At 45.2% G+C, this 71,294-nt stretch overlaps 5 protein-coding genes, 1 long non-coding RNA gene and 1 pseudogene across 11 annotated transcripts; 3 read left to right on the plus strand and 4 right to left on the minus strand.

Annotated features, from left to right (window-relative positions):
* Window positions 1–448: 448 nt before the first annotated feature.
* On the minus strand, window positions 449–16,627 carry rad17 (RAD17 checkpoint clamp loader component). The gene is made up of 15 exons (XM_069688144.1): window positions 16,549–16,627; window positions 14,601–14,774; window positions 13,806–13,880; window positions 13,553–13,697; window positions 13,339–13,475; window positions 13,178–13,230; window positions 9,864–9,989; window positions 6,567–6,636; window positions 5,666–5,777; window positions 5,390–5,584; window positions 4,982–5,079; window positions 4,708–4,854; window positions 4,365–4,493; window positions 1,128–1,248; window positions 449–648 (listed from the first exon to the last, which is right to left on the minus strand). The coding sequence occupies exons 1-15, from the start codon at window positions 16,588–16,590 to the stop codon at window positions 449–451; spliced, it is 1,824 nt and encodes a 607-aa protein (XP_069544245.1). The 5' UTR covers window positions 16,591–16,627.
* A 401-nt stretch (window positions 16,628–17,028) lies between these two features.
* ak6 (adenylate kinase 6) lies at window positions 17,029–22,318 on the plus strand. The gene is made up of 5 exons (XM_069688141.1): window positions 17,029–17,120; window positions 17,427–17,519; window positions 18,640–18,698; window positions 21,109–21,254; window positions 21,975–22,318. The coding sequence occupies exons 1-5, from the start codon at window positions 17,090–17,092 to the stop codon at window positions 22,162–22,164; spliced, it is 519 nt and encodes a 172-aa protein (XP_069544242.1). The 5' UTR covers window positions 17,029–17,089; the 3' UTR covers window positions 22,165–22,318.
* A 182-nt stretch (window positions 22,319–22,500) lies between these two features.
* On the plus strand, window positions 22,501–28,764 carry ydjc (YdjC chitooligosaccharide deacetylase homolog). 3 transcript variants are annotated; one of them, XM_069688139.1, is made up of 6 exons: window positions 22,501–22,557; window positions 23,733–23,906; window positions 26,115–26,274; window positions 26,823–26,922; window positions 27,100–27,277; window positions 27,710–28,764. In XM_069688139.1, the coding sequence occupies exons 2-6, from the start codon at window positions 23,743–23,745 to the stop codon at window positions 28,023–28,025; spliced, it is 918 nt and encodes a 305-aa protein (XP_069544240.1). In that variant the 5' UTR covers window positions 22,501–22,557; window positions 23,733–23,742; the 3' UTR covers window positions 28,026–28,764. The 3 variants fall into 3 exon arrangements, with proteins under 3 accessions (XP_069544240.1, XP_069544239.1, XP_069544241.1); XM_069688138.1 differs by lacking the exon at window positions 22,501–22,557 and adding an exon at window positions 23,103–23,342; XM_069688140.1 differs by lacking the exon at window positions 22,501–22,557 and adding an exon at window positions 23,154–23,226.
* A 1,065-nt stretch (window positions 28,765–29,829) lies between these two features.
* Window positions 29,830–40,049, minus strand: ube2l3b (ubiquitin-conjugating enzyme E2L 3b). Its single transcript, XM_069688143.1, has 4 exons — window positions 40,012–40,049; window positions 33,442–33,537; window positions 32,007–32,193; window positions 29,830–30,981 (listed from the first exon to the last, which is right to left on the minus strand). Exons 1-4 carry the CDS (start codon window positions 40,036–40,038, stop codon window positions 30,827–30,829), a joined length of 465 nt encoding a protein of 154 aa, XP_069544244.1. The 5' UTR covers window positions 40,039–40,049; the 3' UTR covers window positions 29,830–30,826.
* Window positions 37,369–38,380, minus strand: LOC138614607 (uncharacterized). Of its 2 annotated transcripts, XR_011310304.1 has the most exons (4): window positions 38,279–38,380; window positions 38,042–38,086; window positions 37,425–37,957; window positions 37,369–37,391 (listed from the first exon to the last, which is right to left on the minus strand). It is a non-coding gene; the product is annotated as an uncharacterized lncRNA (long non-coding RNA). The 2 variants fall into 2 exon arrangements; XR_011310303.1 differs by lacking the exon at window positions 38,279–38,380 and having other exon boundaries at window positions 37,425–37,976; window positions 38,069–38,119.
* Window positions 40,050–40,101: 52 nt separating the features above from the next.
* On the minus strand, window positions 40,102–40,836 carry LOC138614600 (U1 small nuclear ribonucleoprotein 70 kDa pseudogene; annotated as a pseudogene).
* Window positions 40,837–42,174: 1,338 nt separating this feature from the next.
* Window positions 42,175–52,220, plus strand: pias2 (protein inhibitor of activated STAT, 2). Of its 3 annotated transcripts, none has more exons than XM_069688135.1 (14): window positions 42,175–42,292; window positions 43,714–43,901; window positions 44,058–44,145; window positions 44,218–44,268; window positions 46,104–46,194; window positions 46,273–46,407; window positions 46,500–46,605; window positions 47,364–47,437; window positions 48,068–48,228; window positions 48,399–48,532; window positions 48,746–48,932; window positions 49,162–49,298; window positions 49,400–49,437; window positions 49,846–52,220. In XM_069688135.1, exons 1-14 carry the CDS (start codon window positions 42,252–42,254, stop codon window positions 50,065–50,067), a joined length of 1,653 nt encoding a protein of 550 aa, XP_069544236.1. In that variant the 5' UTR covers window positions 42,175–42,251; the 3' UTR covers window positions 50,068–52,220. The 3 variants fall into 3 exon arrangements, with proteins under 3 accessions (XP_069544236.1, XP_069544237.1, XP_069544238.1); XM_069688136.1 differs by having other exon boundaries at window positions 42,176–42,292; window positions 43,717–43,901; XM_069688137.1 differs by having other exon boundaries at window positions 42,279–42,350; window positions 43,717–43,901.
* Window positions 52,221–71,294: the final 19,074 nt, after the last annotated feature.

Raw genomic sequence — 71,294 nt, forward strand, 5'->3', positions numbered from 1 at the left:
ATATCATCTCTACTATAAGTATCATCTCTACTCTCTGTATCATCTATACTATCTGTATCATCTCTACTATAAATATCATCTTTACTACCTGTATCATCTCTACTATAAATATCATCTCTCAAATTAATTAAAATTGTTCTGCTCTATAGCTATCTGTTTTATTAGTGGACTTTCAACAAATAAAGTTTGATTAATTGAGTGATTGATTGGCTCTTGGTTTCACTAACAGACTGACATCTTCAGATGAAAGAGCTCCGTCCTTCACTGCTTTATGTTTGATCCTGTAATTAAAAGTTTTGTTGATGTGGATACAGAACCTGCTTGATCACAACTGATCCACTTTAAAAATCAATCAATAATACTGTTCACACTATGAACAGTGGTAACACTGTTAAGGTTTAAAGAACATCTCAGGTTTTATCAGAGGACCTCAAGGTCACAACCAGCTTCACAGGGACAAAACCGAGAGGTCAAAGGTCACAGAGCAGGACTCATCAAGGACCATGAGCTTCAGTACGTGCTGCTGTCCGAGATATGATGCAGGGTCGTAATGAATATTATAATTGCAGAAGATTAAGTGTGATCTGTACCTGCCGGCGAACCTCCTCAGAGACATCTGTCCAACATCCTGGACGAAGGTGATCTGGGCTGAGACACAAAACACACATTAATACAACATCACTAACTTTCAATAGACACCATCAAATTCTAAATGAGCAGATATTCATCATAAAACTTCTCAGTTTCAACATCTGATAAGTTGTGTTTGGTCTATTTCTATTACATATTTAGTTTACTGGATTTACAATCATCACTTTCTGCTTTTATTTACATTTTAAACAACGTCACTACTTTTTATAAAAAAACACAGATGTTGCTGTGGAGGCTGATCAGCTGTGATCAAATCTACTGAGGAACATGAAGTCTACAGTAACTTAGCAGGAAGTGAATGATGTAAACACTGATGATCACAGCAGGTCACAACTAGGTCTGCTTTTAACTGCTCTGTGTGTGTGTGTTGTGTGTTGTGTGTTGTGTGTGTGTGTGTGTGTGTGTGTGTGTGTGTGTGTGTGTGTGTGTGTGTGTGTGTGTGTGTGTGTGTGTGTGTGTGTGTGTGTGTGTGTTACCCTGGTTCCTCAGAGGACAGGTGAGTTTGTCCAGGTAGGGCAGCAGCTCCGTCTGCAGGTTGACAGGAGTCAGACAGAAACTCCTGAACAGAGTCTCAGCAGCGACGCAGTTGTCATGGTGCTGAGGACAACAGAGAAGTCACTACATTCAGTATCTACCGTTATAGGACAGGGGGACCGTCTTAAGTTGTTAAGTAGAGGACAGGTAATGGACGGTAGAGACAGTAGAGGACAGTAAAGGACAAAAGAGGAAGGTAGAGGACAGAAGAGGATGGTAAAGAAGGTAGAGGACAGTAGAGGACGGTAAAGGACAAAAGAGGAAGGTAGAGGAGAGAGCAGGATGGTAGAGACAGTAGATGACTGAAGCAGACGGTAGAGATCAGAGGACGTAAGACGACGGTAGAGACAGTAGAGGATGGTAGAGACAGTAGAGGACAGGTAGTGGATGGTAGAGACGGTAGAGGACGGTAAAGGATGAAAGAGGAAGGTAGAGGACAGAAGAGGGCAGGAGAGACAGCAGAGGACAGTAGAGGATGGTAAAGAAGGTAGAGGACAGTAGATGACGGAAAAGGACAGTAGAAGACAGAAGAGGACAAGTAATGGACGGGAGAGACACTAGAGGATGGTGGATACAGTAGAGGACAAGTAGTGGACGGTAGAGGACGAAAGAGGAAGGTAGAGGACAGAAGAGGGCGGTAGAGACAGTAGAGGACAGAAGAGGATGGTAAAGAAGGTAGAGGACAGCAGAGACAGTAGATGACGGAAAAGGACGGTAGAGACAGTAGAGGACAGAAGCAGACGGTAGGGGGAGTAGAGGATGGAAGAGACAGTAGAGGACGGAAAAGGACAGAAGTGGACGGTAGAGGACAGAGTAGGATGGTAGAGGATGGAAGCAGACGGTAGAGGACAGGTAGTGGACCGTAGAGACAGAACAGGACGGAAGAGACCGTGCAGGACGGAAGAGTCAATATAGGACAGTAGAGACAATAGAAGACAGAAGAGGACGGTAGAGGACATTAGAGACAGAAGAGGACAAGTAATGGACGGGAGAGACAGTAGAGGATGGTAGAGACAGTACAGGACGGAAGATGATGGTACAGGACGGAAGAGACAGTACAGGATGGTAGAGACAGTAGAGGAGAGAAGAGGACGGTAGAGGACAGAAAAGGATGGTAGAGGACAGAAGCAGACGGTAGAGTCAGTAGAGGACGGAAGAGACAGTAGAGGACAGGTAGTGGACTGTAGAGACAGAACAGGACGGAAGAGACAGTGCAGGACGGAAGAGTCAGTAGAGGACGGTAGAGACAATAGAGGACGGAAGAGACAGTAGAGGACAGGTAGTTGACGGTAGAGACAGTACAGGACGGAAGAGGTTGGTACGGGACAGTAGAGACAGTAGAGAACAGAATAGGACGGAAGCAGACGGTAGAGACAGTACAGGACAGTAAAGGACGAAAGAGGAAGGTAGAGGACAGAAGAGACAGAAGAGAATGGTAGAGGACAGAAAAGGACGGTAGAGGACGGAGGCAGACGGTAGAGACAGTAGAGAACGGTGGAGGACAGTAGAGTACAGGTAGTGGACAGTAGAGGACAGTAGAGACAGAAGAGGACAGAAGCAGACGGTACAGGACGGAAGCAGACGGTAGAGACAGTAGAGGATATTAGAGACAGAAAATGACAGGTAGTGGACGGTAGAGACAGTAGAGGACATCAGAGGACGTAAGACGACGGTAGAGACAGTAGAGGATAGTAGAGACAGAACAGGACAGAACAGTCAGTAGAGGACAGAAGAGACAGTAGAAGACGGAAGAGGAAGGTAGAGGACATTAGAGACAGAAGAGGACAAGTAATGGACGGGAGAGACAGTAGAGGATGGTAGAGACAGTGGAGGACAAGTAGTGGACGGTAGAGACAGCACAGGACGGAAGAGGATGGTACAGGACAGAAGAGACAGTAGAGGACATAAGTGGATGGTAGAGGACAGAAGAGACAGTAGAAGACAGGTAGTGGACTGTAGAGACAGAACAGGACGGAAGAGATAGTGCAGGACAGAAGAGTCAGTAGAGGACAGGTAGAGACAGTAGAGGACGGAAGCGGTTGGTACTGGAGAGTAGAGATAGCAGAGGACGGAAAAGGACAGAAGTGGACGGTAGAGGAGAGTAGAGACAGAAGAGGAGGGTAGAGGACAGAAAAGGACGGAAGATGACAGTCAAGGACAAAAGAGGAAGGTAGAGGACAGAAGAGACAGAAGAGGATGGTAGAGGACATAAAAGGACGGTAGTGGACGGAGGCAGACGGTAGAGACAGTAGAGAACGGAAGGACAGCAGAGGACGGTAGAGGACAGTAGAGACAGAAGAGGATGGTAGAGGACAGGTAGTGGACGGTAGAGACAGTCGATGACAGAAGCAGACGGTAGAGGACAGTAAAGACAGAAGAGGACAGAAGCAGACGGTAGAGACAGTACAGGACAGAAGAGGATGGTACAGGACGGTAGAGGACGGAAACAGACAGTAGAGGACGGTAAAGGACGAAAGAGGATGGTAGAGGACAGAAGAGGATGGTAGAGGACAGAAAAGGACGGTAGAGGACGGAGGCAGACGGTAGAGACAGCAGAGGACAGGTAGTGGACGGTACAGACAGTACAGGATGGAAGAGACAGTAGAGGACAGAAAAGTAGGGTAGAGGACAGTAGTGGACATTAGAGAAAGTAGAGGACAGGTAGAGGACGGACAAGACAGTAGAGGACAGGTACTGGATGGTAGACACAGTAAAGGACGGTAGAGGCAGTAGAGAATGGAAGCAGACAGTAGAAGACGGTAGATACAGTAGAGGACAGAAAAGGACGGTAAAGGACAGAAGCAGACGGTAGAGACAGTAGAGGACAGGTAGTGGACGGTACAGAGACAGTAGAGGACGGTAGAGACAACAGAGGATGGAAGCAGACAGTAGATACAGTAGAGGACGGAGGAGGACAGTAGAGGACAGAAAAGGACGGTAGAGGACGCCTCATATCTTTCTTTCCTTTGACTGACTGCAGTCTCAAACAAACAGAGAAACTTCAGATGAATATGATAATCTGTTTTTATGTTTTAGATGCAGTCTGCAGAGTTTCTGGGATTTCTTCACGCAGGTCCAACTTCAACAGCTTCTTCCGAGGACACAGCAGCAAGGACATGTGGTTTAAACCTGTCCTGGAGCTTAAACCCTCCACATCCACTAACACAGCAGCATCTTACCTTCTTGCTGACCAGCAGCCAGCTGGGTTTGTGCAGCGGTCTGAAGCCCACACAGACCTGCTGGGAGTTGGAGTGAAGGAGCCCTCTGGTTGCCACTGAACACCCATAATCCTCCAGGGCACCGCGGCTCTGGAACAACACAGACAGCAGGAGTTAATGATCAGTCAGTCTGCAGGGAGGATGTTAACACACAATGTCAGTCACACACACAGTGAAGAGGTCTGTCTGTCACAGGTCAGATGTCAGCTCCACCACACAGAGAGGACAGCTACACCTTCACTATAAATGAAAACATGTCCTGATCTGTGTTATCAGTTTATGATATGTCTGGAGGAGGACTGACCGTCCAATCAGCAGTCAGGAGGTCGGCGTCAGACAGGTACTCGCTGGCTCGGTCCACGTCCTCCACCTCAGAGAAGAAGTCCAGGTAGTTCTGGTGCAGGTAGAGACTGAAGAACTGCCCAGACAGGTGGGACCGCTCCACCACCACCTGGGACAGAGACAGTGGGACAGACAGGTTGAACAGAGAGACAGGTGGACAGAGACAGGTGGACAGTAGAGAGACAGGGGGACATAGACAGGTGGACAGGAAGTGCAGCAGAGATGTCCATGTGTACCTCAGGGTTGATGAGTAGTGGCTCTCTGTGATGATGTGACAGGTGAGATGGTAGAACAGGTAGATCTCCAGCTGCTGCCCCGCCTCCATGACTCTCTCCTGTTGAAGACAACCAGATGGTTATTATTCAATCACAGCAGCAGTCGGATTCAGAAACCTGACTGTTCTTCTCCAGCAGCAGGGAGGTCCTGTAGTGTAACGGAGAGGTAAGACAGACACACTACATGTGTCCAGAGGATGCGTTCACTGCCATCCTGACTCTTGTCATGACAGAGATCTAACACACATCAGATCTAACACACATCAGATCTAACATACATCAGATCTAACATACATCAGATCTGACACACATCAGATCTAACACACATCAGATCTAACACACATCAGATCAGCGGGAGGTGAGACTCACGTTTGCAGTGCAGGATCTTCCCCAGAGCTCTGAACAGGAACAGAGAAGCATCTTTCCCTCCAACAGGCTGCTCCTCCTCCTCCGCCTCCTTTGTCGGTCTGGACATCTTCTTCCTCTGGTTGGTTCTGGACATGCCCCTCCCCCGTGATGTCACTGCTCTGTTCGTCCTCCACAGCCCCCTCTCCAGCGACGTGTCTGAAAGTCACAACGAGCCAGCAGGGGGTTCAGATGTGAGGGTTCATGGTGCATTCAGGTGTTCTGTGGACTCAGTCTGACCTGGGAGGGACGAGAACTGGAGGCTGTTGATGGCACTGCGAACATCTCCTGAGCTTCCTGAACACAGCGACTCCAACAGAGCCTGGTCGGGAACGCACATCCTCCCACAGCTCTGCAGACACACAGAGAAATACACACTCAGAGACACACAGAGAAATACACACTCAGAGACACACACAGAGAAATACACACTCAGAGACACACACAGATAAATACACACTCAGAGACACACAGAGAAATACACATTCAAGAGACACACAGAGAAATATACACTCAGAGACACACACAGAGAAATACACACTCAGAGACACACAGAGAAATACACACAGAGAAATACACACAAAGAAATATACACTCAGAGACACACAAAGAAATATACACTCAGAGACACACAGAGAAATACACACTCAGAGAAATACACACTCAGAGACACACACACTCAGAGAAATACACACTCAGAGACACACACTCAGAGACACACACAGCGAAATACACACTCAGAGACACACGCAGAGAAATACACACACAGAGAAATACACACAGAGAAATACACACTCAGAGAAATACACACAGAAATACACACTCAGAGACACACTCAGAGAAATACACACACAGAGAAATACACACTCAGAGACACACACAGAGAAATACACACACAGAGACACACGCAGAGAAATACACACACAGAGAAATACACACTCAGAGACACACACAGAGAAATACACACAGAGAAATACACACTCAGAGAAATACACACAGAAATACACACAGAAATACACACTCAGAGACACACACAGAGAAATACACACTCAGAGACACACAGAGAAATACACACTCAGAGACACACAGAGAAATACACACTGAGGGAGGAAACCTGTGGACAGCTGCAGCTGCTCCTCACCTGTCCTGCCTCCTGTATGGAGATACTTGTCAGGACCTTCATCATTGTGGTTGGAGCCACCGGGTTGAAGCTGCAACCAGAGACAACAGGACATGAAGCACTGCACTTCCTGTAACTGGCCTCCAGAGGGAGTTTAACCTCCATCAGTCAGGTGGTCCTCACCTGCAGCTCTGCTCTGTTGCTCATACATCTCATTTCTCTCTACTTTGTACTGCTACTATGAATCAAAGCCAAATTTCAAAATAAAAGCCTTTCAGAAATGGAAGAGTTGAAGCTCATTGATCTACTGGATGTTTTTAATGTTTAATAATAACTCCACTTCATGTCTCCGACCACTTCTTTATCTCTGACTCTCTCAAACTGACAACCTGACCACATCAACAGACTCTGGACCTGTCCGTTACAACATTCACTCCTCCTCTCCCTCCTCTCTGGCCTCCTCTCTGGCCTCCTCCTTCTCTCTGTCCTCCTCCTCTCTGTGCTCCCAGAGAGCCACTATGAGAGCATCAGAAAGGAAATGTAGAAAATCTAACCACCCTGACGACCTGCTCACTTATCAATCTCTCCCTCCTCTTTCTCTGCAGCCAAAAGCTCTTTCTACCAAACCAGAACTACATCCTCATTATCCAACCCCAAAAACCTCTTCTCCATCTTCTCCAACCTCCTTGACCCCCTCCTCCCTCCTCCTCCCACCAAGCCACTTTGTCAACTACTTTACTAAAAAGATAGATGACATTCGCTCCTCATTTTATAATCCATCTTCTATAACTACATGTCCATCATCTTCATCTTCATCCCCTTCACTTTCCTCTTTCACCTCCACGTCTCCCAATCAAGTTGTTACCTTGGTAACCTCCACCCCCCAAACCCCTCCTCCCCATCCCATCTCATTCTCCAGTCTATTGCTCCAGACCTTCTTCCTTTTCTCTCCATCTCATCAACTCTTCTCTGTCAACGGTCTGTTTCCTGAACTCTCTGAAGGAGAGTGAACCCTCTCCTGAAGAAACCCCCCCCTCAACCCGTCTGAAGTAAACAACGTCTCTCTTCTTCCCTTTCTTTCTAAAACTCTGGAGCGAGCTATCTTTAACCAACTCTCCTCCTATCTCCACCATTATAACCTTCTTGACCACCAGTCTGGTTTCAACAGACCACTCAACAGAGACGGTCCTCCTTCTGTCTCTGAGCAGCTTCACACTGCTAGAGCAGCCTCTCTGTCCTCTGTCCTGATCCTTCTAGACCTTCTGCTGCATTGGACACAGTGAACCACCAGATCCTTCTTTCCTCCTTCAGGACCTCGGTGTCTCAGGCTCTGCTCTCTCCCTGTTCTCATCCTACCTCAACGACCTCACCTACCGGGGAACTTGGAGAGGATCTGTGTCTGAACCTTGTCCTCTCACTACTGGTGTCCCTCAAGGCTCCGTCCCAGGTCCCCTCCTCTTCTCTGTACACCGACTCTCTCGGCTCTGTCCTTCACTCGCATGTCTTTTCCTACCACAGCTATGCTGATGACACCCAACTGATCATCTCTTTTCCAGATCTGAAACACAGGTAGCAGCATGAATCTCTGCCTGTCTGACTGACATCTCTCAGTGGATGTCCTCACACCACCTGGAAATCAACCTCCACAAGACCGAACTGCTCTTCCTTCCAGAGAAAGACTCTCCCACCCTCGACCTGACTACTACCTTCAACAACTCTGTTATCCCGACCCTGACTGATAAGAACCTCGGAGACACTCCACAGTCAACTCTCTCTTACTGCCAACATCACTGCAACAACACGTTCCTGTAGATACATGCTGCACAACATCAGGAGAATACGTCCTCTTCTCACTCAGAAGGAGGTGCAGGCTCTGGTCCAGGTTCTGGTCCAGGCTCTGGTCCAGGTTCTGGTCATCTCACATCTAGAATACTGTAACTCCCTCCTGGCAGGTCTACCTGTTAGTACCATTCGTCCTCTGCAGCTCATCCAGAATGCCGCAGCTCAACTGGTCTTTAACCTCCCGAAATTCACTCACACTACTCCGCTCCTCCTCCTCCTCCTCCATCCAGGACATGGTCCAACCCTTCATCCCAGCCCCTCCCTCCACTCTGTTTCTACCAATCAGCTTGTTGCTCCTCACTGAGTTAAACACTCTACTAAATCACGTCTGTTTGCTGTCCTGGCTCCTAAATGGTAGAATGAGCTCCCCAACGACATCAGGAAGCAGAAACTCTGAACATCTTCCACCACAAACTAAAAACACACCTCTTCCTCCTTTACCTTGAACAGTAGAACTTTAGTATCTTAAAATAGAACTTACTGATAGAACTTTGTAGTTTGGCTTTCTGGAAGAAATTGTATTTTCTTGATTCTTGTTGTTCTGGTTTTGAACCCTCATGGTTGAAATGAACTTATTGTAAGTCGTTGGATAAAAGCGTCAGATAAATGAAATGTAATGTAATGTGACATAACTGTGATGGAGCAGCTGGAATTAATTTAGTTAACACAATTTCTGCCCTGTATGACAACAACATGGAGCTGTTGGACTGATGACTCAGCGACAAACAGGACGTTAACCTGATTTTATGGAGTCACAGGTGGAAGAAGAACTGAGTTTACATCAGAAGCAGACAGAGCAGATAGGATGGAGAGCATCTTTAAAAATATGTTATAATATACTGAAACCCAGGCAGCAGATATAAATAACTGAACTGAGCTGAAACTGGAAGGTAAACAGAGTCTCTGTTGTTCCTGAAGCTTGTAATGTCTCCCGTATGACACGTTCTGCTGCATCAGCAGGTTCTATCAGTCTGTGTGTCATTAAAGTGTCTAAAAGTAAATCAGGTGCTGAATACATGACAGCAGTGTATGTTTGTTCGTGTATTTCCTTCCTCATATATGTCACAGTAAGTCATCTCTCCTACAACAGCCGCAACTGAACGGACTCTGACGGACTCTGACGGTCTCGAACAGAATCTGACGGACTTTAACAGACTCTGACAGTCTTTAACGGACTCTGACGGTCTCTAACAGACTCTGACGGACTTTAACAGACTCTGACGGTCTCTGGCGGACTCTGGCGGACTCTGGCGGACTCTGGCGGTCTCTGACGGACGCTAACAGACTCTGATGGACTCTAACAGACTCTGACGGACGCTAACAGACTCTGACGGTCTTTAACAGACTCTGACGGTCTCTAACAGACTCTGATGGACTCTGACGGTCTCTAACAGACTCTGACGGACTCTGACGGTCTCCGACAGTCTCTAATGTGTTTGTTCATGAAGCCCTGCGTCTCAGGCTGCAGGTTAATACCTGATGTTGCAGATGTTCAGCTCCTCCTGGATCTCTCTGGGGAACAGGAAGCGTGAGCTGCTGTGTCCACTCAGACTGTCCGACACGATGAACACCAGGGGACATCGACTGGTCCTCACGAAGCGCCTGGAAGACACAGAGCAGGGCAAAGTATATTTCTGTCCGGAACTCTGTAGAGGACGGACGGACGGACATCTGTCCTGAAGTCCATAGAGGACGGACGTCTGTCCTGAACTCTGTAGAGGATAGACGTCCTTTAGGTTAGGTTAGGTAGTTACTTTATTAATCCCAGAGGGGAAATTTTTTCGCTACAGCAGCATACAGGAAGCAATAAGATAATAATAGAATAATAGAAAAGCAATAAAATAGCATTAAAATAGCAGTAAAAATATAAAATACACAGTACAGTATATATATTATATACAAACAAACCAAGACACACAGTCAACAGTGTTATTGTTATGTGATGGATTTTGCCAGAGGTGAGTTATTGTACAGTCTTATTGCAGTGGACAGGAATGATCTCCTGTATCAGGAATGATCTCCTGTATCTGGAATGATCTCCTGGATCAGGAATGATCTCCTGTATCTGGAATGATCTCCTGTATCAGGAATGATCTCCTGTATCTGGAATGATCTCCTGTATCTGGAATGATCTCCTGTATCAGGAATGATCTCCTGTATCTGGAATGATCTCCTGTATCAGGAATGATCTCCTGTATCTGGAATGATCTCCTGTATCAGGAATGATCTCCTGTATCTGGAATGATCTCCTGTATCTGGAATGATCTGTATCAGGAATGATCTCCTGTATCTGGAATGATCTCCTGTATCAGGAATGATCTCCTGTATCTGGAATGATCTCCTGTATCTAGAATGATCTCCTGTATCTAGAATGATCTCCTGTATCAGGAATGATCTCCTGTATCTGGAATGATTTCCAGTATCAGGAATGATCTCCTGTATCTGGAATGATCTCCTGTATCAGGAATGATCTCCTGTATCTGTCCTTGTGACAGCGGAGCTGAAGGAATCTTTTGGAGAATGTCCTCCTCTGTCCCTGCAGCAGGTGGAGAGGGTGGTCAGGATTATCCAATATGGATAATAGTTTCCTCAGTGTCCTCCTCTCCACCACCTTTTCCAGGCTGTCCAGTTTGTAGCCGATGATGGAGCCGGCCTTCTTAACCAGTTTGTTAAGTCTGTTGGTGTCTCCGGCTCCAATGCTGCTCTCCCAGCAGACCACAGCGAAGTACAATGCACTGGCCACAACAGATGGTAGAACATCTCCAACATCTCGCTGCACACATTGAAGGATCGAAGTTTCCTCAAGAAAAAGAGTCGACTCATCCCCTTCTTGTAGACAGCGTTGATGTTGGTCTTCCAGTTCAGTCTGTTGTCATGGAGACACCAGGTACTTGTACTCCTCAACCATGTCCACCTCCTCTCCCAGAACTCTCAGCGGTTGTGGAGCCGTCGTCTTCCTCCTGAAGTCGACCACCATCTCTCTGGTCTTGGTCACGTTCAGGAGCAGGTGATTTCTTCCCCCCCACTCCACAAAGCCCTCCACTACTGCCCTGTACTCCTCCTCCCGTCCATCCCTTATACATCCTACCACTGCAGAGTCATCAGAGAACTTCTGCAGATGTCTTGACTCTGAGTTGTTCTGGAAGTCAGTGGTGTAGAAGGTGAACAGGAAGGAGACAGAACAGTTCCCTGAGGAGCTCCAGTACCACTGACCACCGTATCAGACAGCACACTGCCCAGACGGACAAACTGTGGTCTGCCTGTCAGGTAGTCATTGATCCAGGAGACGGTGGACGTGTCCACCCCCACCACCTGCAGCTTCTCACTCAGCAGCAGTGGTTGGATGGTGTTGAATGCACTGGAGAAATCAAAGAAAGTGATTCTCACAGATTCACCGGTTCCATCCAGGTGAGACTGAGCTCGTTGCAGCAGGTAGATGATGGCGTCGTCCACTCCCACACGAGGGTGGTACGCAAATTGCAGAAGGTCCAGAGAAGATTTCACCAGCGGCCTGAGGTGGGCCAAGACCAGCCTCTCCAGTACCTTCATCACATGAGATGTGAGGGCAACCGGTCGGTAGTCGTTGAGGCCGGATGGAGTCGTCTTCTTAGGGACTGGAACCAGACAGGACGTCTTCCACAGCACCGGGTCTTCCTCCTGCTGGACCTACCATGGGGGGGAAGGGCAGTAGTACTGTATGCATCCATGACATTAGCATACAGTAAGTCCAGAGTTTTATTGTTCCGGGTGGGGCAGTTAACATACTGGTGAACAGTTGGCAGTACTTTATCCAGACTGGTTAAAGTCTCCAGTAACTAACAAAAATGCACCGGGACGCTTAGTCTGAAGTTTGGACACAGTGGAGTAGATGGTGTCCACTGCTGCCTCTACGTCAGCTGATGGAGGAACGTACACAGCGATAACAATGGAGGACGTTAACTCCCTCAGTAAATAATAAGGACGCATCCCCACGGCTAGAAGTTCAATGTCCGGGCTACAGAAACGTTCCTTCACACACGTGGTCGGGATTACACCACCTCTCGTTCACATAGACTGCAATCCCTCCACCTTTCTTCTTGCCGCTCTGAACAACGTCTCCGTCCCCCCAAACGGTCCTGAAGCCGGGTACGACCGCGCTGTGGTCCGGGAGATGTGAGTGCAGCCATGTCTCGGTGAAACACATGATGCTGCACTCCCGGTACTCTCTCTGGGTCTTTACCAGCGCCGAGCTCGTCCGTCTTGTTGGCCAACGACCTCACGTTCCCCATTAAGATCTCCGGTACCGATGGTTTGTATTTCCTCCTCTTCGCCTTCATCTTAGCTCCAGCTCTGCAACCCCGACGTCTTCTCCGAAGTTCATCGGGGATCTCAGGCCTCGCTCCGGGCAGCAGCAGTAGAGGTCTACTCAGCGCGATCAGCTGATCATGAGAGTAAACAATAACAATGCCCCCAACCAGAAACGTGGAAAAATTACGGTCCATTGTCTGACGGTTAACTTAACACACGTGAAAAGAAGAAAACAACAACTCTGAAGAGGAGAAAGACTTAAAAAGACTTAATATAAAACACACTCAGGGGGAGCTGCTGCAACAGGCTGCCGCTAGCGTGGCGCCATCTTACATATATAAGACCTCCTCCTGGTCCTGATGGAGACACCGGGAGCTGTAAAGTAAACCAGGAACACTCCTGCTCACAGGGAACATGTCCTGAGATTGTCGTCATAGAAACGTCTCCTGGTCTCCTGTGTGAAAGCATGAAATCAGATGTAGACTGAAACCCAGTCGGCTCACCTCAGGATGTCGTGCAGGCTGCTGGGCTGCCGGTAGAACTGGTTCGGGAAATCCTGAGGAAGAACAAGTGACGAAGAGGAAACTCAGATGGATCAAAGATAAACAGAAGAAATCAATAAGAGAGAATCACATGACTGCCTGAGCTGGAGGCGGAGCCGTACCTCCACCAGGATGAGCTTCCTGTCAGCTCCTCCTCCGTCTCCGGACATCTTCAGGCAGCTGTACTTGTTGGCTCTGAGGAGGAACTCCTGGAACTGGGCTGGCTGGGAGCTGTGGGCCGAGCCATTCATCCTCCACTCTGACGGGATACGGACAGTTAGAGACACTCAGGGACACTCGGGGACACGGAGGCTGGGCCCGAGGCTGGCGGCTTACCTTGTAGGCTGCTGCTGCTGCTGTAGGGCTCCACGTTGGTGGGGTTGGTCCAGTCCTGCAGCCTCAGGCCCAGATCCCCACACAGAACCTGGACTGTAGCCGTCTTCCCACAGCCTGAAGGACCCGTCAGCAGCAGGACGCCTCCCTGTGGAGGATAACAGGAGGTTAAGATCATCTACAGAAGCTCCGCCTCCCTGTGGAGGATAACAGGAGGTTAAGATCATCTACAGAAGCTCCGCCTCCCTCGGGTTACCTTCGAGGTGTTGGTGTGAGCGCTGATCCATCTCTCTACCTCCTCTATCTTCTTCTTGTGGACAGCTAGCTCAGCCTACACACACACACACACAGACGCACACACACACACACACACACACACACACACACACACACACACACACACACACACACACACACACACACAGCACACACACACACACACACACACACACACACACACACACACACACACAGACACACACACACACACACACACACAGACGCACACAGACACACACACACACACACACACACACACACACACACACACACACACACACACACACACACACACACACACACACACACACACACACACACAGACACACACAGACACACACACACACACACACACACACACACACACAGACGCACACACACACACACAGACACACACACACACACAGACGCACACACACACAGACACGCACACACACAGACACACACACACACACACGCACACGCACACACACGCGCGCACACACACACAGATACGCACACACACGCACGCACACACACACACAGACAGACACACACACGCACACACACACGCACACACGCGCACACACACACACACGCACACACACACACACGCACACGCACACAAACGCACACACGCGCACACACACACACATACACACAGTTACTCATTAGAGGGTTTAGTCTTCGTCCTGATTTCATTTCCTGGGTAACAGATGTTAGTGATGATGATGAAGCTGATGATGATGAAGCTGATGATGAAGCTGATGATGATGAAGCTGATGATGCGTACCTGTGTCCGAGGGGAGTACCGGTCCACCCAGGGTTCATCCTGGTCCCGGTGAGCAGCCTCCCTCAGCAGGTGAGCCCCGCCGCCCTCTCCCCTCCTCTTCCTCGGCCTCTTCATCTCGGCCCCGGGCTGAGGAAGACTCTCCTCAGTGAAGGACGGCTCCACCCAGAGGTTCACCTGCCGGGGAGCAGGACAACAAACATGATGACATTATCAAAAGGACAGAATGAGAGACTGATGGAGGTCTGAGGTTCAAGAACCAGGATGGATCAGGAAGTTCTGAGGCTCCTCCTGTTGTCATGGAGGAGGAGAACCCTCCTTCTTCTAACTTCCTCCTCCTCATCCTCCTTCTCCACACACACACACACACACACACACACACACACACACACACACACACACACACACACACACACACACACACAAGACAGACAGACAAGACAGACAGACAAGACAGACAAGACAAGACAGACATACAGACATACAGACAAGACAGACCGACAGACAAGACAGACAGACAAGACAGACCGACAGACAAGACAGACATACAGACAAGACAGACAGACCGACAAGACAGACAGACAGACAAGACAGACCGACAGACAAGACAGACAGACAAGACAGACCGACAGACAAGACAGACAGACAGACAGACAAGACAGACAGACAGACAAGACAGACAGACCGACAGACAGACAAGACAGACAAGACAAACATACAGACAAGACAGACAGACAGACAAGACAGACATACAGACAGACCGACAGACAAGACAGACATACAGACAAGACAGACAGACCGACAAGACAGACAGACAAGACAGACCGACAGACAAGACAGACATACAGACAAGACAGACCGACAGACAAGACAGACATACAGACAAGACAGACCGACAGACAAGACAGACAGACAAGACAGACCGACAGACAAGACAGACATACAGACATACAGACAAGACAGACAGACAGACAGACAGACAAGACAGACAGACCGACAGACAGACAAGACAGACAAGACAAACATACAGACAAGACAGACAGACAGACAAGACAGACATACAGACAGACCGACAGACAAGACAGACATACAGACAAGACAGACAGACAAGACAGACATACAGACAAGACCGACAGACAAGACAGACATACAGACAAGACAGACAGACAGACAAGACCGACAGACAGACAGACCAACAGACAAGACAGACAGACCGACAGACAAGACAGACAGACAGACAAGACCGACAGACCGACAGACCAACAGACAGACAGACAGACAGACAAGACAGACATACAGACAAGACAGACAAGACAGACATACAGACAAGACCAACAGACAAGACAGACAGACAGACAGACAGACAAGACCGACAGACAAGACAGACAAGACAGACAGACATACAGACAAGACAGACATACAGACAAGACAGACATACAGACAAGACCAACAGACAAGACAGACAGACAGACAGACAAGACCGACAGACAGACAAGACAGACAAGACAGACAGACAGACAAGACAGACAAGACAGACATACAGACAAGACAAGACAGACATACAGACATACAGACAAGACAAGACAGACATACAGACAAGACAGACAAGACCGACAGACAAGACAGACAGACAAGACAGACAAGACAGACAGACAGACATACAGACAAGACAGACAGACAGACAAGACAGACATACAGACAAGACAGACAGACAAGACAGACAAGACATACAGACAAGACAGACAGACAAGACAGACAGACAGACAGACAGACAGACAGACAAGACAGACAGACAAGACAGACATACAGACAAGACAGACAGACAGACAGACAAGACAGACATACAAGACAGACAGACAGAGAAGACAGACATACAGACAAGACAGACAGACAAGACAGACAGACATACAGACAAGACAGACAGACAGACAGACAGACAAGACAGACTCACCCTGCTGACAGCAGCTTTCTCTCCCAGCGGAGACACATTCATCCTGGAGGCTCTTCAGAGGAGGACCGGAGAGAGGAGGGACAGACTCCTGCAGACAGAGGAGGACACGCTGTGAAGATTTGTCTCTCAGACAGTCTCACCTTCACCTGAACGTCTTCATCCGGGTCTCTTCCTCGGAGTTCCGCTGCTCGGAGACTTCTGTCCCTCCGAACTGTGGTTCCGGTCCAAACCAAACAGGACAGACAGTTTGCGCCACGAAGACTCGCAGCAGCGTCAGTTAGCTGAACTATTTAAACCCGGAGTGCCGCTAACCGACTGTCGTAAAGCTGCCGTGAAGCCTCGGTTTACGGCAGTGTGTGTAGCTCTCTGAGTCGGCCGTGACAGAACCACCGAACCGGGCTCTCGTGTCTGCGGGCCCAGAACTCGGTGCAGGTCGGATCCAATACTTTCGGCGCCCAGACCGAAGATTAGTCGCAGAGCGGTGACGTAGCTGTTGTGTCTCAGGTGGACTTCCTCCGCGCACGTGTCAGCGGCTGTGAAGATGAGGAAACAGCCCAACATCCTGCTAACAGGTGACCTGACTGGGTCCTCCAGAACCTCGGAACCTCTTCATCCTCGGATCAGAGCCGGGGGGGGGGGGGGGGGGGGGGGGGGGGGGGGGGGGGCAAGAGGTGAGCTGGGGGAGGGGGGGTTACAGGTGAGCTGCCCCCTCTGATCCAATCAACCGGCATCATTGTACTGTTGTATTAATAGTGATGAAATATGTCCACGGGTCCTCCTCCTCCTGCTCACAGGAGACGTCTGTCCTCCTCCTCCACCACCTCCTCTGTGGACGGACTCTTTGGGTCTGCTGTTTATCCTGTGTCTACTGTCTTCAGGGACGCCCGGTGTTGGGAAGTCCACTCTGGGGAAGGAGCTGGCAGAGAGGACCGGCCTGACCTACGTCAACATAGGAGACCTGGCGCAGGAAGGTAGGACGGACAGTCTGAGTTAAAACTGGTTTAGGACTGGTTTAAGATTGGGTTAGGACTGGGTTAAGACTGGTTTAAGATTGGGTTAGGACTGGTTTAAGACTGGGTTAGGACTGGTTTAAGACTGGTTTAAGATTGGTTTTGCACTGGTTTAAGACTGGTTTAAGACTAGTTTAGGACTGGTTTAAGACTAGTTTAGGGCTGTTTTAAAAGTGGTTTAAGATTGGTTTAAGACTGGTTTAAGATTGGTTTAAGACTGGTTTTGGGCTGGTTTAAGATTGATTTTGGACTGTTTAAGACTGGTTTAAGATTGGTTTTGGACTGGTTTAAGACTGGCTTAAGACTGGTTTAGGACTGGTTTAAGATTGGTTTTGGACTGGTTTAAGACTGGTTTAAGATTGGTTTTGGACTGGTTTAAGACTAGTTTAGGACTGGTTTAAGACTAGTTTAGGGCTGTTTTAAAAGTGGTTTAAGACTGGTTTAGGACTGGTTTAAGACTGGTTTAAGACTGGTTTTAAGATTGGGTTAGGACTGGTTTAAGACTGGTTTAAGATTGGGTTAGGACTGGTTTAAGACTGGTTTAAGACTAGTTTAGGACTGGTTTAAGACTAGTTTAGGGCTGTTTTAAAAGGGGTTTAAGACTGGTTTAGGACTGGTTTAAGATTGGTTTAAGACTGGTTTTGGGCTGGTTTAAGATTGATTTTGGACTGTTTAAGACTGGTTTAGGACTGGTTTAAGACTGGTTTAGGACTGGGTTAGGACTGGTTTAAGATTGGGTTAGGACTGGTTTAAGACTGGTTTAGGACAGGTTTAAGACTGGTTTAGGACTGGTTTAAGATTGGGTTAGGACTGGTTTAAGATTGGGTTAGGACTGGTTTAAGACTGGTTTAGGACTGGTTTAAGACTGGGTTAGGACTGGTTTAAGACTGGTTTAGGACTGGTGTAAGACTGGTTTAGGACTGGTTTAGTACTGGTGTAAGACTGGTTTAGGACTGGTGTAAGACTGGTTTAGGACTGGTCTGGTTTCGGACTGGTTTCAGTCGGGTTTAAGTGAGCCTGATAGAACTGCAGTTAAATGTGGGTCAGAGGTCGTTCCTAATGATGCTGACTGTCTCCCCAGGACAGCTCTATGATGGCTATGATGAAGAGTATCAGTGTCCAATTCTGGATGAAGACAGGGTGAGTTCATGTCCATGTTTCCTGTAGAGCATAGGTCACTAACAGGCGGTCCGGGTCCGGACCCAGAAGACGTCCCATAGGGACCCGGACCTACAGCCAAAACAGAAGGTTCTGATTTAAGACCTGACGGGGCGCTTCTATTTTAACCAGCGCAGCTTCTGTAGACTTTACGGTGGAAGTTAGTGGACGAGGAAACGCAGAATAATTGTATGCAAGTTAAGACATCCCACCTGATACCACTCAGCCAATCAAGTCTGTGTATTCCAAGCGGTGAACATGGCGACTCTACAGTGCAGACAGGTGAGTTCGATGGAAGTTACACATGAAAAGATGGTAGAAAGAAAAAGAGAGATAGAGATACATGAAGAGAAAAGAAAGGGAGAGAAAAATGAGGAACAAATGGCGCTCTCTAAAAATAGAAAAGTGGACGAAGAAAATAGAGCGTTTAAGAGGACAATCCTGAGCTCATAGCTTACCATGGCGTCATTCATCAATCTGTCACATGAGCATGCTGAGGTGATGAATACAATGATGAAGATGATCCATTTTCTCAGGGCATCCTCTTCCTACCAGCATCGCATGCTCAGGGGATTCCTCAGAGAAGTTGATGCTAATGCTGATGATCTTTAGCTGCACAACAATGTGAGATGGCTCAGCAAAGGCAGTGTTAGCACGCTTTGGTCCATCAGGAGCGAAGCAGCATCTTCTTTGAAGAGCTAAGAAGTCAGAAGGAAACACAGTTTTCTCTCTTTTTAGAAAATGAGGAACAGATGGATGATGTGGCCTTTTAGGTTGATGTCACTTCACATCTGAATGAACTGAATTTGAGGACAATTCAATTTGTGAACTGATGACAGCTGTCTGCTCCTTTCAGAGGAAACTTGAGGTGTTGAAGGAAGACCTGCAGGGAGACTGTGGACACTTCCAGCAGTGCAGGGACAGGTTTAGGGACAGAGATGTCTTCTTTTGTTGACTTTATTGATAAGCTGATTGTAAACTTCAGCAACCGTTTTGACAGCTTCAGCTTTGGACAGCAGCTCACCATGTTCCTTCAGAACCCATTTCTCATCACAGATGTCAGCGGGTTCTCAAAGGAAGTCACACAGCACTTCAAATGGGTCAACGCTGGGCCTCCAGATGTAATTGGTTGATCTCCAAGCAGATGTGGGCCTGGAAGAGCAGTTTGTAAGAACTGACCCGTCCACTTTCTGGCTCCAAATGGTCCCTGAGACAGCTTTCCAGGTCTGAGGAAAGAAGCCCTCAACATCTGGACCATGTTTGGCTCCACATACAACTGTGAGGCAGCGTTCTCCACAATGAACACAACCAGAACTAAAGATGGATCCAGACTCACCAATGAGCTCCTCCACATGTGGATGAGAACGGCTCTGACTCCATTCAAGCCTACTAACCCGAATCCTAACCCAACCCAGCTTTAAAATCCTGGCAGGACAAGCTAGAGCTCAATTCTCTCACTGAGCAACACAGTGGAGGAGTGAGATATAAGAGGGCAAGAGAGTGATACTCTAAAACTGTTCAGTTGTTAAGATGTGGAGATTTATTATCTGTAACATTGGTTGAGAGTGTTGAGTCAAGATGTGAAACAGAAAAGGGGAAATTCAAGCTTTTCCTCCCTTTATTTGATTTTTCTGAAGTTAAACACTTTATTTGAACGTGCACAATTTTCACATTTTATTCATTTTCTCTTATTTTGAAATGCAGCCCTACTTTTATTTAGTTCATGAGAGAACATTAAACGTATCTGCAGTCATACATACAAGTTCAGTTCTGTGTTACATGACAATAAATATTGTCAAAAAGGTTTTTGAATCGTACTGAATTCATTTGATTTGACAGTCAGGTATTGATTACATGCAGATGTTGATACAACTACGAGGCTACTTAAATATATATCACACTAAATAGTTAGACATTATGATCGTCCGGACCTTTGCTTCAAGAAATGTTCTCTAACTGGACCTCTTTAAATTTTAGATGAATACCCCTGCTGTAGAGGGTAAAGATGGAGGTTGAAGTGTGTCCTGCGACTCCCACCACACTCACCCCTCCCACCACACACCCCTCCTACCATACTCACCCCTCCCACCACACTGGCTCCTCCCACCGCACTCACCCCTCCTACCACACTGACTCCTCCCACCACACTCACCCCTCCCACCACATTGGCTCCTCCCACCACACTCACCCCTCCCACCACACATGCAGCTTCAACATCTGCGTTCAACAGCAACGGTCTGAAGTGTTGGATCCTCCCTGATGTGCACAGATGATGTAAAGATGGTTAGAAGCGATGAGGTCAGCGTCCTGCAGGTGTTCTTCAGCCTGCAGGACCGACTGATGAGGCTGAGTGGACATAAGAGGACGTGTTGTCTCTCGTTGGACGCTGTAGGTGGTGGACGAGCTGGACGACAAGATGGTGGAAGGTGGAGTGATCGTGGACTACCACGGCTGCGACCTGTTTCCTGAGCGCTGGTTCCACATCGTCTTCGTCCTCCGAACAGACAACAGCCATCTTTACGGCCGGCTCGAGGGCAGGTAACGACCACTTCATTAATCCGACACACTGAGGGATGACCAGCGACTGGAGGTCTGCGGACCACCGAGATATCGGCGGTGTGCTCACAGGTTTTCCTGAAACTCTCTGAAGATCCTGTGGTCGTATTCAGAGACTCTTCGAACTAAAACTTCCTCCGAGTGATTCAATTCGAATAAAATTCTTATAATTGTGACGTTTTCTCAGAATTTCCCCTTAAAGTTGAGAGTAGATCCTCGTAAAGATAAAAGATGTTCAGAGAGCTCCTGAGGAGATCAGCTATCCGGCTCAGGGAGGAAGACTAAGAGGATGAAGAGTTTCTTCATCAGTGGAGAAAACTACTGAAGTCCAGCGAACTCAGAGAAATATTGTTCAGACTGAAGGAGGTTGATGAAAGTGTCCAGGTTCTCTGAGGATGTTTGTGGAGGATCAGAGACTCACTTCTCCACCAACAAGAACACATGGAAGTGATGAAGATGTTGAGTGTAGAAATGAATGGAGTCTGTTCAACCTTCATCAGCAGTCCACTCACACTCACTCACACACTCACTCACACACTCACTCCCATAGATGTTTAGTAGATGCTCAGTGATCTTCTCCTTCATGTCAGACATCCAGCAGCATCAGTCTGAGTGTCTCTGAATGAACCAGGTGTGAAACAGCAGCGCCCCACCCCTGTGGTCTCACCTCCATGATAACAGCTGTTCCTGTGTGATTGACAGGGGCTACACGGGGAAGAAGCTGCAGGACAACGTGCAGTGTGAGATCTTCCAGACCATCTACGAGGAGGCGGTGGAGGCCTACAGGGAGGACATCATCCACCAGCTGCCCAGCAACACGCCCGACGACCTGGAGCGCAACCTGGAGCAGATCATCCAGTGGACGGAGACGTGGATGAAGGAGCACAACTAGGACATCAGCTGGATCTGGACTATTAAACCTGTTAGACCTGTAGTCATTCTGGAATCTCACTTCATTGTATAGATATACATTACAATACATATACATGAATAAATCTTCTCTAATAAAGATGTTTTAATTTACAATAAAATAAAAAAAAAATCCAGTTGTGGATAGTTTCATTCAAACAATGTTGCATTTAAGAACTTCTGTTGGTTGAATATCTGAGATATTAATGTTGATCTTAATGAGGATACCTGGTGCGCAGGTGCAGGGATCCGGATCAGCAGCTTATCACGTTTCCGTGACGTGGAGCGTGGGGAAGACACACCTGTTCACCTGAGATCCACCGTCAGTGGAGCTGCTCCGATCAGACGGTGTCCTCGGAGACAGGTGGAGGTCTCGGTGAGTGTCCCGGTGAGCTGGAGCTGATGAAATATGAATGTTTTCACAGATTCATGTGTGTTACCGGGAGATGTACTGGAGCGTGGGTCGGTTACTGTGAGCAGCTGTTCAGAGCGCGTGAGAAGGATAGCGGTCCTCTTCATCTGCTGATAAACAGGATGGATCTGATGTGGAAACACGTCAGGCTGCTTTTATTCTACAGAAAATTCATCCCTAATGTACACTGTTCAGAACCAAACATGTTTCATTAATACACCGAGTTTATTACCGGTTAATAATCGGATTATCAAGGACAGGAGTGTGATGTAATAATCCCACATACACAGGAGATGATCAGACTAAAAGATAACTAGAAAGTTTTTGTTGTTTAATCTATTTTTAATTGACAATGTGAAAGAGCTCCGGGACTCTTATTTTGAAGGTGTTTGCACGTCTGGGGGACTCTTATTTTGAAGGGTTCCTTTCCGGCTGCCTGCCTCTTATTCTGAAGGTTTTCTTTCCGGCCGGGTGCGTCTTATTCTGAAGGTTTTCCCCCGCATGCTCCGCCCTGTTTCCTCCAGCAGGGGGCGTGGTTACAGTGAGTGCAGCTGCAGTCGGAAGTCCAGCTGATCTCCGTCTCCAGCGTGGTCTCGAGGCTCCGGACGGTCCCGGTGTGACGTCAGAGAAACGGTAGTTGAGCCGAAGTTTGAGTGGACGTGTTGGGTCGATGTTTCGGTGTGAGTCCGGGTCGAACTTGCCCGGTTCTGTCTACAGAGACACTGAGGAGCAGAGAGGACATTCAGCCGGCGAGTACAGCCTATTTGCATGTTGTTTGTTTGTCTGGTTTATTTTAACCGGAGACAGAGAGGACACTTTGTTTACTGTTGTTTGTTTGTCTGGTTTATTTAAACCTGAGACGGAGAGGACACTTTGTTTACTGTTGTTTGTTTGTCTGGTTTATTTAAACCGGAGACGGAGAGGACACTTTGTTTACTGTTGTTTGTTTGTCTGGTTTATTTAAACAGGAGACGGAGAGGACACTTTGTTTACTGTTGTTTGTTTGTCTGGTTTATTTAAACTGGAGACGGAGAGGACACTTTGTTTACTGTTGTTTGTTTGTCTGGTTTATTTAAACCGGAGACAGAGAGGACACTTTGTTTACTGTTGTTTGTTGTTTGTTTGTTTGTCCCCCACAGAGCTGCAGTGATGCCTCAGCCCAGGATGCTGCTGGTGGTGACGGGGGACGACTTCGGCTACTGTCCCCGGAGGAACCAGGGGATCGTAGACTGCTTCCTGGCCGGAGGAATATCCAACGTGTCTCTGCTGGTGAACGCCTTGGCTGCCAGGGAGGCCGCTCACATGGCTAAAAGGTAGAGAACATGTCGTCTCACCTGGATTAAAGGTAGAGAACATGTCGTCTCACCTGGATTAAAGGTAGAGAACATGTAGTCTCACCTGGATTAAAGGTAGAGAACATGTCGTCTCACCTGGATTAAAGGTAGAGAACATGTAGTCTCACCTGGATTAAAGGTAGAGAACATGTCGTCTCACCTGGATTAAAGGTAGAGAACATGTCGTCTCACCTGGGTTAAAGGTAGAGAACATGTCATCTCACCTGGATTAAAGGTAGAGAACATGTCGTCTCACCTGGATTAAAGGTAGAGAACATGTCGTCTCACCTGGATTAAAGGTAGAGAACATGTCGTCTCACCTGGATTAAAGGTAGAGAACATGTAGTCTCACCTGGATTAAAGGTAGAGAACATGTCGTCTCACCTGGGTTAAAGGTAGAGAACATGTCGTCTCACCTGGGTTAAAGGTAGAGAACATGTCGTCTCACCTGGATTAAAGGTAGCGAACATGTCGTCTCACCTGGATTAAAGGTGGAGAACATGTAGTCTCACCTGGATTAAAGGTGGAGAACATGTCGTCTCACCTGGATTAAAGGTGGAGAACATGTAGTCTCACCTGGATTAAAGGTGGAGAACATGTCGTCTCACCTGGATTAAAGGTGGAGAACATGTAGTCTCACCTGGATTAAAGGTGGAGAACATGTAGTCTCACCTGGATTAAAGGTGGAGAACATGTCGTCTCACCTGGCTAAAAGGTGGAGAACATGTAGTCTCACCTGGATTAAAGGTAGAGAACATGTAGTCTCACCTGGCTAAAAGGTGGAGAACATGTAGTCTCACCTGGATTAAAGGTAGAGAACATGTCGTGTCACCTGGTAGCTGCTGATATGAATTAATAGGCAATAATTTCCATGAGTTGTGATCCGAGTGAAGGTTTGATCCTCATTCAACCATCTGAGATGTTCTGAGCACAATTCAACCTTTGAAATCAGTTTCAAATCATATCTTTGAGTCTCGGTTGTTCATCACTGAGTTGTCGTCCAGACTGTCTTCGGACAGTCACGTGTTTTTTTTCCTGTGTGCACTTCCTGCCATGAAGCAGCCATTATTTTATTTCTCGCTAAAGGTGCTTGTGGTGGCGGGGTGTGGTTAGCTCAGCTGCAGGGGTAGAGAGTGGGAGGAGTGGTTCAGGGAACGGTGCCGGGCAGGTGTAATGAGCACAGCTGAGCTGGAGGTGGACTGATGAGCTCTCCTCTATAGAGGGAGCAGGGAGAAGGAGGCTGAAAAGAAAACAGTTGCACGGAGACATCGGTGTATAGACCGGGCAAATAAAAGCATTTTACACCCGAACGTACGACTGAGCGTGTCGTCTGTGTCCAGGAGAGACCCCGGTAGCACCAACCTTGCTACAGTGCTGAAGCTCAGAACCTAAAGAACACGTTTTATCTGATCAATGTTCTATAACCCCGTTTCCAAAAAAAAGCTCAGATGCTGTGGAAGATGCAAATAAAAACAAAATGCAAATTATGCAAGACAACACATCAAATGTTGAAACTGGTCAATATGATTGCTTTATGAAAAATATCTGCTGTGGAAATCACTGCATGGGCTCAGGAACAGTAGTAGAAGAGTCAGTTGATAAACTGGCCTCCTGCTGTCCAGACCTGTCAATCATTGAAAACATCTGGAGCATCAGGACATGAACAATACAACAAAGGAGACCCTGAACTGTTGAGCAGCTGAAATCCTCCATCAGTCCAGAATGGGACCACATTTCACTTTCTAAACTCCAGAAACTGGTCTCCTCAGTTCCCAAAGGTTTCCAGAGTGTTGTTAAAAGAAGAGGTGATGCAGCTCAGTGGTGAACATGATCCTGGAACAACTTACAGAGACGTGTTGCTGACATCAGATTCACAATGAGAAGATAATTTTATAAAACAATAAAACTTCTCAGTTTCAACATTTGATACGTTGTTTATGGTCTGTTTTATATTAAATAGACTTAAATATGAGCTTACGGGATTTAAATATCACATTCAGTTTTTATTTACATTATACACGCCGTCCAAACTGAGTTGTTCATTCATTTTCTTTTTAAAAGCTTCTCACCTTCAACACTGAAGACTTTAAGCAGATTTGCTTGTTAAATAACTGAGTTATTAAAGTAAGAAGCTTAAAACATGTTCAGCCAGCATCACATCATGTGACCAAAGTCTCTCTGTTTCAGACACAACATCCCCATCGGTCTCCATGCCAACCTGTCAGAGGGCATTCCGGTGAGCCCGAGCCTCCGTCAGGCCTCCACCCTCGTCAACCAGCAGGGTTTCTTCCTTGGGAAGATGGGCTTCCGTCAGGCCTTGGAGAGAAGCCAGCTGTGCATGAAGCAGGTACACCACAACACCTGCACTAGCACTAATCCAGGTACTGATCCAGGTACAAAGTTACTGATCCAGGTACTGATCCAGGTACTGATCCAGGTACTCAGGTACTGATCCAGGTACTCGGGTACTGATCCAGGTACCATCATGAACACAGAAAATATATAAAAGTAAAGCTATGATATGATGGCCAGCTGGAAGGTCTGCATCTGCAGGAGGGCAGGAGAGGTAAGAGGACAGTCAGGAGAGACAGGGGCGGGGCCAGAGGAGAGAGGGGCGGGGCCAGAAGAGAGCTTCTTTGTGCAGAGACATGGAAATGATGTATATTCAAACACAGTCTGCCCTGTGTGCTGCACTCATAAAGAAAGCAGCAGTTACAGAGAAAGGTTGAACTGAGGGAGGGAGGTGGAGGAGGATCAGGAGGAGAGGCAGGAGGAGGCAGAGAGGAGGAGAAGCAGGAGGAGGAAGAGGACGAGGAGGAGCTCATGTTTGTGTTGAGTCACATGATCAGAGCTGAAGCTGGAGACTGTCAGTGATGTAACAGGTGTTCTCCTCAGGTGGAGCTGGAGCTCAGAGCTCAGGTGAGGCGGTTCACCGAGCTGACAGGTCACCTGCCTCAACACATGGACGGACACCAGCACGTCCACGTCCTGCCAGGTGATCCTCTTTAAAACAGTCTTCGTCATCATCATCATCACATCTACTGACCATCATCATCATCCTCATCATCACATCTCTCACACACTGTGTGTGTGTGTGTGTGTGTGTGTGTGTGTGTGTGTGTGTGTGTGTGTGTGTGTGTGTGTGTGTGTGTGTGTGTGTGTGTGTGTGCAGAGGTGCGTGAGGTGTTTGCCCAGGTGCTGTCTGACCTGAGGATCCGGTACACGCGTGTCCCGGTAGAACACGGGTTACTCAGCTGTTCCTGGCTGCCTGAACACCTGCAGACCTTCTACACACAGGTGGAGAAGGACGCTGTGGACGCCATACCTGTCTTCAGACGCCATGGGATCAGGTGAGTCTGAAAGTAGAGGAGGAGGAGGAGGAGGTGACTGTGTGTCCTCAGAGGAAGAGTGTTCATTAACAACATTGACAGGTGAAGACAATAACATTGATGACCTGGTTACCATGGCACCTGTTAGTGGGCGGGGTTTATCACGCAACACGTGAGCACTCATTTCCTCAAGGTGATGAGTTTGAACCAATCAGCAACCATCAGTGATGTCATCAACCATCAGTGATGTCATCATCCATCAGTGATGTCATCGTTGGTTTGTGAATGTTATGAATCCTCCAGTTCAGATTCTGTCCGTCACCATCTTTGTTAGTTCGGAGCGGTTTGGAGCAGGAAGTGACCATATTTGGATGAGCTGGGGGAATGAAGGACTGACTTTAGCTAACAACATCGAGATCATTAGTTACCTCGGTAACCTTCTCCCGTCCACAGGTTGCCGGACGTATACCTGGGACTGACCACCGTGGGCCAGAACATGTCCGTCCCCAGCCTGCAGAGGGCCCTCCGCCTGGCCTTGTCCCCCGGCCCCTCCTCCAGCAGCGGGTCGGGCTCCAACCGGCCGGTGACAGCCGAGCTGATGGTCCACCCGGGGTACCCCAGCACTCAGGAGGGAGGCTGTGGAGAGGGACCAGACGACTTCTCCCGGTCCACCGACAGACAGCACGAGCTGAGCGTGCTCACGGACCCGGCGGTACTGACCCTCTACAGCCAGGAGAGGGTGCAGCTGTGTGCCTTCAAAGACCTCTGACCTCTGACTAACCTGTTTAGACTGTGATATCTAACGTCCCGGTTCCCTCTGACATTAGTTCTGACCCACAGTAACTAACAGGAAGTGATGCGGGTCGGTCCAGATGACATTTATTTAATGGTTCGGTTCTGAACCGACATTAAAACCCGTCCGGCTCATCGTCTTTCTTCTTCAGTGGTACCGGAGTGGAGGGGAAGTCCTGTGGGGGACACACTGCCACCGTCCTCAGGTCACATGGGAGTCTTTGACCCACCTGGACATCCTGTGAGTCAGAACCTCAGGACCAGATCAGTCGTGGTGTCATAGACCTCCTGTGTTCAGGACCATCCTCCAGGTGGACCGCTGATCCGGTCCGGTTGTCTCTTCTTTGTTTTGGTCCAAAACGGTCCAGTTTGAGTCACCACAGGTTTTAGTTTTAGTCCTTCTTCGACATGTGACCTCAAGATGTTAACACCCCCACCCTGACTCTGCCCCCCCACTCAGGGAGACCTGAGGAAAACCTCAATAAAATCAAGTCCTGTGTGTGCGTGTGTACAACTCGGGTGTCACAGATGTGTTTATGATGTCACCCTGCCGTCCTGGGACACGCCCATCTGTCAGTTGATTGGCCACTCTGCTCAGGACTCTGAAAACTGGCCAATCAGACGACAGGGCTGATGAGCATCATAGGTCCTCTTTAATGAACTGCTTTTCCCATCAGCTCGAGGGAGTGACAGGTGAACATCTAAACTTTATTAAAACTATTTAAACTTTATTTTAAATAAACTATGAAGGAACTGTTGTACTGAGTCACAGAAGCTGGACAGGAAGTGACATCAGTCCTCAGCCTCTTTACATTTCCTGAGTGATGTGACCAACTTAATTCATCCAGTGTATCCTAGCTGTAACCGTAGCAACAAATTGACCTGCTGCAGTCTCTGATGTTTCCAGGGTTTTTATGATTCCTCTCCCTGACAGCAGGTTTAAAGTCTACATGTTGTCTGATCAGCTGACCTGCTGTCAGTTATGACATCACACGATGACATCAGTCCCTCCAGGAAATCATGATGTTGTGATGCAACAATTAACTGAACTTTACACAGGAAGTTTTTCTACCTTTGATGGTTCTTTAAGTTCAGGAAATGATATTTCTGTGATGAGCAGTTTATAATCAGAGGAACAGGTGACGTGACGTTTCTTTATTAAGAAGCAGAATAAATCAGCAGCTGTAAAATAATTATTCTTAAACTCAGACTGAATCTCCTGTTTGAGAAGCTGCTGATCTCAACGATCACCAAGAGTCCTGGAGGGACTGAAGACAGGAGAGGAGGTCCCAGCCGAGGTTCTCCCTCTGATTGTAAGTGTGTGATGACTGCTGATGAAGAAACTCTTCATCCTCTTAGTCTTCCTCCCTGAGCCGGACAGCTGATCTCCTCAGGAGCTCTCTGAACATCTTTTATCTTTACGAGGATCTACTCTCAACTTTAAGGGGAAATTCTGAGAAAACGTCACAATTATAAGAATTTTATTCAAATTGAATCACTCGGAGGAAGTTTTAGTCCGAAGAGTCTCTGAATACGACCCCCAGCTGTTTGTCCAGATGTTAGCAGGAGTGTCCAGGTGTTCATGTGGGGCTGCTCTCATGTTCTGCTTCTGCAGGTTCTGTTCATTATTGTGTGGGTTTGGTATCAGTGATCGTCGTGAGTGCACGTCTTCAGAGAGGATGCAGCACATCAGATTCTCAGCACCAGGACCAGGACCAGCAGGACGTTTAAATCATGACAGGTTGGCCTAGCGAGCACAAATCAAAGATCCAGTCCCAGCAGACAGTGAGGCCAAATGGTCAGCCATCTTTATTATGAAAGAATATTGGGTCAGATATCAGAGAGCTGTTACATGGGGGTGTTTGGCCGCTGCAGTCCCGTCCATGTCCTGACCCGTCCCGGGACAGCCAGCCCTCTCCCAGCTGACTGCAAGGTGCTTGTTTGTAGGACCGCCTGCAGGAGCCCAGCCGAGTCCTCCAGCTTCTCCTCCCCCCTCCCGTCGGGTCCGGTCCCGTTCGGCTGGAGCGGTGCTCAGTGTGGTGGGGGGTCTGGTTCTAATGTGGTGGGGTGGGGCAGCAGGAGGGGGGTGGGGCAGGAGGGGGGGGGCATGCATGGAAGATTCAAATCTAACATCCTTCACACTCTCCCACCAGTTTCATACATCAAGTATCAATCAAAGGAATTATGGAGAAATAATAACAATGAAGTCATGAGTCATGCAGGTGGTGTGTGTGTTAGGGTGGTGATGATAATGAAGGTGGTGGGAGTGTTTGGACACTTTGACACTCAGCAGCATTGTGTGTGTGTGTGTGTGTGTGTGTCCTAGAGCTGCTCTGAGATGAAACCTGACGGTCTCAGTGAGATCTGGTGAAAACGAGGCCGACATCACTTCACTCAGCAGTGCTGCTTTACATGTTCACTAAGAAAGAGTAGAAAGTGGTCTGGAGACTGATGGCTGAGAAGGGGAGGGGGAGCAGGAGGAGGAGTAGGGGTGGAAGGATCAGGAGGAGGTGGGGAGAGGAAGCTGTCTGATCCACAGAGAGTCCTGGATGGAGAGATGAGGCTGCCTCACATCAGCTGGGCGGCTCCAGGGCTGCAGGGTGTGTGTGTGTGTGTGTGTGTGTGTGTGTGTGTGTGTGTGTGTGTGTGTGTGTGTGTGTGTGTGTGTGTGTGTGTGTGTGTGTGTGAGAGAAGAGGGGGAGGGAGGGTAATCAGTGTTTGGTCAGACAGGTGAGACAGGAGGAGGGGGAGAGAGAGGGCTACGTGCTCGTCAGCTGATCAGTCCATTGGCCGCTTCTCTCCGTGTTTCTTTGTAAACTCTTCTGCGTTCTTCAAGAACTTTTTTCGGTCCTTTGAGTATTCTTCTGCTAGATCCGCCCTCAGAGGGTGTTCAGGCTGGGGGTCGTTCACCAGCGCTATCAGGGACTGGATCACTGCAGGACACAGGGTAGACACATCTGTTAGAGGGGCGGGGCTTAGGGAGGGATGACCACCCACCCTCACTCACTCACTCACACTCTCACACTCACTCACTCACACACACTCACTCACACACCTCCCCTGTAGGGCGCCCGAACACAACACCAACTTCATCACTTACAATATCGATGTCTACAAACGTATCAAAGCCGAACTCATCAATACTCCAGTTAAGCTGATCAATATCATCAGTTTAACTGGAGTATTATTTATCATTAATATTAACCTACAACTCATGATATTAATATTATGTAGTGAACTGACGTGGAATAATGACCGGTAAAAAAACATCCGGTAAAAAACATCCGGCAAAAAACATCTGGTAAAAAACATTGGTAAAAAACATCTGGTAAAAAACATCTGGTAAAAAACATCTGGTAAAAAGCATTGGTAAAAAACATCTGGTAAAAAACCTCTAGTAAAAAACATCCGGCAAAAAACATCTGGTAAAAAACATCCGGCAAAAAACATCTGGTAAAAAACATTGGTAAAAAACATCCGGCAAAAAACATCTGGTAAAAAACATTGGTAAAAAACATCTGGTAAAAAACATCTAGTAAAAAACATCTGGTAAAACACATCTGGTAAAAAACATCCGGCAAAAAACATCTGGTAAAAAATATCTGGTAAAAAACATCTGGTAAAAAACATTGGTAAAAAACATCCGGCAAAAAACATCTGGTAAAAAACATTGGTAAAAAACATCCGGCAAAAACCATCTGGTAAAAAACATCCGGCAAAAACCATCTGGTAAAAAACATCCGGCAAAAAACATCCGGTAAAAAACATGATTATAAACATGTTAAATCAACAGACGGTCTGTTACAGCTGGACGTGTTTAAAACTAATTCAACACCTCATGACCATATTAGGAACACATTCCCCAGAAACCCTGTCTTTGGAAACAAAGAGGAGGAACATGTGTACATTTGACGCTGTGAGCCACATGCAGACGTCATGTGACAGAAGCCACACCCACCTTGGTCAGTTTTGGTGGCAGGCTTCCAGTTCTCTGCGCTGATGACGGGCAGACACACCTGGCCCTTCTCATCAATGTTGGGGTGGTAGATCTTCGTCTTGAAGGTGATCTTCGGAGGCTTGAAGGGGTACTCGGTGGGGAAGATGATCTCGATCCTGAACGCACCTTTGTCATAAGGAGGGTTGTCCTGAAACACAGAGCACAGGTGAGTAGAGGACAGTAGTGTCCTGATCCAGATCACTGGACCTCTGAATCTGAACATCTTCACAAATACATGCAGATGAAACCGTGAGAAACAACCAGAGGATTCTTATTAAATGTCCAACGTTACTGAACTAATATAGTGAAATATTATTGATACCAAATGAAGGAGACAGGAACAGGAACCTTCTGATGGTTGGACCATGAGACAGGTTCAAACTCTCTGCTCAATGTTCACACAGAAGATTTCAGCTTCTTCTCTGTTAGCAGAGGGATGATGGAGGTCAGAGCTTCTCCAGTAGGATGACGGAGGTCAGAGCTTCTCCACAGGGATGACGGAGGTCAGAGCTTCTTCAGTACGATGATGGAGGTCAGAGCTTCTCCAGTAGGATGATGGAGGTCAGAGCTTCTCCAGTAGGATGATGGAGGTCAGAGCTCCAGCAGGATGATGGAGGTCAGAGCTTCTCCAGTAGGATGATGGAGGTCAGAGCTTCTCCAGTAGGATGATGGAGGTCAGAGCTTCTCCAGTAGGATGATGGAGGTCAGAGCTTCTCCAGTAGGATGATGAGCTTCTCCAGTAGGATGATGGAGGTCAGAGCTTCTCCAGTAGGATGATGGAGGTCAGAGCTTCTCCAGTAGGATGATGGAGGTCAGAGCTTCTCCAGTAGGATGATGGAGGTCAGAGCTTCTCCAGTAGGATGATGAGCTTCTCCAGTAGGATGATGGAGGTCAGAGCTTCTCCAGTAGGATGATGAGCTTCTCCAGTAGGATGATGGAGGTCAGAGCTCCAGTAGGATGATGGAGGTCAGAGCTCCAGTAGTGGTATCCTCATTGTTTTAGTGGACCGGGCTGAACCCAGCAGGACAGACGTCTCCAGGTCAGCCTCACAGGCTTCTGTCTCTGAGTGTCTTCTTCCGTCTCCGAGTGTCTTCTTCCGTCTCCGTGTTCCACTTCCTGGAAGCATCTCAACAGTTTCTGTGACTCCTTGAAAACTGACGTCAGGATCTCTGCCAACCTTTGACCTGTCATGTTTTCTGATCTTCAGAAGGATGTCTGTAACTGTGTCCAGCATACATTTGTTTTTTTTTTTGTGATTTTAGTTGAATGTATTTTGTTATTGTTCAATAACTTTGGACATGTCATGATTGGATGTGATTGATGTAATAATATGTATTCTAATATATTGTGTAGTTGTGGTGTAGAGTTGAGGGATGTTAACAGAGGCTCCACCCACCGGCACGATGAGCCCTTGCCATGACAATAGGTTTGATTCCTCAACTTGAATGTTTCTGAAGTTTTTCATTCCAGACCTGCGAATCTCTTCGAGTTCCTGACAGGAAAATATCAAAGATGTTACAAAGGTGAGAACACAGAGGGAAGTCATGAAGACACTGAAGAACAACCAGGTCAGTACAGCTGGTTCACAGCATCACCAGGTGAGCAGTCTCTAGTATGTAGTGTGTGTCATATCAAATCTCATATCATATCGCACATATCATATCATGAGATGATATACGAGATATCATCTCATATCATATTTCATGAGATATGATATACGAGATATGCCATGAAATATGATATCCCATGAGATATCATCATATCTCACATCATATGACATCTCACCGTGTCTCATGAGATATAATGTGCAAGATATGATATATCATATCTCGAGATATCATATCTCATATCATATAATATGTATCGTATCATATAATATAGCGTATTGTATCATGTATATCGTATCATATATATATATATATATATATATATATATATATATATACACATCATATCATATATCGTATCATATCATATATCATGTCACATCATATATATCGTTATCATATATCGTATCGTATATATATATATATATATATATATATCGTATCATATATCGTATCATATATCATATCGTATCATATATTGTATCGTATCATATATCGTATCATATATATCATGTCACATCATATATATCGTTATCATATATTGTATCGTTAATCATATCGTAACGTATCATATATCTTATAAATATCGTATCGTAGCGTATCACATATCGTATCATATCATATATAGTATCGTATCATATATTGTATCATATCATAGATCGCATCGTAATATATATCGTATCGTATATCTTATCATATATCTTATCATATCATGTATCATTTCATATATCGTATCGTATACCATATATTGTATCGTATCATATATATCATATCGTATCGTACATCGCATCATATATCGGATCGTACATCGTATCATATATTGTATCGTACATCGTATCATATATCGTATCGTACATCGTATCATATATCGGATCGTACATCGTATCATATATTGTATCATACATCGTATCATATATCGTATCGTACATCATATCGTAAATCGTATCATACATTGCATCGTATATCGTATCATATATCGTATTGCATATCGTATCATACATCGTATCGCATCATATATTGTATCACATATCGTATTGTATCATATATCGCATCATATACCGTATCGTATCATATATCGCACCGTATATCGTATCGTACTATATATCGTATTGTATCATACATCGTATAGTATCATATATCGTATCGTAACATATATCGCATCATATATTGTATCGTATCGGATATCGTGTCATATAGCGTATCATATATCGGATCGTATCATATATCGTATCATACATCGTATCGTATCATATAGTATCGTATTGCATATCGTATCATACATTGTATCGTATCATATATCGTATCATACATCGTATCGTATCATATAGTATCGTATATCGTATCATACATCGTATCGTATCATATATCGTATCATATCATATATCGTATCATACATCGTATCGTATCGTATCATTTATCGCATCATACATCGTATCGTATCATTTATCGCATCATATATCGTATCGTATTATATATTGTATCGTATAGAATCATATATCGCATCATATATCGTATCGTATTATATATCGTATCGTATATCGCATTATATATCGTATCATATATCATATCGTATTATATATTGTATCGTATCATATCATATATCATGTCACATCATATATATCGTTATCATATATCTTATATATATCGTATCGTAGCGTATCACATATCGTATCATATCATATATTGTATCATATATAGTATCATATCATATATTGTATCATATCATAGATCGTATCGTAATATATATCGTATCGTATATCTTATCATATATCTTATCATATCATGTATCGTTTCATCTATCGTATACCATATATTGTATTGTATCATATCATATATTGTATCATATCATATAGATCATATCGTATCATACATCGTAACATATATCAGATCGTACATCGTATCATATATCGTATCGTGCACCATATCATAAATCGTATCATATACCGTATCATACATTGCATCGTATATCGTATCATATATCGTATCATATATCGTATCATACATCGTATCGCATCATATATCGTATCGTATATCGTATCATACATCGTATCGCATCATATATCGTATCGTATTATATATCGTATCGTACCATATATTATATCGTACTATATATCATATTGTATATTGTATCATATATCGCACCATATATCATAACGTACTATATATCGTATTGTATATCGTATCGTATATCGTATCATGTATCGTATCATATATCGCACCATATATCATATCATACCATATATCATATTGTATATCGTATCATATATCGCACCATATATCATAGCGTACTATATATCATATTGTATATCGTATCGTATATCGTATCGTATATCGTATCATATATCGCACCATATATAATATCGTACTATATATATATATCGTATTGTATATCGTATCGTATATCGTATCATATATCGCATCATATATCGTATCATATATCGTATTGTATAACGTATCGTATATCATATCATACATCGTATATCGCATCATATATAGTATAGTATCATATATCGTATCGTATAACGTATCGTATCATATATCGCATCATATATCGTATCGTATTATATATCGTATCGTATATCTTATCGTATCATATATCGCATCATATATCGTATCATACATCGTATCGTATCATATATCGTATCATATATCGCATCGTATCATATATTGTATCATCATATACCGTATCATACATCGTATAGTATCATATATCGCATCGTATCATATATTGTATCATCATATACCGTATCATACATCGTATAGTATCATATACCGTATCATACATCGTATAGTATCATATATCGCATCATACATCGTATCGTATCATATATCGTATCGTACATCGTATAGTATCGTATATCGTATCATACATTGTATCGTATATCGTATCATACATCGTATCGTATCATATATCGCATCGTATATTGTATAGTATCATATACCGTATCATACATCGTATCGTATATCGTATCATACAGCGTATCATATATCGTATCGTATATCGTATCATATATTGTATCACATATCGTATATCGCATTGTATATCGTATCATATATCGCATCGTATATCGTATCATATATTGTATCGTATATTGTATCATATATTGTATCGCATATTGTATCATATATATCGTACATCATATCATATATTGTATCGTATATAGTATCATATATATCGTACATCGTATCATATATTGTATCGTATATTGTATCATATATTGTATCGTATATCGTATCATATATCATATCGTACATCGTATCATATATTGTATCCCATATTGTATCGTATATCGTATCATATATCATATCGTATATTGTATCGTATATTGTATCATATATTGTATCGTATATCGTATCATATATCATATCGTACATCGTATCATATATTGTATCGTATATCGTATCATATATCATATCGTACATCGTATCATATATTGTATCGCATATCGTATCATATATCATATCCTACATCATATCATATATCGTATCATATATCGTATCATATATCTACACCGTCCACACATCCTACACCGTCCACACGTCCAACAGCATCCACACGTCCTACAGATTCCTCATGTCCTACACAGTCCTAACGTCCTACAGATTCCTCATGTCCTACACCGCCCACACGTCCTACAACGTCCTCACGTCCTACACCGTCCTCACGTCCTACAGATTCCTCATGTCCTACACCGTCCTCACGTCCAACAGCGTCCACATGTCCTAGATTCCTCATGTCCTGCACCGCCCACATGTCCTACACCGTGCTCACGTCCTACAGATTCATGTCCTACACCATCCTCACGTCCTACAGCGTCCACACGTCCTAGATTCCTCATGTCCTACACCATCCACATGTCCTACACCGTGCTCACGTCCTACAGATTCCTCATGTCCTACACCGTCCACACATCCTACACCGTCCACACGTCCATCAGCATCCACACGTCCTACAGATTCCTCATGTCCTACACCGTCCACACGTCCTACACCGTGCTCACGTCCTACTGCGTCGTCACGTCCTACGGCGTCCTCACGTCCTATACCATGCTCACGTCCTACACCGTCCACACATCCTACACCGTCCTCACGTCCTACAGATTCCTCATGTCCTACACCGTCCTCACGTCCTACAGCGTCCACACGTCCTAGATTCCTCATGTCCTACACTGTCCACATGTCCTACACCGTGCTCACGTCCTACAGATTCCTCATGTCCTACACCGTCCACACGTCCAACAGCATCCACACGTCCTACAGATTCCTCATGTCCTACACTGTCCACACGTCCTACAGCTTCCTACACTGTCCACATGTCCTACAGCTTCCTACACCGTCCACACGTCCACCAGCTTCCTACACCGTCCACACGTCCAACAGCATCCACACGTCCTACAGATTCCTCATGTCCTACACTGTCCACACGTCCTACAGCTTCCTACACTGTCCACATGTCCTACAGCTTCCTACACCGTCCACACGTCCACCAGCTTCCTACACTGTCCACACGTCCACCAGCTTCCTACACTGTCCACACGTCCACCAGCTTCCTACACTGTCCACATGTCATACACCGTGCTCACGTCCTACAGCGTCCTCACGTCCTAGATTCCTCATGTCCTACACCGTCCACACGTCCTACAGATTCCTCATGTCCTACACCGTCCATACGTCCTACGGCGTTATCATGTCCTACACCGTGCTGACGTCCTGCAGCGTCCTCATGTCCTACAGATTTCTCATGTCCTACACTGTCCACACGTCCTACAGCTTCCTACACTGTCCACACGTCCTACAGCTTCCTACACTGTCCACACGTCCACCAGCTTCCTACACTGTCCACACGTCCACCAGCTTCCTACACTGTCCACATGTCCTACACCGTGCTCACGTCCTACAGCGTCCTCACGTCCTAGATTCCTCATGTCCTACACCGTCCACACGTCCTACAGATTCCTCATGTCTTACACCGTCCACACGTCCTACGGCGTTATCATGTCCTACACCGTGCTGACGTCCTACAGCGTCCTCATGTCCTACAGATTTCTCATGTCCTACACTGTCCACACGTCCTACAGCTTCCTACACTGTCCACACGTCCTACAGCTTCCTACACTGTCCACATGTCCTACAGCTTCCTACACTGTCCACATGTCCTACAGCTTCCTACACCGTCCACACGTCCACCAGCTTCCTACACTGTCCACACGTCCACCAGCTTCTTACACTGTCCACATGTCCTACACCGTGCTCACGTCCTACAGCGTCCTCATGTCCTACAGATTTCTCATGTCCTACACTGTCCACACGTCCTACAGCTTCCTACACTGTCCACACGTCCACCAGCTTCCTACACTGTCCACATGTCCTACACCGTGCTCACGTCCTACAGCGTCCTCACGTCCTACAGATTCCTCATGTTCTACACCGTCCACACGTCCTACGGCGTTATCATGTCCTACACCGTGCTCACGTCCTACAGCGTCCTCATGTCCTACAGATTTCTCATGTCCTACACTGTCCACATGTCCTACAGCGTCCTCATGTCCTCGTGTTGAAGAGAAGCTGGTTAATAAATACCGAGTCTGTTTATGAGCCAACGGTCTGAGGACGGCAGCTTGTCTCTGGACCGATTGTCCCCCGGTGTCTTCAGTGTGGACGGTCTGGTTGAACGTCGGTAAAATAACCCCTAACGGTGACCGGGTGGAGGGACGGAGCCGCCGGCGGAGGTTTCAGCTTTACTGTTTACATCACTGTCGGACCGTGAGCTCCGACACCTGGCTAACCGGAGACCAACCGGGGAGCTAACCGGAGACCAACCGGGGAGCTAACCGGAGACCAACCGGGGAGCTAACCGGGGACCAACCGGGGAGCTAACCGGGGACCAACCGGGGAGCTAACCGGGGAGCTAACCGGGGACCAACCGGGGAGCTAACCGGGGAGCTAACCGGGAGCTGCTAGCCGACACGCAGCTTCGAGTAGCAGGTTAGCAGGTTAGCTCCGCCTCGTTAGCTCGCGGGGTGTCGGTCCGACACCGGCCGCACCGACACCCACTCCCTCCGCCACATGACCCCCGGCTGTCTGACGTCCACTGTCGGCTACTAATGCGGCCTCGGCTCCCCGGCGGTCCTCGGAGGCTCCCCCCGGACCCTCTGGCCTGATCCGCCGGTGCTCAGCTGCCTAACGGCGGTGACCTCCCGTTTTCATGGAGTCTACCGATAAACACGGGCACCGACTGCGTCTTCACATGACGACGTCATCCCAAAGGAGCTTAAGCACCGACCGAATACGTCCGCGGGCCGCTGATGCGTCTTTACACGGTACAAACAACCGGAAAATAACGGGACCGGGAGATTTACCTTGGCCAGCCTCCTGCTCGCCGCCATCTTGAAACTACTGTGTGTTCCCAGAATACACCGCGCGGGGGATATGGGCCTGGTCGTTTTGGATCAGGTCAGCTGGTCTCTGTCCGGGTCTCTGTCCGGGTCTCTATCCCGGTCTCTGTCCCGGTCTCTGCCCCGGTCTCTGTCCCGGTCTATGTCCCGGTCTCTGTCCCTGTCCCGGTCTATGTCCCTGTCTCTGCCCCGGTCTCTGTCCCGGTCTATGTCCCTGTCTCTGCCCCGGTCTATGTCCCGGTCTATGTCCCGGTCTCTGTCCCTATCCCGGTCTCTGTCCCGGTCTATGTCCCTGTCTCTGCCCCGGTCTCTGTCCCGGTCTCTGTCCCGGTCTCTGTCCCTGTCTCTGCCCCGGTCTCTGTCCCGGTCTATGTCCCGGTCTCTGTCCCGGTCTATGTCCCGGTCTCTGTCTCAGTCTCTGCCCTGGTCTCTGTCCCGGTCTATGTCCCGGTCTCTGTCCCTATCCCGGTCTCTGTCCCGGTCTATGTCCCTGTCTCTGCCCCGGTCTCTGTCCCGGTCTATGTCCCGGTCTATGTCCCTGTCTCTGCCCCGGTCTCTGTCCCGGTCTCTGTCCCTATCCCGGTCTCTGTCCCGGTCTATGTCCCTGTCTCTGCCCCGGTCTATGTCCCGGTCTCTGCCCCGGTCTATGTCCCAGTCTCTGTCCCGGTCTATGTCCCGGTCTCTGCCCCGGTCTCTGTCCCGGTCTATGTCCCGGTCTATGTCCCAGTCTCTGTCCCGGTCTATGTCCCGGTCTCTGTCCCGATCCACAACATCGAGCTGTGGGTTCATATTTTGAATAGGACACGTTGTGGATTTATAAATCGGACTTAATTACTTCATTACTTTAAGGGTTAAAAAACGTATTTTGCTATTTAAAACCAAAATGAGATTGTTTCCACTGTTGATCAATGTTTGTTGGACTTTAAATGAGAAGTGGTAAAGATGGTTGACACACTAAAATAAATGTATAAGAAGGTACAAAACATACTGAAGGAGAGACAAATAAGAAAAATGGAACACAATGAATAAAAACCTGAGAACCCAAAACTACCCGAGTCCTCAACAGAGTATTAATATTTATTATAATAATAACAACAATGAGTTCATCTGCAAAAGTCTCTTGGACGAGACAGTTTATTCAGTTGAATTTCTAAATATATATATCATATATTCTATATATATATATATATATGCCCACTGTAATAAGACAATAAGACTGTACAATAACTCAACTCTGGCAAAATCCATCACAGTACAATAACACTGTTGACTGTGTTTCTGGTTGTTTGTATATAATATATATAGATATATAATGTACTGTATATACTGTGCATTTTATATTTTATATTTTTTTACTGCTATTTTATTGCTTTTCTATTATTGTATTGTATTCTATTATTTTATTCTATTATTTCTATTGTTATCTTATTTCTTCTGTATGGTGCTGTAGCAAAAAAAAATTCCCCTCGGGGATTAATAAAGTAAATACCTACCTACCATATATATATATTTAAAAAAGTTCAAACCCCACAATAACACAGAACACGTGAGGAACATGTTAATAAATCACATGACTTTCACCCAGCAGTCATTTCCATTGGATGCAGGAAGGTTTTAAAATATGTGAATTAATATCAGTTATGAAGTGAACCTGAATAAACGCTCCCTGTTTCTGACCAACTTCTTGTTTAAGTGCAGATCAAAGCTGTCCCACATGAACGTGGTGAGGTAATAATGCTGGGACCAGTTTGTCCATGTCCATGGAGAGGATGAGCAGACCATCACGTGACCCCTGCTCGACCTTCAGGTCATGGATTTTCTCATTATATTATTGCAACTAAACATGATGCAAAAAAATTTGACAAATTAGACCTGCAGACAACAGGAGAAACACATATTCATATCTTTATCAAATCAAAAAGAGAAAACCCAAACAGCACCGTGAAAACCTCTCCGCTCGCTGCGGACTCATGACGTCACTCAAACAGACGCGAGGATGTCGGCTTGTTTCAGCAGCAGCCATCTTTAATCACTCCTTTAGATCCGGGTCTTTTTGCACTGTGACGTCAGGAGAACCTCATTGATCTGTGATCTGTCCTCAGTCTGAAGGCACGCTCTGTGTTGTTGACACGAGCGCTGCCGCCGCTCCGCGCGACATCCGGTGCTCCCTGTGTCGTCATCAGGAAGTAGTGACGCTGTGCGGCATGACCGGAACATCAAGATGGCGGAGGATGGGGAGTTTCGGGTGAGCGAAAATAAAAGCCAGTGACTGTGTTCCCGTGTGAGCGTGACAGCATGTCGGGGTGAGCAGCAGAGAACAGACGGCGGGACGTCCGAGGCTCGGAGCGCGGGAAAGTGTGCTAGCGGACGGTTTCGGTGTTTAGCATCAATGCTAACTGTTTATGATTAGCTCCTGGTAGCTCCTGGTAGTCTAACGGAGCTCTTCTGTCTTTATCTGAGCTCGGAGGTGTTTAATGAGTTTAATGTTTAATGACGTGTTTAATGAGTTTAATGTTTAATGACGTGTTTAATGAGTTTAATGTTTAATGAGATGTTTAATGAGTCCACAGCCCGGTGAAGGCAGCTAACAGCTAACAGCTGCTTTAATAAGACCGATGATGTTTGAGAGTTGGAGTCTGGAACAATGAGACACAGCGGGGAGTCTGGGTGGTGCTGGGGGGGGGACACCACACACACACACACACACATACACACACTCACTCACACACACACACACACACACACACACACACACACACACACACACACACACACACACACACAGCCCCCCCCACACACACACACTGCCCCCCCACACACACATACTCACACACACACACACTGCCCCCCCCCCACACACACATACACACACACACACACACACACACACACACACACACACACACACACACACACACACACACACACACCCCCACACACACACACTGCCCCCCCACACACACACACACACACACACACACACACACACTGCCCCCCCCCACACACACACACTGCCCCCCACACACACACACACACACACACACACACACACACACTGCCCCCCCCACACACACACACACACACTGCCCCCCCACACACACACACACACTGCCACACACACACACACACACACACTCACACACTGCCCCCCCACACACACCACACACACACACACACACTGCCCCCCCACACACACACACACACACACACACACTGCCCCCCCACACACACACACACACACACACACACACTGCCCCCCCACACACACACACACACACACACACACACACACACACTCACACACACACACACACACACACACACACACTCACACACACACACCCCCCCCCACACACACACACTCACGCACACACACACACACACACACTCACACACTGCCCCCCCCCCCACACACACACACACTGCCCCCCCCCACACACACACACACCATCTGTGTTTGACGGTCCGTCCTCCAGTCCCTCATCCGGGTCCTCCAGCCGCTGACTGACTGTTCACAGCGTCTTCAACACTACAAACATGTTAATTTAACTCATCAGTACATTTTGATTTGCCCACATCAACAACCAGACTTCAACCATCCGGTCATGTGATCCTGGACGATGTCTCTTCATGTGTGACATCAGTGACCGGTGACGTCTCTGTCAGCAGGAACCAGTCCTGTGAAGCAGACTTCAGCCCGTTGCCCGGTGACAGCGCCGCGTGGCCCCTCCCTCAGAGCAGCATGAACCTGCAGCAGCCGGCCCCCCTCCTCCCTCCCGTCCACCCCGATGTGCAGATGAAGCCTTTGCCTTTCTACGACGTGCTGGATGTCCTCATCAAACCCTCCAGTCTAGGTTGGTCACACACACACACACACACACACACACACACACACACACACACACACACACACACACACACACACACACACACACACACACACACACACACACACACCCATGCGCACACACTTCATCTTCATGCTGTCCGTCCTGATCTCCTGTCTCCAGGAGCCAGCGCTGCCCAGCGGTACCACCAGGAGAAGTACTTCATCTTCGCCTTGACGCCGCAGCAGGTCCGGGAGGTGTGCATCTCCCGGTAGGTGTCGGTTCAAAGCCCACATTCAGTCGCACACACACCAACACTAACAAGTTCCTCCTTTCTGTCCAGGGACTTTTTACCAGGTGGCAGAAGAGACTACATGGTTCAGATCCAACTGAGGTGAGGCTGTCCTCTGTTCTTTCCTCCTTCCTGTGTCCTGTCCTCCTTCCCCTGTCCTGTCCTCTTTCCTCTGTTCTGTCCTCCGTCCTGTCATCTGTCCTCCGTTCTCCGTCCTCTGACCTGTCCTCCGTCCTCTGTTCTCTGTCCTCTGACCTGTCCTGTTCTCCGTCCTCTGTCCTCCATCCTGTCTTCCGTCCTGTTCTCCGTCCTCTGTCTTCCGTCCTGTCCTCTGTCCTCCGTTCTCCATCCTCTGTCCTGTCCTGCATCCTGTCCTTTGTCCTCCGTCCTCTGACCTGATGAGGTGCTCCGCCACCTGATGTGGACGTTGAGGAGTCCATCACCTTGGTAACCCTGCCGTCTCTCCCAGTTTATTCGTGCTGCTCCAGTGAACTGATGATCAGACCTGTTTAACCACATGCAGCAGATACACTCAGCGGCCACTTTATTAGGTACACCTGTTCAACTGCTCGTTAACGCAAATATCTGATCAGCCAATCACATGACAGCAGCTCAATGCATTTATGCATGAAGACGAGCTGCTGAAGGTCAGACGGAGCATCAGAACAAGGAAGAAAGGTGATTTCAGTGATTTGAAGGTGGCAGGTTGTTGGAGCCAGACGGGCTGGTCTGAGTATTTCACTAACTGATGATCTACTGGGATTTTCACCAACAACCATCTCTAGCTTTACAGAGAACGGTCCGACAAAGAGAAAATATCCAGGGAGCTGCAGTTCTCTGATGCCTTGTTGATGCCAGAGGTCAGAGGTCAGAGGAGAACAGCCAGACTGGTTGGAGATGATAGAAAGGAAACAGTAACTCCAATAAGCACTCGTTCCAACCGAGAAGATCTGAACAACACCTGGAAGCTTGAAGCAGACGGACTCCAGCAGCAGAAGACCACTGGGTCCTCCTGTCAGCTAACAACAGCAAACTGAGGCTGGAGTCACACCGGTAATGGTGGTGGTGGTGTGATGGTGGTGGTGGTGTGATGGTGGTGTGTTGGTGGTGGTGATGGTGGTGGTGGTGGTGTGATGGTGGTGTGTTGGTGGTGGTGGTGTTGGTGGTGGTATGGTGGTGTGGTGGTGGTGTGATGGTGGTGTGGTGGTGGTGGTGTGGTGGTATGGTGATGTGGTGGTGGTGTGATGGTGGTGTGGTGGTAGTGTGATGGTGGTTTGATATTTTCTTGTCCCACTTTGGGTCCTTCGTACCAGCTGAGCATCATGTAAACACCACAGCCTACCTGAGTATTGCTGCTGACCGTGTCCGTCCCTTTATGTCCTCAGTGGACCGTCTCCTGATGGCTGCTTCCAGCAGGATAACGCACCACGTCACAAAGATCAAATCATCTCAAACTGGTTTCTGGAACATGACGATGAGTTCACTGGACTCCAACGGCCTCCACGGTCACCACATCTCCATCTAATGGAAGCTTTGGGATGTGGTGCAACGGGAGATTCACATCACGGATGTGCAGCTGATAAATCTGCAGCACCTGTGATGTCATCATGTGAATATGGAGCGAAACCTCTGAGGAATGTTTCCAGCAGCTCGTTGAATCTACGACACCAAGAATTAAGAATTAAAGCAGTTCTGAAGGCAAAAGGGTCCAACGGTACCAGCAAGGTGTACCTAATAAAGTGGCCGGGGAGTGTATACCTGGAAATAAAAATGTACACAATAACAGACAGCAAATAGCATTTTGTTTTTTTAAAATCTGGAACGAGCATCCACATATCTCCCTGTAATATTTCACTGTTTGTAAAATTATATTTCCCCTGCCAGCTGAGGGACGAGATGATCAGCGCTACATATTAAATGTTTGTTGGTGTTGTCAGGTTCTGCTTGTCAGAGACCAGCTGCCCCCAAGAGGACAACTACCCCAACAGTCTGTGTATAAAGGTCAACGGGAAACTCTTCCCTCTGCCAGTAAGTGTTTGTTTCACTCCAAAGACGAAGTGTGTCGAGCTGAGGTGTTCCTCTAACGACGGCGTGCGACTCCTGCAGGGTTACGCACCGCCGCCGAAGAACGGCGTGGAGCAGAAGAGACCGGGACGACCTCTGAACATCACCTCCCTCGTCAGGCTCTCGTCCGCCGTGCCCAATCAGATCTCGGTGACGTGGGCGCCCGAGATCGGAAAGGTAAGAGTCTGGGTGTCATGTGGCTGCGGTGTACTTCCTGTTTGGGGACCGTAACGCCTCTGAAGCTGGTGTGATGTGTCGGTTGTTTCCAGACCTACTCCATGTCTGTGTACCTGGTGAGGCAGCTGACCTCCCCGCTGCTGCTGCAGAGGCTGAGGATGAAGGGCATCAGGAACCCCGACCACTCCAGAGCTCTCAGTAACTCCACATCACACCCTCATCACAGCGTCATCACAGCCTCATCACAGCAGCTCCCCTCAAGGCGTTCACATGCACACCTGGTCACTAGAGAGACACTTTGGAGACACAGCAGTAAGATCAGGTTGCTCAGGAGACATTCACCTGAAGAAATCACCTTTCTTTACTTCCACTTTTATCAGGTGGAAAAAATAGAGCAACATTTTAAAAGTTGCATGTTGCTTTGGAAGTGCCGGGATTCTGCTATTTTTTTATGCAACTCTCTTGTTTCCTGATTTGTGAGTTGTGTGACATTTTTGTACACACTTTATCACATGTAGGTCCATGACATCACCGTCTGTCAGCACACATCTCTGACCAGAGAGAGGATCGTTAGTCCTTATCTTCTGATCCTGGAGCGTAATGCTGCTCAACCTCAACCTGAAAGACAAGCTGATTTAGACCTGGACCCCTTCAGGGTCAGGATCTCTTCAGGGTCTCAGGACCCCTTCAGGGTCAGGATCTTTTCAGGGTCTCAGGACCCCTTCAGGGTCAGGATCTCTTCAGGGTCAGGACCTCCTAAGGGCCAGGGGTCTCTGTTCTGCTGCAGCCGGACCTGCTTGAGGTTCTTGAAGACTCAGACTCAGTTTAAGTGTTTAGACCTGGTGTGCAGCGTGTTCCTGCTGGTTGGACTCATCCAGAAGTAAATCTAGTTTTTATATTTGTTTGATATGTTATAAATGACCCCCGCCCCCCTTTCCCTCTCCTCCTTGCTCCAGTTAAAGAGAAGCTGACAGCAGACCCAGACAGTGAGATCGCCACCACCAGCCTCCGAGTGTCACTCATGTGTCCGGTAAGAGAAGCTGTGTGTGTGTGTGTGTGTGTGTGTGTGTGTGTGTGTGTGTGTGAGTGTGAGTGTGTGACTGAGTGTGTGGGGACATGTTGGTATATTAACATGTGTTTCTGTTGTAAATCACTAAAGGTTGCCAGTGTTTTACAATTTCAAAAACAAAACACTTTACCATCAAACTGCATTAAAAATGGAGACCTGAGTATCATTTATCATCACAGAACAGTCATGTGTTACTATTATTGGATGTTTGTGTGGGATTCAGCAGCTGTGTGTTTTGATTACTTGTCGTGCTGTTGATCACCTGTCTGACCTTTGACCTTCATCAGGTGAGTTTCAGAGGAAGGTGACTGTATGTGCTGTAGATAAATGTTGTATATACAGTGGGTGCAGGTTGAGATGAAACGGTCCCGGTCTGTGTGATCATGTGACTGTTTCCTCCAATAAGAGATCTCCTGTAATATTACTGACACACTCACTGGTGTCACGGTCCCATCTGCAGCTCACACGCTGCCGTCATGTGACTCTTTATGATGCTCTCCAGCTGGGAGTCACTCGAACTCCATGAACTGAGCTCAGCATCCTTCTTCCCTCCTGTGTTTCGTCTCACTTCACTTGTGACTCGTTCTCCAGCTGGGTAAGATGCGTCTGACGGTGCCGTGCCGGGCGGTGACCTGCTCTCACCTGCAGTGTTTCGACGCCGCCCTCTACCTGCAGATGAATGAGAAGAAACCCACCTGGATCTGCCCCGTGTGTGACAAGAAGGCTGCGTACGAGAGTCTCATCATTGATGGGTGAGTTACACTAATCCACCACTTCTCACACACACACACACACACACACACACACACACACACACACACACACACACACACACACACACACACACACACACACACACACACACACGACCTACGACTGCTCAGTTCTTCTTGGTGTCTGAAGCGTCTCCATCTGTGTTCAGTTTGTTCCTGGAGATCCTGAACGACTGCTCCGACGTGGATGAGATCAAGTTCCAGGAGGATGGAACCTGGTGCCCGATGAGACCCAAGAAAGAAGCTGTGAAGGTCCCGTCTCAGTCGGTTCCTAAAGTGGAGAGTGAGTACACTGTGATACCGTCTCGTGCTGTGTTTGTATCAGGGCCTGACAGATCTTCCTCCATCGCTGTCCACAAGTCAACAGGAACGTCAGTCTTAGGACGTGACTTTGTGAAAGTTATGTGTTTAAAGATGTGAGTCATCAGTAGAAGCAGCAGGAGGTGTAGAGAAGAACAACAGACATGCAGAAACATCTCCAACTTTTCTGTTTTAGCTTCTGCTCCGGTGCGTCAGCCGGCAGTGGTCCCCCACTCTGCTGAGCCCAGTTCCACCAAGAAGGCTGATGTCATAGATTTGACTCTGGAAAGCTCCTCCTCCTCCTCTGATGAAGAGGACTCAGACCCTCCGCTGAAGAAACGGTGTGTTTACATCTCCAAGAGCGAGGAGATTCATTCAAAGGGGTGAGCAGACCTGACATCTTCTCTTCATACATCAGTCACACTGGTCTGCAGTTAATTAATAGTTTAGTTAGACAGTAGTTTAGTTTGTCAGTAGCTTACTTAGTCAGTAGTTTAGTTGGTTAGTAGTTTACTTAGTCAGTAGTTTACTTAGTCAGTAGTTTAGTTAGCAGTTCACTAGTCAGTTACTGTGTGAACATGAAGCATGCCTCCGTGTTGTGTTTCCTCTCAGAGTGCTGACCTACCAGCCAACTGTACGCATGCCAAACGTCCAGGCCCTCGACCCGTCCTATCTGACCTCTACGCTCGCCGACTATGCAGTCCCCTTCCATCCCTCCACGCTGGCCACTATCCCCACAGACATGCAGAGTGAGTCGAAGTGTGGGAGTGAGTCGGCGTGTGGGAGTGAGTCGGTGTGGACTGGAGGCTCTGGTGTTCTTCATCTGTTCTTCTCTGTCTCTCTCCTGCAGGTCTCGATCTGTTTTCTTTAATCCAAGCAGACCCTCAGGTAGGTCAGTGTGCATTACATCATGTTATCAGTCTGAACCAGGAGTCACAGAAGCTGCTAACATGCTTTAGACTCACTGTGGATACTGATGGGAATCAAGTAAAATGATTGTTATCTATACAAACACTGGACTTCTAGTCAGTTTTTAACTGAGTGACCCTGAATAAGTGAGAATCAGAAGAAAGCAGGGTTTATTATTAGAACGATCTTTGAGATCATTTTATTATTTTCTATATCAGGTTCATAGAGATCTGTGGAGTCTTTAGTGAGTGTCAGACATGAATGTTGGTGACATAAAAACAGCTGTATCTGCTCAGTATATTCCTGATGGTTAATGAGCCGTTTGATAGCCATCCATCCCGACGTAATACAGATGATGACCCCGCCCCTCCTATTTTTCCCGCTCAGCATTACCGGCCTCAGATGTTTCTGGATAACCTGACCAGCAGCATGCAGAGTACAGCAGCAGCCAGCACCAGCTCAGCTCTGGTGTCCTCCTCCAGCAGCCACTACGACACCAGCAGCCACCCCGCCGGCTCCATCCACGAGACCCGGGTCATCACTGGGGGAGGGGGAGGGGCCGGAGGTGGGACGGACAGCAGCATTTCAGATATCATTTCACTAGACTGATCCAGCCCTCCTCTCCTGTTTCAGAGCAGCTACACAACATGTGACTTTTACACAGAAGCCTTTGACCCGGTCTGATGAGAGCTGTAGTGACTGAACATGTTCACTGTTTTAGAATGGACCTAGTACGGTTTAACACGCAGACCATCAACAGCATCTGAACCAACAGGCTCCAGGATGTCAGCGGATCAGCATCTCTCTGACAAACAGTCATGTGACCTTGGAATCACATGACATCATGAAACAGAAGCACAAGTTGGAAGCTGGATGGAGTCCAGCTGTGTGTCCGCAGGAGTCTTCACAGGACATTTAGATCCTGCAGGAGGACAGCAGCTGTTCATCTGTTGTGAGCTTCATTTCACTGTTTCCTCTCGTGAACACCGAGTCCTCCTTCAGCTCTGTGGAGGTTTCTGATGACCCTCCACCTTCAGCTCTGGAGCTCCTCCTGGCAGACTGATAAACATTTGATCATTTTTTAATATTGGAAATATTTAGAACATCCATCTCTTCATTTGGACAATCTGTTGGACACACATGCAGTCTGTGAACCAGTGGAGACCTGTGGAGGACTGAGACCTGTGGAGGACTGGATGTGGACCTGCCTGTGTGACCTTCATTCATGCTGATGTACACATGGGGGGACGCTCAGTAAGACAGATGTCTCCTCTGTCCTACCAGCTGTGATGGACCTTGTTTCAGGGCAGCTTTGGTGTCATCCAACATCACATGTTCCTCTGCTCTGTTGAGCAATAATGATTGTATCAGTGTTAGTTTGGTTCTGAATATTTTATTATCCTGGACCCTCCTGAACCCTCCCGAACCCTCTTCAACCCTCCTGAACCCTCTTGGACCCTCCTGAACCCTCCTGAACCCTCCTGGATCCTCCTGGACCCTACTGAACCCTTCTGAACCCTTCTGGACCCTCCTGGACCCTACTGAACCCTCCTGAATCCTGGACCCTCCTGGACCCTCCTGAATCCTGGACCCTCCTGGACCCTACTGAATCCTGAACCCTCCTGCACCCTCCTGGACCCTCCTGGACCCTCTTGGACCCTCCTGGACCCTCCTGAATCCTGGACCCTCCCGCACCCTCCTGAATCCTGGACCCTCCCGCACCCTCCTGAATCCTGGACCCTCCTGCACCCTCCTGAATCCTGGACCCTCTTGAACCCTCCTGGACCCTCCTGAACCCTCCTGAATCCTGAACCCTCCTGAATCCTCCTGCACCCTCCTGAATCCTGGACCCTCCTGGACCCTCTTGAACCCTCCTGGACCCTCCTGGACCCTCCTGAATCCTGAACCCTCCTGAACCCTCCTGAATCCTGGACCCTCCTGGACCCTCTTGAACCCTCCTGGACCCTCCTGAACCCTCCTGGACCCTCCTGAATCCTGGACCCTCCTGAATCCTGAACCCTCCTGAATCCTCCTGCACCCTCCTGAATCCTGGACCCTCCTGGACCCTCTTGAACCCTCCTGGACCCTCCTGAATCCTGGACCCTCCTGAATCCTGAACCCTCCTGGACCCTCCTGAACCCTCCTGAATCCTGAACCCTCCTGAACCCTCCTGGACCCTCCCGGACCACAAAGGACTGAAAACACAGAGTTGTACGTGTCATTGTCACTAAATGTTTGGATCGATCTTTATAATCACGCCGGAGTAGAATACAGGAAGTAAAATGTCGTCCAGTGCATCGTACAGGATGTTTTTAGCCTAGCTCAGCATCCCCTCACAGCCCAGGGCAGCTGTGGACAGGAGACAGTCGCTGAGCACTGCTGCTGTCGTTGCTCCACATGAACTAACCAGACCGTCGGACCTGCTGGAGGACAGAGCGTCTCGGACAGTAAAGCATGATAACGTGTAGGATGAAGCTCCTCGCCCCTCCTCACAGCACCATGAACTTCCTGTTTGGTTTCTGACACTGAGTCCAGACGGAGGTCATGTGGGTCATTTTGGTGCTGTACTCATCCTGCAGGTCACTGCAACGGTTCTCCTTTAAACAGCCTCAGAGTGAGCCTCACTGTGTCCGGTCTGGTTCCTTCAGAACTCTGTGTCCCGTCTGGCTCCTCCAGAACTCTGTCCGGTCCGGTACCTCCAGAACCTTCTGCATCGTGCTACCATGTGTGAGTGTTTTTTTATTAAAGCTTTTCTTTTTTTATTCTGTTCGTGTGTTTCTGATGTAAATAGTTGGAGATGTTTGATGCACTCAGCAGGTTCTTACATCCTGTCAGAACCGGGTCGGACTCCTTTAACTTCCACACAGGTGAAGGAGCACAAACAGTCCTCATGATGTCATCACAGCTGCTGCAGGTTGGTTTCATCAGAATCATTCTCCAGTCCTCATCTTTCAGTGTCTGTTGTCAGCTGAAGGGAGGCACGATCTCGGTGGTCCGTCTGATTCAAGGTCCAACGTGTTGTTCAGAGATGACCACCTGTCTGTCCTCCTTTGACCTCTGACCTTTGCCATTAACAAGGCCTGTTTGTGTCATCCTGTGTCAGGTGACGTCCTGTGTTAGGTGATGTTTTGAGCTGTGATGTTCAGTCAGCTGTAGGGTTAGGTGAAGGGTTAGGTCTAGGGTTAGTGTTAGGTCTAGGTTTAGGTCTAGGGTTAGTGTAATGTCTAGTGTTAGGTTTAGGTCTAGGGTTAGTGTAATGTCTAGGTTTATGTCTAGTTTTAGGTTTAGGTCTAGGGTTAGTGTTAGGTCTAGGTTTATGTCTAGGTTTAGGTCTAGGGTTAGTGTAATGTCTAGGGTTAGTGTAATGTAGTGTTAGGTCTAGGTTTATGTCTAGTTTAGGTCTAGGGTTAGTGTAATGTCTAGTGTTAGGTCTAGGTTTATGTCTAGTTTTAGGTCTAGGGTTAGTGTAATGTCTAGTGTTAGGTCTAGGTTTAGGTCTAGGGTTAGTGTAATGTCTAGTGTTAGGTCTAGGTTTAGGTCTAGGGTTAGTGTAATGTCTAGTGTTAGGTTTAGGTCTAGGGTTAGTGTAATGTCTAGTGTTAGGTTTAGGTTTATGTCTAGTGTTAGATTTAGGTCTAGGGTTAGTGTAATGTCTAGTTTTAGGTTTAGGTCTAGGGTTAGTGTAATGTCTAGGGTTAGTGTTAGGTTTAGGTCTAGGGTTAGTGTAATGTCTAGTGTTAGGTTTAGGTCTAGGGTTAGTGTCATGTTTAGTGTTAGGTCTAGGGTTAGTGTAATGTCTAGTGTTAGGTCTAAGGTTAGGTCTAGGGTTAGTGTAATGTCTAGGGTTAGTGTAATATCTCGTGTTAGGTCTAGGATTAGTGTAATGTCTAGTATTAGGTCTAGGGTTAGTGTAATGTCTAGTGTTAGGTCTAGGGTTAGTGTTAAGTCTAGGGTTAGTGTAATGTCTGGTGTTAGGTTTAGGTCTAGGGTTAGTGTAATGTCTATGGTTAGTGTAATGGTTAGGACTAGGGTTAGGTATATGTTTGTGTAGGGTTCGGTCTAGGGCTAGGTTTAGGGTTCGATGAGGATGAGGGGGGACTGAACAGAGGGTTAGGGGGTTAGAGTTAGGGGGATTAGTTTAGGGTTAGATGAGGATGAGAGGGGACTGAACAGAGGGTTATGGGGTTATAGTTAGGGGGGTTAGTTTAGGGTTAGATGAGGACGAGCGTTAGGTTCAGGGTTTTCGATGATGACGGAGGTTAGGGCTAGATGAGGATGAGGGGGGACTGAACAGACTAGTGAAGGAGGTACTGTTGGTTCACTGAACATCTGATGTGTTCACATTTAAACACTGGATCCATAAGATGTTGCAACAATTTATTTGTTCTAGTTAGGGTTAGGTAAGGTTATAGACTATATATAGTCTATGACCTTATATATAGTCTAAGGACATAGACTATATATAAGGTCATAGACTAAATATGGTCAGACTATAAGGTCAGACTATATAAGGTCATAGACTATATGTATGGTCATAGACTATATATAAGGTCATAGACTGTATATAAGGTCATAGACTAAGGTCATACACTATAAGGTCATAGACTATATATGGTCATAGACTATATAAGGTCATAGACTGTATATAAGGTCATAGACTATATATATGGTCATAGACTGTATATAAGGTCATAGACTATATATGGTCATAGACTATATATATAAGATCATAGACTATATATAAGGTCATAGACTATATGGTCATAGACTATATATAAGGTCATAGACTATGTATGGTCATAGACTATATAAGGTCATAGACTATATGTATGGTCATAGACTATATATGGTCATAGACTATATATAAGGTCATAGACTATGTATGGTCATAGACTATATAAGGTCATAGACTATATGTATGGTCATAGACTATATATAAGGTCATAGACAGTATATAAGTTCATAGACTATATATTGTCATAGACTATATAAGGTCATAGACTGTATATAACAGTGGTGCGAAAAAGTGTTTGCTTCCTTCCTGATTTTTTTTTTTTTTGCATGTCTGTTACACTTAAATGTTTCAGATCATCAAACAAATTTAAATATTAGTCAAAGATAACACAAGTAAACACAAAATGCAGTTTTTAAATGAAGGTTTTTATTATGAAGGGAGAAAAACAATCCAAACCCACATGGCCCTGTGTGAAAAAGTGTTTCCCCCTAAACCTAATAACTGGTTGGACCACCCTCAGCAGCAACAACTGCAATCAAGCATTTGCGATAACTTGCAATGAGTCTTTTCCAGCTGTGGAGGAATGTTGGCCGACTCATCTTTACAGAGTTGTTGTAATTCAGACACATTGGAGGGTTTTCCAGCACCAACCTCCTTTTTAAGGTCATGCCACAGCATCTCAATAGGATTCAGGTCAGGACTTTGACGAGGCCACTCCAAAGTCTTCATTTTGTTTTTCTTCATCCATTCAGAGGTGGACTTGCTGGTGTGTTTTGGATCATTGTCCTGCTGCAGAACCCAAGTTGACTTCAGCTTGAGGTCACGAACAGACGGCAGGACGTTCTCCTTCAGGATGTTTTGGTAGACGGTAGAATTCATGGTTCCATTTATCACAGCAAGTCTTCCAGGTCCTGAAGCAGTAAAACAGTCCCAGACCATCACACTACCACCACCATGTTTTACTGTTGGTATGATGTTCTTCTTCTGAAATGCGGTGTTACTTTTACGCCAGATGTAACGGGACACACACCTTCCAAAAAGTTCAACTTTGGTCTCGTCAGTCCACAGAGTATTTTCCCAAAAGTCTTGAGGATCATCAAGATGTTTTCTGGCAAAAATGAGACGAGCCTTAATGTTCTTTTTGCTCAGCGGTGGTTTTGGTCTTGGAACTCTGCCATGCAGCCATTTCTGCCGAGTCTCTTTCTTCTGGTGGAGTCATGAACACTGACCTGAACTGAGGCAAGTGAGGCCTGCAGTTCTTTGAATGTTGTCGTGGGGTCTTTTGTGACCTCTCAGATGAGTCGTCGCTGCTCTCTTGGGGTAATTCTGGTCGGCCGGCCGCTCCTGGGAAGGTTCACCGCTGTTCCATGTTTTCTCCATTTGTGGATAATGGTTCTCACTGTGGTTCTCTGGAGTCCCAAAGCTTTAGAAATGGCTTTAGAACCTTTTCCAGACTGATAGATCTCAATTACTTTCTTTCTCATTTGTTCCTGAATGTCTTTGGATCTCAGCATGATGTCTATCTTTTGAGGATCTTCTGGTCTACTTCACTTTGTCAGGCAGGTCCTATTGAAGTGATTTCTTGATTGAGAACAGGTGTGTCAGTAATCAGGCCTGGGTGTGGCTCGAGAAATTGAACTCAGGTGTGATAAACCACAGTTAAGTTATGTTTTAACAGGAGGGGGCAAACACTTTTTCACACAGGGCCATGTGGGTTTGGATTGTTTTTCTCCCTTAATAATAAAAACCTTCATTTAAAAACTGCATTTTGTGTTTATTTGTGTTATCTTTGACTAATATTTAAATTTGTTTGATGATCTGAAACATTTACGTGACAAACATGCAAAAAAATAAGAAATCAGGAAGGAGGCAAACACTTTTTCACACCACTGTAAGGTCATACACTATAAAGTCATATACTATATATAAGGTCATAGACTATATATATGGTCATAGACTATATATGGTCATAGACTATATAAGGTCATAGACTGTATATAAGGTCATAGACTATACAAGTTCATGGACTATATACAGTGGGTACGGAAAGTATTCAGACCCCTTTAAATTTTTCACTCTTTGTTTCGTTGCAGCCATTTGCTAAAATCAAAAAAGTTCATTTTATTTCTCATTAATGTACACTCAGCACCCCATCTTGACAGAAAAAAACAGAAATGTAGAAATTTGTGCAAATTTATTAAAAAAGAAAAACTGAAATATCACATGGTCATAAGTATTCAGACCCTTTGCTCAGTATTGAGTAGAAGCACCCTTTTGAGCTCGTACAGCCATGAGTCTTCTTGGGAATGATGCAACAAGCTTTTCACACCTGGATTTGGGGATCCTCTGCCATTCTTCCTTGCAGATCCTCTCCAGTTCTGTCAGGTTGGATGGTGAACGTTGGTGGACAGCCATTTTCAGGTCTCTCCAGAGATGCTCAATTGGGTTTAGGTCAGGGCTCTGGCTGGGCCAGTCAAGAATGGTCACAGAGTTGTTCCGAAGCCACTCCTTTGTTATTTTAGCTGTGTGCTTAGGGTCATTGTCTTGTTGGAAGGTGAACCTTCGGCCCAGTCTGAGGTCCAGAGCACTCTGGAAGAGGTTTTCTTCCAGGATATCTCTGTACTTGGCCGCATTCATCTTTCCTTCAATTGCAACCGGTCGTCCTGTCCCTGCAGCTGAAAAACACCCCCATAGCATGATGCTGCCACCACCATGTTTCACTGTTGGGATTGTATTGGGCAGGTGATGAGCAGTGCCTGGTTTTCTCCACACATACCGCTTAGAATTAACGCCAAAAAGTTCAATCTTGGTCTCATCAGACCAGAGAATCTTATTTCTCATAGTCTGGGAGTCCTTCATGTGTTTTTTGGCAAACTCTATGCAGGCTTTCATATGTCTTGCACTGAGGAGAGGCTTCCGTCGGGCCACTCTGCCATAAAGCCCCGACTGGTGGAGGGCTGCAGTGATAGTTGACTTTGTGGAACTTTCTCCCATCTCCCTACTGCATCTCTGGAGCTCAGCCAGTGATCTTTGGGTTCTTCTTTACCTCTCTCACCAAGGCTCTTCTCCCACGATTGCTCAGTTTGGCTGGACGGCCAGGTCTAGGAAGAGTTCTGGTCGTCCCGAACTTCTTCCATTTAAGGATTATGGAGGCCACTGTGCTCTTAGGAACCTTGAGTGCTGCAGAAATTATTTTGTAACCTTGGCCAGATCTGTGCCTTGCCACAATTCTGTCTCTGAGCTCCTTGGACAGTTCCTTCAACCTCATGATTCTCATTTGCTCTGACATGCACTGTGAGCTGTAAGGTCTTATATAGACAGGTGTGTGCCTTTCCTAATCAAGTCCAATCAGTTTAATTAAACACAGCTGGACTCCAATGAAGGAGTAGAACCATCTCAAGGAGGACCAGAAGAAATGGACCGCATGTGAGTTAAATATGAGTGTCACAGCAAAGGGTCTGAATACTTATGACCATGTGATATTTCAGTTTTTCTTTTTTAATAAATTTGCACAAATTTCTACATTTCTATTTTTTTTCTGTCAAGATGGGGTGCTGAGTGTACATTAATGAGAAATAAAATGAACTTTTTTGATTTTAGCAAATGGCTGCAATGAAACAAAGAGTGAAAAATTTAAAGGGGTCTGAATACTTTCCGTACCCACTGTATGGTCATAGACCATATATATGGTCATAGACTGTATATAAGGTCATAGACTGTATATATGGTCATAGACTGTGTATAAGGTCATAGACTATATATATGGTCATAGACTATATAAGGTCATAGACTATATATGGTCATATACTCTATATAAGGTCATATACTATATATATGTTCATAGACTATATATATGGTCATACACTGTATATAAGTTCATAGACTATATATATGTTCATAGACTGTATATAAGTTCATAGACTGTATATAAGGTCATAGACTGTATATACGGTCATAGACTGTATATAAGGTCATAGACTGTATATATGGTCATAGACTGTGTATAAGGTCATAGACTATATATATGGTCATAGACTATATAAGGTCATAGACTGTATATAAGGTCATAGACTATATATGGTCATAGACTGTATATATGGTCATAGACTATATAAGTTCATAGACTGTAAATATGGTCATATACTCTATATAAGGTCATATATTATATATATGTTCATAGACTATATATATGGTCATAGACTGTATATAAGTTCATAGACTGTATATAAGGTCATAGACTGTATATATGGTCATAGACTGTATATAAGGTCATAGACTGTATATATGGTCATAGACTGTGTATAAGGTCATAGACTATATATATGGTCATAGACTATATAAGGTCATAGACTGTGTATAAGGTCATAGACTATATATATGGTCATAGACTATATAAGGTCATAGACTATATATGGTCATAGACTGTATATATGGTCATAGACTATATAAGGTCATAGACTGTATATAAGGTCATAGACTATATATGGTAATAGACTGTATATATGGTCATAGACTATATAAGTTCATAGACTGTAAATATTGTCATATACTCTATATAAGGTCATATACTATATATATGTTCATAGACTATATATATGGTCATATACTGTATATAAGTTCATAGACTGTATATAAGTTCATAGACTGTATATAAGGTCATAGACTGTATATAAGTTCATTGACTATATATGGTCATAGACTGTATATATGGTCATAGACTGTATATAAGTTCATAGACTGTATATATGGTCATATACTATATAAGTTCATAGACTGTATATATAGTCATAGACTGTATATACTGTATGGTCATAGACTGTATAGGCGAGGCAGCGGTGGACATCACAGTCGACTGAAAGCAGGAGAAGACAGGAAGGAAAACCCATAAATCATCATCAGATGTGAGTCTCACATGGAAACGTGAACATTGAAATGCATTTTGGAAACATGCAGTTCACGGTCCAAATGTTGGATATGAAAATGGAAACTTTCCACACTCCCAGTCTCCATCTTGGTTCTGTAACAGAAACCAGAACCAAAGTGTTGTCCAGCTGCAGCTGAAGTGTTTATTTGTCACTAAGTAGCTCCATCCTGCTGCTGGACACAAGAACCAGTGTTAAGCAGAGAAAACACAAACATGGATTTCTGGGTCAAATAAGGAATTCAAATGTTAGTTATTTACAGTCAGTGAAGAACAGCAGTGACGAGAAACAACAGTCACCTGTCAATCATCAAGTACCACTCAAGAACAAGTTCAGACCTGGGTGAGTACTATAGTACTATAGGTGAGTGTACTATAGATGAGAGTACTATAGGTTAGAGTACTCTAGGTAGGAGCACTATATGTGAGGTTACCATAGATGAGAATACTATATGTGAGAGTAATATAGGTGAGAGTTCTATTGGTAAAAGTACTATAGATGTGAGTACTATAGTACTATAGGTGAGAGTACTATAGAGGAGTACTATAGGTGAGAGTACTATAGTACTATGGGTGGGAGTACTATAGTACTATAGATGAGATTACTATAGGTGAGAGTACTTTAGTACTATAGGTGAGAGTACTATACTATAGGTGAGAGTACTATAGAGGAGTACTACAGTACTGTGGGTGAGAGTACTATTGATGAGTACTATAGGTGAGAGTACTATAGTACTATAGGTGAGAGTACTATTGATGAGTACTATAGATGAGAGTACTATAGTACTATAGGTGAGAGTACAATTGATGAGTACTATAGGTGAGAGTACTTTAGTATTATAGGTGAGAGTACTATTGATGAGTACTATAGGTGAGAGTACTATAGTACGATAGGTGAGAGTACTATTGATGAGTACTAAAGGTGAGCGTACTATAGATGAGTACTACAGGTGAGAGTACTATACTATAGGTGAGAGTACTATTGATGAGTACTAAAGGTGAGAGTACTACAGATTAGTATGTGGTGGTCAATTTTGGGAGACAGGTCACAGATGAGGATGCAGGCGAAGATTAATTCAGAAGACTTTTTTATTGGACATGCAGCATGGTGAAAAGTTCACAGCTTGCTGGGCTGCAAAGTTCTCTTAACTTCTTGAGAAAAACGTAAAGCCTTCATACATTCCCGTTACATAGTCATGTGGTGGAATGTACTTTTCCCAATCAGTCACGCTCCTATCATAGGTACAACTGTTGTGCCCGAGGTGTCACCTGACTAAGCATACGTCTACACGTGGATGTCAGCTGACTCGCCGTATGTCCATACATTTAACAAACACCCATCGTTGTGATCACAATACATCACACAAAACAACTATCATTCACTCCTAGAACAGACAATAGTCCGTAGGCAAGTACAGAGCACATGCAGGCAGGTTGCCTTTAGTTCTGCTTTAAGTAACACACCATTCGTGTCATGTGATCAAAAAGAGTTCCTCTATGAACAGCAATATACTGTATACATTCAGTTTCACAATCACGCATATAGTGTCGCGACAGAGTGGAAATATATATTAATACGTTTTGCTGATACTGATCACAAGATCCTATGATATTACATATAATGTTATCAATCCTAATATACATATACAGGAGTTATGAAAGACCTCCACAAGTACTATAGGTGAGAGTGTGTAATGAATATTATTGATCGTAAATGTGATAAATTCATTCATTTTTCTGGCCTTCCTCTGTTGCTCCATTCAAAGATAAAAAGCTGCATAAAGCTCCCAACAGATCCACCAGCAGGGGGCGAACTGTTGCTGCTGTAAACATCTGCTTGATTTACGGAGAATAAAGTCAAAGATCAGTGCAGCATGAAGCTAATCCACAAACCATCCACTGTATCATTTGTCCCACCTAATGAAATATTTCTATACTTTCCTCCTGCAGTTTATCTACTTTTAAATCTCCCACTGAAACATCTCTGCAGATCAGATGAACATTAATCAGTCTGACGGCGAGATGGAACTTAATATTTAGAAATAAAAGCTGCTGTGTTTAGGAAAGAGAAGACGTTGGCATCCGGCCGTCTACTCCCCCACCTAAAACATCATTTTCAAACAATGTTACATAAGAGATGGAGAGCATCTGTGGAAAAACTGAACTCCTGGGAGAGGAGGGGAGGAGGGGGCACTACAGCTGTTGTTTCAACCTGCTTCAACAAGAAGCAGTCCGGAGATGTTGGTGATTCATATTCAAAGAGGGTTTTATTGTATTTAATCTACATGGAGGTCCTTAACCAGTCGACCATCTCTGTATTTATCGCTGCGTATTTATTGCTGCGTATTTATTGATGCATATTTATTGATGCATATTTATTGCTTCGTATTTATTGCTTCGTATTTATTGATGCGTATTTACTGCTGCGTATTTATTGCGGTGTATTTATTGATGCGTATTTACTGCTGCATATTTATTGATGCATATTTATTGCTGCGTATTTATTGCTGCGTATTTACTGCTGCGTATTTATTGCTGCGTATTTACTGCTGCGTATTTATTGCGGTGTATTTATTGCTGCGTATTTACTGCTGCGTATTTATTGCGGTGTATTTATTGCTGCGTATTTATTGCTTCATATTTATTGATTCGTATTTATTGCTACGTATTTACTGCTGCGTATTTATTACGGTGTATTTATTGCTGCGTATTTACTGCTGCGTATTTATTGAGGTGTATTTATTGCTGCGTATTTATTGATGCGTATTTATTGCTTCATATTTATTGCTTTGTATTTATTGCTGCGTATTTACTGCTGCGTATTTATTGCTGCGTATTTACTGCTGCATATTTATTGTGGTGTATTTATTGCTGCGTATTTATTGCTGCGTATTTATTGCGGTGTATTTATTGCTGCGTATTTATTGCTTTGTATTTACTGCTGCGTATTTATTGATGCGTATTTACTGCTGCGTATTTATTGCTGCGTATTTATTGATGCGTATTTACTGCTGCGTATTTATTGATGCGTATTTACTGCTGCGTATTTATTAATGCGTATTTATTGCTGCATATTTATTGATGCGTATTTACTGCTGCGTATTTATTGATGCGTATTTATTGATGCGTATTTATTGCTGCGTATTTATTGATGCGTATTTACTGCTGCGTATTTATTGCTGCGTATTTACTGCTGCGTATTTAATGCGGTGTATTTATTGCTGCGTATTTACTGCTGCGTATTTATTGCGGTGTATTTATTGCTGCGTATTTACTGCTGCGTATTTATTGCGGTGTATTTATTGCTGCGTATTTACTGCTGCGTATTTATTGCGGTGTATTTATTGCTGCGTATTTATTGATGCGTATTTACTGCTGCGTATTTATTGATGCGTATTTATTGCTGCGTATTTACTGCTGCGTATTTATTGATGCATATTTATTGCTGCGTATTTATTGCTGCGTATTTATTGATGCATATTTACTGCTGCGTATTTATTGCTGCGTATTTACTGCTGCGTATTTATTGATGCGTATTTATTGATGCATATTTTATGATGCATATTTTATGATGCCTATTTATTGATGCGTATTTATTGCTGCGTATTTATTGCTGCGTATTTATTGCTGCATATTTACTGCTGCGTATTTATTGATGCATATTTACTGCTGCGTATTTACTGCTGCGTATTTATTACTTTGTATTTACTGCTGCGTATTTATTGATGTGTATTTATTGCTGCATATTTACTGCTGCGTATTTATTGATGCATATTTACTGCTGCGTATTTATTACTTTGTATTTACTGCTGCGTATTTATTGATGTGTATTTATTGATGCATATTTTATGATGCCTATTTATTGCTGCGTATTTATTGCTGGTTCATCCTCTGGTCCTGGTCGTAGTTTCCAGCCTGCTCCAGTTCAGTGTTTCAGGAAGCTGTGCTGCCGTTGCTGACCTCATCTTGCCGAGAACTCTGATGATGAATCCATCCCCCCCCCCCAACATGTTTCTGTCCTCTGTCATTCACTCGGTTCTCCGGTTCTTTGGCTTCATTTCAGACGACTCCAATCTGTTGAGCGACATTTTTGTGTCTCAGGAGACAGTCTTGGTCTTCTGTCAGAGCTACTTCAGCTCCACCAGCATCTCTGCTGGATTCACTGTGTTTCTGCCTTTGTCTTGTTTTGGTTTCCTTCCTTTTGGTTTTCTGATTCTAACTCAGTCTCGTCTTCATTCGTCTGTTTCAGGTTATTTTAGTTTCACGGGTGTGGTCAGGCCTCAGCCAGAAGTTCGTGGGAGGATTTCTTGATTTCACCTCCTCTGACTGATGATACATCGCAAGGAGGGATCAAGATTCTTTCTTCATCCTCGTCATCCTCAGTCTTCTGCTGCCAGAGGATCCCTGATGTGTTCATGGATTCTTCTTGTTTCACCCTGAAAAGCTCTGACGCTCACTGATCCTCGACCTCCGTCTCAGTGATGAACTCTGGTGGAACCACAGGCTATGAATAATGGTTCCGATCCAGAAGGGTCTTCAGCTGCAATACCAGCGAGTGCCACTAGAGGTCGGCTCCAAAAAGCCTCCGGCTCCATAGACTCCCATTCAACTTCTGTCATCAAATCCAAAGTGAATAAAATGTGTCCATCAGTTATCTCGGTGTTGTTAGCTAAAGTCACTCCTTCTTCTTAGTTTTCTGGAAGTCCATCTGAAAATAATCCCTCATTCATTAGAAAAGAAGATTCAAGAAGACCTGTTTTTGGGGGCGTGTCTGTTTGATTGACAGGCCTGTGGTGCAGTCAGGTTACAGCTATCGGTGGGCGGGACGTAGTATCGTCAGGTTTCCGATCAGATCGGTCAGATCCACCGCTGGCTCCTCCCCCAGCTCGTCCAAATATGGTCACTTCCTGCTCCAAACCGCTCCGAACTAGCAAAGATGGTGACGGACAGAATCTGAACTGGAGGATTCATAACGTTCACAAACCAACGATGACATCACTGATGGTTGATGACATCACTGATGGATGATGACCTCACTGATGGATGATGATTGGTTGGATCCCTTGATGCATTGTGGGTAGTTTTCATGTCTTGACATCAGTGACATCTTTACTACTCCATGTCTGATGACATGTTGATGACTTGGATCTTATTGAGCTGTCAGACCCTCTGCAGGTACTCAGGTATTCAGGTTCAGGGTTCAGACCTGTTACCATGGAGACCATCAAACTCTTCTTATCTGAAGAGTTGGCTGTAATGTAGAACTTACACATGATATCATTCAGTACAAGATGTCATGTGAGGAAAATAAAATGATTCAATACTGATAAAGTTAAAAACTCTTCGTCCTCCTCCTTGCAGAGAGCAGCAGGTATTCTGCTGAGTAAGCAGAAGCACATTTGCTCCTCTGCATTGGGATGTGATGTTTTTAGAAAATAACTGCAACCAGATGTGAAAAGAGGTTTCCACAGTAGAGTCAATCCTGCAGGCCCACAGATATTTCATTTTAGAGGAATCATCCACTCTCATTCTGAAACAGGAAATATGCATCATATCCAGGATGGAGGGGGAACACACTTTGTCCTCTGAGTTATGATGCTGCTGCTCTGAGACTGCTGATGTTTTATAGTGTTGGTGGAAACCATGTTCAACTTTTCTGTTTTATTTGTTTATGTCCACATATTAAAGACATCTCAGTCGTTTTTTCTGACATGTTTGTACTTGACTGTATTTTACGGCTTCAGAAAATGGAGATAAACCAATAAAAAAGTTAGACAGAATAGTTTTAACTTAACTTAATCTTTCTTTATCACTGTCAGATGTTTTCAGTTGTCCTGGAGTTATGATGTCATCGTGGTTCTGTAGTCATGTGATCCAGTCTCTTTCTCTTCGACTGACTCCTGATGAACACGTTTTCATTTCCTGTAAAACGTCTCGCTGGCTGCAGGTATTGATCAGGAGGAGGTGTCTCATCAAACCCATTCTTTCCTTGAGATCTAAAGGCACATTAAATATTGAAATTAAACTGTATGAGGGGAGAACTGACTTTTCAATGTCAATCTTGACATTTTTTCTTCATGTTTATATATTTCTGTGGCAGGTTTTTAATGCTTTCCATGTTTTTTCCGTTTTGACTTTCTGTGACTGGTTTGGTGAAGAGATGAAGAGTTGATGGAGCGATGAGGAGCAGGTGGTGAATGCTCCATTTTATATGAACAGCTGAAAACATGCTGACTGTCTGTCAATAATGTTTCAGTTAGTTCATCAAACACTGATAACATAGTGCTGCACTTTGATCATCTTTTAGATATGTTTAACTTCTCCTTTCTGATTGGCTGCTGAAATCCAGCTCCTCCTCTTACAGGTCAAACAGCACCTCCATCTCTGAAACCCGTTTTATATCTTCATTAGCCGATTATTTTAAATTAAAACATGAAACATGAAACGCACAAAACACGAAACATGTAACATGAGACATGAAACAGACATGAAACCTGAAACATGACACATGACATGAAACATGACACGTGAGACATGAGACATGAAACGTAACGACGCATGAGACATGAAACGAGACATGACACAGACATGAGACATGAAACCTGAAACATGACACATGAAACGTGAGACATGAAACATGACAGGCGACACGTGAAATGTGAGACGTGAGACATGAGACATGAAACATGACACGTGAGACATGAGACATGAAACATGACAGGTGAAACGTGAGACTTGAGACATGAGACATGAAACATGAAACATGAAACATGAAACATGAGACATGAAACATGATACATGAAACATGAGACATGAAACAGACAAGACATGAAACATGACGTGAGACATGAAACATGACAGGTGACACGTGAAATGTGAGACTGAAACATGAGATATGAAACATACATGAAACATGAGACATGAAACAGACAAGACATGACACATGAAACGTGACACGTGAAACGTAAAACGTGAGACATGAAACATGTAACATGAAACATGCAACACACGACATGCAACATGAAACATGTAACATGTAATGGGACATGAGACATGCAACATGAGAAATGAAACATGTAACTTGATGCATGAAACATGAGAAATGAAACATGTAACTTGATGCATGAAACATGAGACATGAAACATGTAATTCGACACATGAAACGTGAGACATGAGACATGAAACGTAACATGAAACACGCAACACACGACATGCAACATGAAACATGTAACGTAACGGGACACAAGACATGAGACATGAAACATGTAACGGGACACAAGACATGAGACATGAAACATGAGACATGAAACATGTAACTCGACAAATGAAACGTGAGATGTGAGACATGAGACATGAAACCTGAAACATGACACGTAAAACGTGAGACGGGACATGAAATATGAAACATGATGGGTGACACGTGAAACGTGAGACATGAAACATGAGACATGAAACATGACACATGACACATGACAGATGAAACGTGAAACGTGAAATGTAAAACGTGAGACGTAACATGAAACACGCAACACACGACATGCAACATGAAACATGTAACATGTAACGGGACACAAGACATGAGACATGCAACGTGAAACATGTAACATGTAACGGGACAAGAGACATGAAACATGAGACATGAAACATGTAACTCGACGCATGAAACATGAGACATGAAACATGAGACATGAAACATGAAACCTGAAACATGACACATAAAATGTGAGATGTGAGACATGTAACATGAAACACGACATGCAACATGTAACATGTAGCATGTAACGGGACAAGAGACATGAGACATGAAACATGTAACTCGACGCATGAAACATGAGACATGAAACGAGACATGAAACATGAGACATGAAACATGTAACTCAACGCATGAAACGTGAGACGTGAGACATGAGACATGAGACATGAAACATGACAGGTGACACGTGACACGTGAAATGTGAAACGTGAGACATGAGACATGAAACATGACAGGTGACACGTGAAATGTGAAACGTGAGATTTGAGACATGAGACATGAAACATGAAACCTGAAACATGACACGTGAAACGTGAGACATGAAACATGAGACATGAAACATGACAGGTGAAACGTGAGACGTGAGACATGAGACATGAAACATGAGACATGAAACATGACAGGTGAAACGTGAGACGTGAGACATGAGACATGAAACATGAGACATGAAACATGAGACATGAAACATGACAGGTGACACGTGAAATGTGAAACGTGAGACGTGAGACATGAGACATGAAACATGTAACTTGACGCATGAAACATGAGACATGAAACATGAGACATGAAACATGAGACATGAAACATGTAACTCGACACATGAAACGTGAGATGTGAGACGTGAGACATGAGACATGAAACCTGAAACATGACACATAAAATGTGAGACGTGAGACATGTAACAAGAAACACGCAACACACGACATGCAACATGTAACATGTAACATGTAACATGTAACGGGACAAGTGACATGAGACATGAAACATGTAACTCGACGCATGAAACATGAGACATGAAACGAGACATGAAACATGTAACGTGAGATGTGAGACATGAGACATGAAACATGAGAGATGAAACATGACAGGTGAAACGTGAGACGTGAGACATGAGACATGACAGGTGACACGTGAAATGTGAAACGTGAGACGTGAGACATGAGACATGAAACATGAGACATGAAACATGACAGGTGAAACGTGAGACGTGAGACATGAGACATGAAACATGACAGGTGACATGTGAAATGTGAAACGTGAGACGTGAGACGTGAGACATGAGACATGAAACATGACAGGTGCCACGTGAAACGTGAGACGAGACATGAAATGTGAGACGTGAGACATGAGAAGTGAAACATGAGATATGAAACTGAGACATGAGACATGAAACATGAAACTGTCATAAAGAAATGTTTCCATTCTTCGTCCTGCAGATTTCATCAAACTTTACTTATTTGGGCTTCATTCTTTCCAGCAGCAGGTGGTTGAGGGGCCCAAACAGACCTGCCCCTCCCAGGTTCCGGTCCGGCCCCGCTCCGGTTCCGGTCCGGCCCCGCTCCGGTTCCGGCCCTACCTCGTCTCCATGTCAGACCGGAGCAGCAGAGGGAGACCGAGAGACCGACTCCGTCTCCTCCTGCTGACTCTGCAACATGTGAGAGTCCGAGTTCTTCCACGAGCTGCCGGACTGCTGTGACGTTTTAACGGGAGACTGCTGTGACGTTTTAACGGGAGACTGCTGTGACGTTTTAACGGGAGACTGCTGTGACGTTTTAACGGGAGACTGCTGTGACGTTTTAACGGGAGACTGTCGGTGAACTACGGGGGAAAGTTCCACGGTGACGGCGGGATGACAAGCAGACTGAGTCTCGCTCTGCGCGGTAAACTCACTTAATTAAGATCAGTTCAACGTGGAGAGTACTGAAGGTCATCTCTGGTTATTATTAATATTCATATTAGTTATGAACTGATGCTGGTCTGGTTATTGTGTTTGTTAATATTAGTTATGAACTATTGTCTGGTTATTGTGTTTAATAATATTAGTTATGAACTGATGCTGGTCTGGTTATTGTGTTTAATAATCATATTAGTTATGAACTGATGCTGGTCTGGTTATTGTGTTTATTAATATTAGTTATGAACTGATGCGGTTCTGGTTATTGTGTTTAATAATCATATTAGTTATGAACTGATGCTGGTCTGGTTATTGTGTTTAATAATCATTAGTTATGAACTGATGCGGTTCTGGTTATTGTGTTTAATAATCATATTAGTTATGAACTGATGCTGGTCTGGTTATTGTGTTTAATATTCATATTAGTTATGAACTGATGCTGGTCTGGTTATTGTGTTTAATAATCATATTAGTTATGAACTGATGCTGGTCTGGTTATTGTGTTTAATATTCATATTAGTTATGAACTGATGCTGGTCTGGTTATTGTGTTTATTAATATTAGTTATGAACTGATGCGGTTCTGGTTATTGTGTTTAATAATCATATTAGTTATGAACTGATGCTGGTCTGGTTATTGTGTTTAATAATCATTAGTTATGAACTGATGCTGGTCTGGTTATTGTGTTTATTAATATTAGTTATGAACTGATGCGGTTCTGGTTATTGTGTTTAATAATCATATTAGTTATGAACTGATGCTGGTCTGGTTATTGTGTTTAATAATCATATTAGTTATGAACTGATGCTGGTCTGGTTATTGTGTTTATTAATATTAGTTACGAACTGATGCTGGTCTGGTTATTGTGTTTAATATTCATATTAGTTATGAACTGATGCTGGTCTGGTTATTGTGTTTAATATTAATATTAGTTATGAACTGATGCTGGTCTGGTTACTGTGTTTGTTAATATTAGTTATGAACTGATGCTGGTCTGGTTATTGTGTTTAATAATCATATTAGTTATGAACTGATGCTGGTCTGGTTATTGTGTTTATTAATATTAGTTATGAACTGATGCTGGTCTGGTTATTGTGTTTAATATTCATATTAGTTATGAACTGATGCTGGTCTGGTTATTGTGTTTAATAATCATATTAGTTATGAACTGATGCTGGTCTGGTTATTGTGTTTATTAATATTAGTTATGAACTGATGCTGGTCTGGTTATTGTGTTTAATATTAATATAAGTTATGAACTGATGCTGGTCTGGTTATTGTGTTTATTAATATTAGTTATGAACTGATGCTGTTCTGGTTATTGTGTTTATTAATATTAGTTATGAACTGATGCTGTTCTGGTTATTGTGTTTATTAATATTAGTTATGAACTGATGCTGGTCTGGTTATTGTGTTTAATATTCATATTAGTTATGAACTGATGCTGGTCTGGTTATTGTGTTTGTTAATATTAGTTATGAACTGATGCTGTTCTGGTTATTGTGTTTATTAATATTAGTTATGAACTGATGCTGGTCTGGTTATTGTGTTTAATATTCATATTAGTTATGAACTGATGCTGGTCTAGTTATTGTGTTTATTAATATTAGTTATGAACTGATGCTGGTCTGGTTATTGTGTTTGTTAATATTAGTTATGAACTGATGCTGGTCTGGTTATTGTGTCTATTAATATTAGTTATGAACTGATGCTGGTCTGGTTAACCAGGTTTGGTTAATGAACCAGACCAGCATCAGTTCATAACTCACATGAATATTAAACACAATAACCAAAACAGCATCAGTTCATAACTAATATGAATATTAAACACAATAACCAAATTGTTATTGTGTTTAATATTCATATTAGTTATGAACTGATGGTGGTTATTGTGTTTAATATTCATATGAGTTATGAACTGATGCTGGTTATTGTGTTTAATATTCATATTAGTTATGAACTGATGCGGGCCTCCTCTCCTCTGCAGCGCTGCTCCTACTCCGGTTGGTCCGGGCTCAGTTGCTCCTTCCTGGTTCCTGTAACTTCGAGGTGGGAACCTGTGGTTACCGGTCGGACCCGAACTACAGCAGCTGGAGGATGAATGAAGAAGGTACGATACAGTACCATCATGTTGCCTGGTTATTGACTCATAAACATGCCTGAACTATCACAGTCATATCATGTTTCATCCACTTATTGTGATGGTTGTGTAAACACTCATTCATAAAATCAGAGAATCATAAACCATCATGTGACATCCATACTGTTGCTGTCCGTCATTCAGCTGCGTCACTGAGTAACAGATGAACGTGAGACTCAACATGTTTGTGAAGCATCATATGTTGTCATGGCGACAGCAGGTTTGTGTTCCAACAGAATCAGATTTATTAATGAATCTGGGCAGATGTGGAGGAGACTGACAGCTGCATGTTGGAGGAAGAGGTTTTCAATATTACACGTCTATATATACACCTATATACTGTATATATATATATATATATATATATATATATATATATATATATATATATGAATGGTTGTTGATTTCTCATCACATGATGTGAATGACGGAGGATCCAAACAGAGTCCTGATTCATCCTCCTGCTGCTTTTATGTAGTTAACTGTTATTTAAAAAATTGAAGAAGCATCCACTGAGACAGAGTGTCTCCTGTCCTCCTGGAGGTCTGAGGAGCAGTGCTGGACTCTTTGTCTCTGACGTGTCTCCCAACGTGACTGGAATCACCTCAGAT

This window comes from Brachyistius frenatus, unplaced genomic scaffold (genome assembly GCF_029030835.1).
Source record: "Brachyistius frenatus isolate BFR_SWC_R1_liver_20210118 unplaced genomic scaffold, ASM2903083v1 Contig_532, whole genome shotgun sequence".
Taxonomy (NCBI): domain Eukaryota; kingdom Metazoa; phylum Chordata; class Actinopteri; family Embiotocidae; genus Brachyistius; species Brachyistius frenatus.

Bases quoted from the DNA above. Each gene is read 5' to 3' on its own strand.
- ube2l3b (XM_069688143.1), bottom strand. From the start codon at position 40,038: ATGGCGGCGAGCAGGAGGCTGGCCAAG. The intron at 33,538-40,011 runs GTAAATCTCCCG...TTTTCCTGTCAG, and splicing joins CGAGCAGGAGGCTGGCCAAG to GAACTCGAAGAGATTCGCAG. The intron at 32,194-33,441 runs GTGGGTGGAGCC...TCTGTGTTTCAG, and splicing joins GGCAAGGGCTCATCGTGCCG to GACAACCCTCCTTATGACAA.
- ydjc (XM_069688139.1), top strand. From the start codon at position 23,743: ATGCCTCAGCCCAGGATGCTGCTGGTGGTGACGGGGGACGACTTCGGC. The intron at 26,923-27,099 runs GTGATCCTCTTT...GTGTGTGTGCAG, and splicing joins GCACGTCCACGTCCTGCCAG to AGGTGCGTGAGGTGTTTGCC. The intron at 27,278-27,709 runs GTGAGTCTGAAA...TCCCGTCCACAG, and splicing joins TTCAGACGCCATGGGATCAG to GTTGCCGGACGTATACCTGG.
- rad17 (XM_069688144.1), bottom strand. From the start codon at position 16,590: ATGAATGTGTCTCCGCTGGGAGAGAAAGCTGCTGTCAGCAGG. The intron at 13,231-13,338 runs GTACGGCTCCGC...GTTCTTCCTCAG, and splicing joins GGAAGCTCATCCTGGTGGAG to GATTTCCCGAACCAGTTCTA. The intron at 4,855-4,981 runs GTACACATGGAC...TCTCTGTCCCAG, and splicing joins CACTACTCATCAACCCTGAG to GTGGTGGTGGAGCGGTCCCA.
- ak6 (XM_069688141.1), top strand. From the start codon at position 17,090: ATGAGGAAACAGCCCAACATCCTGCTAACAG. The intron at 17,520-18,639 runs GTAGGACGGACA...CTGTCTCCCCAG, and splicing joins AGGAGACCTGGCGCAGGAAG to GACAGCTCTATGATGGCTAT. The intron at 21,255-21,974 runs GTAACGACCACT...TGTGATTGACAG, and splicing joins TACGGCCGGCTCGAGGGCAG to GGGCTACACGGGGAAGAAGC.
- pias2 (XM_069688135.1), top strand. From the start codon at position 42,252: ATGACCGGAACATCAAGATGGCGGAGGATGGGGAGTTTCGG. The intron at 46,606-47,363 runs GTAACTCCACAT...TCCTTGCTCCAG, and splicing joins CGACCACTCCAGAGCTCTCA to TTAAAGAGAAGCTGACAGCA. The intron at 49,299-49,399 runs GTGAGTCGAAGT...TCTCTCCTGCAG, and splicing joins TATCCCCACAGACATGCAGA to GTCTCGATCTGTTTTCTTTA.